The following is a 72089-nucleotide window of genomic DNA, read 5'->3' on the forward strand; positions in this document are numbered from 1 at the left end:
AAGTACACTAAATTTTCTAGGTGCAAAACCTACCGTTAAAACCCGCGAGACCTGTACCTACTCGTACATTGTACATACACTTTTACATTATCAAGGACGTGCAGTGGCGGCGCCACCACAGGGGCAGAGGTGGCATTGCCACCCCTGAAATATGGGACAAGTTGGGAACATCACCGACGAAAAAGACTCGCATAGTCTCAACTAGGTATTCCAGGCCCCTATGACCTACATACATACATAGGTTACGTTTAACACTACATACATACACTACATACATAGGTTACGTTTAATGCCCTACGTTAAATGCCCGCCCTTGCTAAATCATAAAAGCTTGAAAGGAGGTAAAGAGTCCCTTCCTATGAACAGATAGAGCGTCTATAAATACAGGAGGCCCTTTTATTCGTGGTAACCTTATCTAAGTGGCGGCCTTTGTCGCTACACAGGAGGCCCCTGTGCCCGCACGGAAGGCCCCTGGGCTCTGTGCTTGCCCAGGAGGCCACTGTGCCCAAATAGGAGGCCACTGTGCAAGTACAGGAGGCCCCTGTACCCGCAAAGGAGGCCACTATCCATATACCCGCACAGGAGAACCCTGTGCCCATACAGGAGGACCCCTGTGCCCGAACAGGAGGCCCTTGTGCCCGCACAGGAGGCCCTGTGTCCGCACAGGAGGCCCGGTGCCCGCACAGGAGACCCCTGCCCTGTGCCCAAATAGGAGGCCCCTTTGTTAAAACACGAGGTTTTAGGTGAAGAGGAGGCCCTCTTATGAAGATGCCCCTGCTTCGGCTTGCCACCCGTGGCAGAAATCCGTGGCGCTGCCCCTGCAAGGACGTTGTCTCTCCTACTACCTCTGCACACAGTTCCTTGGCCACAAATGCTAAAACTTACATCTGACTTTCACTCGTCTTTTTCAGCTGTTGGCGGTCGGCTCGCTGACTGTAGCCACCACGATGATCTACGCTGACGCCGGAGAACAGGGGCACTCTTCTCCGCGACCCTGGCCTTCCGTCACCACCAGCGCGTCTTACTCGGACATTCGACCTGCGGCCGGCAGACAGGCACGGACCCTGGCAGGGTCACCGAAGGGCGTCAGCAGGAGAGGCCGGACCCTGACCGGCGTGATGGAAGACGTCGGGTCGTACCTGACCCGCTGGAGGACCCCCGAGCTGCTGGTAGCGCTGAGCGGCACCAAGGCCAGGACAGGACGGAGGGCACCGCGCCGCTCCGGCGGTCGACCTCGTAGGGGCCCAGCTCGGCCACAGCAGCGACGGGTGCCAGCCGGACACCGGCAGCGACCTAGAGATCACAGAAGAGCGTCCCGTGAACCTGGAGGATATAGAAGAGGCCGGATACCTCACTCAGAATCTCCCAGGCTACGGTTTGGCGAGACCCACTTGGCTAACCACGCTGTCGAGGAAGATCCGCGGTTTTGGAACACAGACTCAGGGGAAGCTCGCCTTGATGACGCTGCCACCGATAATTCCGCTACATATCAAGATGTTGAAAATGATCCGCACATATTCAGCACAGACCAGTTCCACCAAATGCAAACAGGTGCCACCTGGGAGAAGGCCGATGGAAACCACGGGGAAGTTCAATGGAGGGAGATGAGTGATCACGCTGCTCCTTGGCCGCTAGCAGGTAACTCAGTTCGGAGACAAGACGTGCGTGATGGAGGACGGCGACGACCCGCCCATGGGCATCGTGAATATCGGCGGCCGGGACATTCCATCAAAAACATCCCACGCAACCTATCCAACATGCTACGGAAGTTCCAGCCACGTCCACTTAAAACTCCTGCCGGCTCCTACTTCCGAACGCTGATTCGTCACGTTAGTAAGAAAAATAAGCAGCTTCTTCACCATTTTAAGAAAAGGCCATCTCACAAAGGCACCCGACAGCCTTACAAGCACATGCCCAAGCCTGTGAAGTACGGTGAGAAACATCGGCCAAAGCCAATGAATAATTACGAGAAAAAACAACCTAAAACCAACAAAAAGCAGCCAATTCACCAAGGAAATGTAATGCAGCTTTACCAGAAATACAGACGTCCGAAGAAGCACGGCTTCATGACACACCATCCACCCACCAAGTGGTATGTGTCACCGACAATTTCTCCTACCTTCAAGGGATCAAGCGGTTTCACACCTATGCACATTAACTCGGGTCATGGTTCATCTCTAACGACGTATCAATCGTCTACAAAATCGTCAACACCAGTCTACGTGCCCGCTTCCACAACGCCTCGTGCCAAGCATGCTGTCATTCAAGACTGGCCCAGGAAGTCGAAGGTGACTTTGAACGTGGAGAACTTTTCACCGGTAAACATCACCTTCGCCCCAGCAAGGCGGGAGTCTGAGGAGCTGGGAGGCGCGTCGCGCCGCGCAGAGGAGGAGCTGCCTCACTCAGTGTTCGATCAGTCAGGGGTCGAATGGGCGGCACTCGCCGGCTGGTTCACCCCAGACGGCGTTCGAAGGCGACAAGGAAGGACACTATCCCTTGAGAAAGGAGCATTGGCTCTTGATGGGAATAGTGAAATGCTAAGTCAAAAAAGAGGCGTCAGGAAGAGTGGTGAAAACGAAATGAAAGGAGAAGAATTGCCTGAGCCACAAGCTCTCGTTGAAGGGTTTCCGGACATGCTGTCAACAGCTGATAACAGCAAGATGGTTACTTCACATGAGGATGCACCCCGAAATACAAAGGCCTTATTAGATACGACGGCGGAGCCGGACGACGAGGATGAATTGTGGAAGGAAATGTTGAAATTTCACGATACAAACTCTTTGGAAGGTATTTTGCAATTCAGCTCTAGACTAGGCGAACTTAGGCCAGATTTGCCTGGCTATGGAATCCACGATCGCCCTCGACGCTCTACAAACGACCAAACTCGGAACTTGCACTTATCCAATAAATCGGAACACGCTGCAAGTGTGGGCACCGATATGTGGACGGTTCAGCATAATAAATCACCATTTAAGAATGTTTCTAGTGAGATGGAAGACGGTCGGAAACAAACACAGAAGCAGCGATTTCAGAGACACACAACGGAGGCAGTAAAACATGACTTTGTACGACGGAATAATCATAGCAATGTTTCGCAAGATAGCACAGCACAGTTATGGAAAATTCTCAAGACGTTTGGGAAAAACACCAAGAATGAAAGAGCCCCTCGGCTATCTAAGAGAAAGACTCATTCCGATCATTCCTCGAACATATTTGATCTCATCACAGGGAGCACTAGCGACGAAATTGAATCTTATGCCATTCGGACTCGGGCTAGGGATTTTATAAGTGGCTTAGCTAGGATGGCACTAAATTCTAGCAGCTACGCGAGCTACGCATATCCCCATGACGAAGATGGACAGCTGATAAGACATCTCATCCCCCCGGGACTTTCAAGAGACCCATCCTTGTGGGTCAGTCAGGACGTTCATACCGAACACGTACTGGAGAGGACGCTACCCGGGCACCAGTCGGCCGGTCTGTCGCCGAAGCAGGGTCGCTGGAAGCCGAGTCCGGCGGCTGATGATGTGAGCCTGTCGGAACTCTCCCAGCTGGCGATCCGCGAGATTGCTCCGCCGAACCTGATGGCGCCAGACGGAGCGATGACGCACATGGAAGCTCCCGACCTGGTCTCTTTTCTGGTCGGCAGCTCTCTGAACCTGCGGAGAGAAGGCGCAGATAATCTCCCCCAAAATAACGGTCTTGATGCTTCAGCACGACTTACGCAGACTGACCAGCACCTACCGAGCCTTCCAACAGTGCGCAACCGTCATATACAAACCGTGCAGACTGTGCCAGAATTACCGCGCAAGTTTCACGATTTTACGAACTTCGAACACCAAGAAACGACCACGGCGGCTCCATACCCTTGGAAGAAGCCCTTGGGTCGACCATTTCTCCAGAACTCTGAGCCTAGAGTGACGTCACTTCAGCCCAGGATGGCAGTGTCCGGACACCTTCACGACTCGTCGACTCTGCTAAGATCACAAAGCCCATTGGATGCTCCTCCTCTGAGGACGAAAGCTCGTTTTAACACGCCGGAACATAAAGCGAATGAACCTGTCCGAACCAACAAAGGGAAAAATACGATACCGCTGAAGCTTGACAGCGGCTTATTGAGACCTGTATTGGCACCGCCACCGAGCCAGCAACTGGAAACAGATGCTGGTCACGAGAGGCGGCAAGACACCGAGCACAGCTGGACTGGAACGGATCACGATTGGAGCGGAATCACCTCTCATCTAGTCCACTCTCAGACACACAACTCTGTCAGTCACGAGGCATCTAAAACAAACGGAAAGTATGATGACGATGAGGCTGTCGGAGAAGTGCCGGGCTCAAATGAGAATTGGTCCCACAGACTAACAGGGGATCAAGAGGCACCCACAGCCTGGTTTAACCGTGAAGATAAACAATGGCAGCCATCACCGGGCTGGCCAGATTTGGAGAGGTTTCCAAAAAGGTCTGACGCACGTCAGGAGATGCAGAGTGCAATAGATCCACCTTTTCCAGCGAAGGAACGGTCAGACGATTGGTCAGCCACGCCCAAACCTTTCAAAGGATTCGCTGGGGCTGATGATAATGAGAACGAAACTGCGAAGGATTTTCGCCATTTGTCTCTGGCATTCAACAATTCACAAGCAGAGCTTTTGAGTAAAATTAGTGATCTCGACTTTTCAGATTCGCCAACAACATGGCTCTCCAGCACAAAAACCTGGCTTGGCGTTACGGAGCTACCGGAAGCAACCACCGCAACACCTCACTCGGATCATAACTCTGGTGGGCTCTCAGAAGAACTAAACAACCATCCATTCACTACAAATGAGGTATTTTTGCCTGACGCAAGCCCAAAGTGGTCGGCTCCCGTCAAAGCCACCGGCCCTTCCACCATCTTCGTCTGGCCTGACGTCTCGCACGATCGGGACGACGCCGACGGCCCTGAATGGTGGTCGCCCACACCGAAACCTGCGCGTCACAGCGGCCGGCAGCGCCTCCCGTCCACCAGCTCTCAGCGTCCCGCAGGTCTGCTGGAACCGCCCCTCTGGGCGGACACCCTCAGTGACCACCGGCGCGGCCCGGCGGCCCGGACCTCCTCGGCCAGACTCGGTCCACTGCCCCTGCAGACTGAGACCTGGGCCGCCCACGAGTCTGACCTCCGCCGACCTGGTCCCTGAGGCAGACGGTCACCGGGGGCCGGGCCGGCCAGAGTCCCGTCTCGCTGACACAGACTCTGTACCTACCGCCCGTCTATAACAGACCCTGGAGTGACTGAGAAGGGAAGCGATCCCTAGTGACCGGAGCGAGCGGCAAACAAAGTGACCAGATAAAATGAGTAGCTGGCTGAACTGAAAGGATGAATTGCTTGGCTTGGCCACAGATGTGATTCATCTCACGTGTGACTCGGACATGTCAGCTCGGAGTGAAAGAATGGAAAGCATGATTTCTGTTTTGACATTTCCTCATATGTCGACCCAGTCGATCACTGCATGGAATATTTGACTTACCTAAATGTGCACTAGAAGATACGTGATCTCAGATAAGATTCAGTCTAATCTTCTGATCAAAATTATTATCATATGGGATGAGTGACTGGTCGGTTAACCGTATCCAGGTTATTCGTTGCGCGCAAGTGCCTATGAATGTGTGGGCTATTCAAGCATGTTCAGCTGCGTCTGAACTGAGAAAGGGATACCTGGCAAGGACCAACGGAATTTAGGTATGCGTCGCACATAAATCGCACATATTTAGATCTGAGTTTGCGGTTTGCAATAGACCATGGCGTTTTTACGTCGTTCACCACCGACTAACATTCGTGGTCGGATGGCTTCAATAAAATCCCTGGAACGAGACTGCTTTATCTGGCATTGATCGTTCTCACCCCCGGAGTGTCGCTGTTGATGCTCCTCGTTCAACGCTGTATGTGCAGTGTTATACGAAACGCAGCGGTATGCTTCTATGTTGAACTAAAGTCCAAACTTATCCGAGGGTAACTACTGACTAGCTTGGTTAAACCATTCTACAGCACAGTGCACTGATCTGTTGATACTCGCCGACTCTAGATCAGTCCTATTCACAGACTACTTATTTGTAAAGTACCAAATACGCCACAGCGCTTTACGAACCCATATCACCGACACAATTCATTTTTTTTTTCAGTCCTAGGTTAGATAGCGGCAGACGCTTGAAATGCTATACTGACGTCAAAATAATACCTACCTACGCAATACCAGAAAAAATGGTTACCAAAGTCTACGTAGGTAGTTAGGTACTTAATAGTGATGTCAATTACGGAAAATCTGAATACCGATACCAAACCAAATACCAACTAAAACCATAGGGAAATACCGAAACCAAACCAACTTGGAAAAATGAGGGAAATACCAACTTTTTACCGATTTCTTAGCCTTTAATACATTATTGAGGGTTCATGATACCCACAAAATACCAAACACATTACGATTGAAATACCAAATACCAAGTTGGTATCGGTTTGGTATCGGTATACCAAAAAGTTGGTATCCGATTGACATCTCTAGTACTTAACCCGCGCCCCACTGGGGGGGGGGGGCTATTTATAGCCCCCCCTCCCGTTTTTCTGCAATAACTTCCAAACCGCTTGACGAATCAACGCCAAACTTTCAGTACCTTCGGCTGCATCAATTTGACACCTTGTGTCAAAATTTGAACTTCGTAGCTACCATAGGTCGGCCGGAAATGACGTCAGAGTGACGTCATGTTCGTCCAATTTCGACGCAAAACATTGAACCACGGCAATTGCTCCCAAGAGCTCAGTTTTTAAGCTAGATCCAATTTCTTTGCATGAAAGGACTCAGAATTGACCGCGCTATCAAACTGCTATCTCGGATTTTCAAAATTTTGAAAATTTTGAAAATTTTATATAATAATATTCAAAATTTATATTTTTATATTTTTTCAAAAAGTTTTTGACTTTTCGAAAAAATCGGAATACATGTGACAGAACGCATGATTATGACTAACTCTAGCAAGTTTTAGCTAAATATCTTCAAAAATGGCCAAGTTATACGCATTATTGCAAAAAATTCACAATTATTAATTTTTCAAATCAATTTTTCAGTACGTATTTGGCATCGTACACCAATATAAATGACACCATCGTGTTCCTGAGCTCAAACTGCATCCAATAGACACCTTTTTTGTTGAAAAATTTCAACTTCAAAATTTGACCTTTTTTGACCTGAAAGTGACCTGACCTAAGCTAATTTCGACTCAAAATGACCTTGAATGGCACAGACGACATCAAATTCGAAATCTATGGCCTAAATGGACCATAAAACATGTGTCACGTGACCGACGCATGATATAATATTTTCGTGACCTGTGATGACCTGACCCTGACCTGAAAATCAAAGTACAAGTTTGGTACCCTCAAGGTATCTAGAGCATCTGTTCACGAGTGTGGAAACCAAAAATGAGCCTGATCTGACTTGTAAGACGGCGGCCAGAGCCCAAAATGTGAACAAGCCAAAGTGCTAATAATTTTTACTTTGACCTGACCTGTGACGTCATCGGTGACCTCGAGGTCAATGAAATTAGGTTTCGCTCGACAGTTTTTCCGGGGCTATCAGACGCCGTTTGATTTTTGACGATCGGCCCAGTAGTTTCGGAGTTAGGAGGGGGGGCTATGAATAGCCCCCCCCCCCCCAGTAGGGCGTGTTATACACAGACCCCAGTGGGGCGCGGGTTAACTTTACCATACGTTGGCGCATTTGTTCTTGGTTTCGTTGCACGCTGACATCAAGGCTTTTAAAATTACCGGCGAAATATATACGCGTTTTGGTGGAAGATTTGGAAGAAGAAGGAGCGAAATACATAAATTATGGAAGATGACTCAGTCCCATTTTTGGTTATGTTTATTGTAGTTAATGTGGTGAAGACTGGCGTGTTTTTGTTTGCGATAAAAGGAAACGAAACTCAGTGGTATCCCAACGTGCTACCACGGGCCACCTCGGGACTTTCACGTGTGAAGGTCACTCACGTGACCGCAGTCATGGCAGACATCTGTCTCTCTGATACACATACTCCTCATATTAACAACCGAGGTGAAATGCCAGAGCCACTTTCCTCTCGGCAGCGAGAGCTACACTTGCATATGATTTTCCCACTCATCTCATTCGCCACAGACGATAAACATGTACCGTTATCTGGCTCTTGGAGCCCTTGAAATTCCACTCTGTCATAATGAATCAGCGTAAATCGTTGACCGGCCTAATCTAGCGCGATACGTTCTGTGCTTAAGTAGCACCAAAGCTGCGTCCGATGGCTGCGGCCGCTCCATTTCAGTGATGGAGTGTCTTGTAGCCCAAATAACGACGCTGCGGTCTGTTTCTCTGCAGTCCAACTGGCAGCGCCGAGACATTACAACAGGCCAACGCTCCCACCACCGGGCGCTCAAACAACGCTTCACCAATTTGGGGTCGCAAATTCTTCTGGGTTCTAAGTTCTAACCGCTTGGGAGTTTCAACATTCACCGTTGGGAAAGGTCGGAAAGCGAAAATTCCTATAAAGGGGTTGTAAGCATTTGAACGCGCTGTAGTACCGATGCACGACAGGTCACGGCCAGCAGCCCATGTCTGTAGTGCAGCAGTAGCAGCGGAACACCTTCAATTAAGGGGGGGGGGGGGCACTGCCGACTTTTGGTCAATTTGGCACAGCCTATGGGGCAACCTTTTTACATATGACCTGAAAATTTCAGGTCCGGGTGAAATGGGTCAGGTCACCAGGTCAGAAAAACCGGTACAAGGTCATGGTCAAATTTCAATTTTCTTTTTGCACCTGTCCAACTCACAGTTTTGGACTGATTTCCTTCAAACTTTCAGGATGTGCTAAGTTCACCGAGTTGTATAACATATAGTTCGGGTTTTTTGAGGTCACTGACCTGAGGTCAGTTAGAGGTCATTACGTCGTAATGTTAAGCCTATGGGAAAATACTAAATTCTGAAAATACTGGAGATATCCGCTTAATTCTATCACTTTTGTGCTTTGAAACCACATTACTTAACAGCAGGTCACTTGGTGCTTCTTTGTTTGGTGTACTTATCCATGGGTCAGGTCAAATGAGGTCAACTGAGGTCAAATGACGTTTTTGCCAATAACTTGGCACATAATGACGCTAGAGCTTAAAAATGGTGTCATTGTGTTCCTGGTGATCAGTCGAATCGAATGATATGCAATATGATGCAATTTCGTTAACTTTAACTTAATTGATTAATTAAAGTTTACTTAAAAATTAAAAAAAAACTTTAAGTACACTTAAGCAAGCTAAAAAGTATATCATTCGACGCGCCTGGACGTGCTGAGTTCACTGGAGCTTTTCCTTTTGCTCTATCTTAATTAGATCAAAAGTTATAAGCGAAAAACTTTTGACCTGTTTTAAATGAAATTTTTACATTTATACCCCCCCAAAACCCCCCTAAATATTGACCTAGAGCAACCAAATTTGCACAGGGGCGAGAACTCCAGGGAACCCACCTACCTACCAAATTTGGTGTTTCTAGGTGCCATAGGAGCCAATCGCGAGGGGGGTCGCATCGACCCCCCCCTCTGCCAGTGTTATGAAAAATGCCCTGCCAGGGCGAGGGTTAAATCCCTTCTACCAAACATCGGATACTCTTGATCCATATGAGTGACTCCCACTGCACTTGCAAAATGCAAAAAAAAAAGAAGAGGAGTGTCAAATCTGTTTCCATTTCAATAGCTCGGCAATTATGGGGCAATTTCATTGAAACTTGGTATACCTACAGGTAGGCACTCACCAGGAAATGCATTCCCATGTGTCACGGCTAGGGTGCTACTGCACGTGCGCACGTGCAGAGGGCGCTTCCAGATCTCAAGAATGGCGGCTGGGCCGATTGCGCTCAATTTTAGTACACGGTTAGGGACCAGCTAGTGGGGTTCTGTGCAAAAGTCATCTTGGTCCCCGTTTGCACGTGCGCACGTGCAGGGTGCCCCTTCCAGATCTCGAGAACGGGTGGGTCGATTGCGTTGAAATTTGGCACATCGCTATAGACCGGGAAGTAGGTTGCCATGCACAAGTCAGTTGGAAGTACCCCCTCGCAACTCCGCACGTGCAAGGCTGGCTCTCTCGCTAGCTCGTTTGTCGCACCAAAAGGCGTTGTTTCTATGTTTGTTTGATGTTTCATTTTTGCAACGCCCTGTCTCTCATTCTGTGTGCTGGAACCCATGGCATCGTCGCCTTCGAACAGCTGGGATTAATTAACCATTAACATGCACATTCCACAAATATAGGTACCTATGCCTCCAGCTATGTTCGTAGTTCTCACCCCACTGACTGACTGGCTTATCGCAGTCATGTCTATTTTGAATTAGGTATGACGACTTAACATATTTGTAGGTACTGCCAGGTATTTGAACGTATCTTCATTACGTAAAAATCCTGATATGGATAGAAGGATATAACTCATTTAGCAGCATGACGTGCCTACAAACCTCACGCATTTAAGCGTTTTCCGGCCGTGACTTAAACTGTTCTAGTGTCAGTGTCGTTGGTTAATTAGCAGTCAGCGCTGTGGGGCAGTAATGCGCGGCTACAATGACCGCTCTGGAAGAGAACGTGTAAGCGCTGTAAGCGGTGAGCGGGCTTAGTCGCCTGCGCGCAGTCTGATTGGCGAGAAAATCGCCTATTTGCCCCTGGGATGACACTCTATCACGAAGTGAGTTCGATATACCAATGAAATTATTCGAGCTGCGTATGGAATGTCGGCCTGAGAACGGCGATCGGCGCACTCCGATCTCGTTTGCAGCTACGCCGGCGATTTCTCGCGTCCCCGGCTCGACTGAATTATGCACCCTACCAGAGACCAAGCCAATGCATACCAAGCTCGGGCAGCGCTGCTCGCGACGGACAGGGTGAATCTGTGTTGTGGGCTACAACTCTAGTCCCACTGGTATTTGCAGTTGTTTATTTTGTAATTGAGGAAGGTTGTCATCCTTCCTGCTCTTATTTTGGCAAATGTATTTTGTGCGCTTTAGTCTTTGTTTAGGACCCAACAACTAGGTTAGTTTGGTTTGTGTTCATTTGTTTGTGAGAAGGCTAGTTTGTGAGACTGATGAGATGATTTAGCCAGAACGACAGTAAAACATAATGAAAATCAATATTGCAAACAAAATAATCCCATCCTTAATGAACCAGTCATGGGCGGCTCTCGATGTCGAAAAGGGTCATTGGCTTTTACCCTGCCTGAAATTTGTATAAGTCGCACTTTTCTGAGTTTATCATCCCTGGTATGGCTATATGGACTATGGTGTTCGCGGTTGAGAGTGGGTGTCAGTGACATTCTGAATCTTAACTCAACTGTGGTGGTCGACAAAGTGCGCCATCATCTCCCTTCTCCCTTTGATTAACTGGTGCTTTGAGCGGGGCACAGGGCAACCGGCAATAGCTCCATAAAGTCTCAGCATGTGCAAGCCATCAAATTTATTTGAAAGGTAAAGTAACGGCAGAAAAACCTGAGATTGATATGCTCACTGGCATTTACCATATCAACAAACATTTTTAGCTACGCGTTCGGGTAGGACACTGACGTCTGACCTCGAATTATGTAGCGGGTCGACCCGCCTCAGGTGTGCCTCGGAGCCAGGTGGGGCAGACACAATGACACCGTCCGAAACGAGCCGTGCCTTATCAGGCCGAACGCGAGCGGCTGGAATGGCACTTTGGGTTCGGAACGGTCTTCCTGACAGTATTGGGATACTGCCTCTGCCATTTGTCACTCCGTCACCTTCTAAACGAAAGATTTAGAGGCTTTGGAGGTAAAAGTGAATGTAATTTTCTCATCTATTCATTTTGTATACTTCAAATACCGCAGAGTAAAACACGTTTGCAGAGTGTTGGTGCCGTACAGTTCCGTTGCTTATAATCCCGTCCCTAGATGGCAGTGGCGGCCTACACTGGAAGGTAGGCTGTACCGCAAGGCATGAGGCTGCGATTTGCGAAGCATGCATAAACCGCAGCGGCCGTACTGCGTTAGCATTAGCGAACTGTGTGAAAACGTTGGCAGTGCGATTTTTTTGTAAAATTTAATTGTTTGGATCTATTCATAACGACTGAAAAAGTTAAAAGTATGCTGAATGGTCAAACGGTTGAACTATTCTTAGTACGAACTAAACAAATAGAGCCTGGTTTGTCTGGGTTGTCTGGTTTGTCTGGTTTGTTAAGATGAATTGAGTTGAATTGAGTTGAGTTGAGACGTGGTCTGGGCTACACTGAGAAAAAAAATTATTCCCCTGGAACACCTTTAAGGGTGTGTACCAAACTGCACCTCGCTGGGGTGTCAGACGGGTGTCACTTTTGACACCAATACAGGTGTCATTGGGAATGAAACACCGGGTGTCTGACACCCTTTTGGGTGCACACCCAAAAGGGTGTCAGACACCCGGTGTTTGATTCCCAATGACACCTGTATTGGTGTCAAAAGTGACACCCGTCTGACACCCCAGCGAGGTGCAGTTTGGTACACACCCTTAAAGGTGTTACGAGAGTGTCCATTGGATGCCAAAAAAGGTGTCGACACATTCTTACATTTATTGGTTCAAACAGGCATATCGCATACATATCGCAAGATGGCATTCCTATGTTGTATACAGCAACAAACTATATAAAGTACAAAAAATATGGGCTCTATATTTACGGAGAAATCCAATGAAAACTCACCGAAACACATCGGGTCCATTCACAGTGAGAAGTTGCTCGCATTTCAGGCTTCAGCAATGATAATTAACCGTCGATTATCTCCAACCAGATGTTATTCCGCAGTTCACTTGCTTTCGTTTCCATGGTGCAATGCTGCGTTGTCATCCTCACTCCAGTCTTCAAATTTCACCGAGTACCGGCCGCCTCGTCATTTGAATAAACAAGGAGCAAGCTACAAATAAAAGCTAAACATTATCATTAACGCACAATCACTTGAAGAAGTACACTGCGAACAACGTTCGGCGCCACTATATCCACATAAATTCAAAAAAGCCCTCCATCACTCACACCCCACACGCAACGCAACACGTGGTCACGCCGCCGCCAACTGAAATCTAACGGCTTTCCTGCAAGGTGGCGCTTTTTGATCTTCGCATCGCATGGTTGACGCCGTGACCAGTACACAAATGACGTCACACAATGCAGCTTGCTGATTGGGTAATGATTCAAACCACTGGACCTGCTGTGGTTTCTAGCAGTGCTACGGAGTCAGAGTCGGAGTCTGATGGAGTTGGCAGTTCTGGCCGGAATAGGAGTTCATTTTGGAAGACAGAGCGGGAGTGCGAGTCACTGAAAATCCGTTAGACACCGCATCCCTGGTTCCTAACACAAGTGACGTCAGAACAATTTATGTAATGATTTAGGTTCGAATACACGACAGCTTTCAAACATTTCATGACTCATGCTGGAATGTTCCTCAACAAATGACAACACACGTGAAGGTATCACAAGGGTATCAGATCCCTTTTAAGGAACATTTTTTTACACCTTTTGAAGTGTTGATGGTTTAGGGTGTTTGACACCCGAATGGATGTTGGTGTAGGACACCCATTAATGTGTCTTTCTGAATCCCATTATGGTGTGTTTAAAAGCGCGTTGCACTTGAAGGTTGTCATCGTGGTTACGTAGTACGTACACCTCCATGATTCCCAAAACAACATTTTTGACACCAATCTGGGCGTTATATATGACACTGCAATGATGTCCGACACCCGTGAGACACCCCATGGGAATATTTTTCCTCATTTTTTTCACGCTGTTTTTGGTGTCAGATCCTTTTGCAAGTGTCAATGTGACACCTCTAGCAGTGTCGGACACTTTTAACATTCCGCTTCAATAAATGGCAACACCTGTGAAGGCATCATAAGGGTGTCAGATGCTTTTAAAAGAACATTTTTGACACCTTTTAGGGTGTTTGATACCTTAGAGTGTTTGATACCCGGATGGGTGTGGGTGTCGGACACCTATTAAGGTGTCATGCTGAATCCCATTAAGGTATATCTAAACACTCGCATGCGAACGAACACTTGAAAGGGTGTCATCGTGGTGTTGTACACCTTAATGATTCCCTAAACAGCATTTTTCAACACCAATCTGGGTGTTCGATGACACCTCCAATGGTGTCTGACACCCGTAAAACACCCCTGGGGAATAATTTTTTTTCTCAGTGTAGGCAGGGAAATAAGTAACCAGTGCGTAGGTATGTACACATTTATTCTGACAAGGCATGATGGTATTACAATATAATTCACATGTGTGCAAATTTTCAAGTTTTTGGTGGATCTACCGGACTACTGGGTTACTAACGTATTGGTAAAATATCAATATAACACCACGTAAAATCAAATTTGTTCCAAACTTCCAACCTTGCGCGCAGCTTCAGTTTGCGCCGAAAGACTGATATTTTTATGTTCCAAGGGATAAGTAGACGTCATGATAGGTACCACACTTTTCTCTCAAGTCACATCAGCACCATACGACTGAAATCGCACAAGACGTCAGTCAAATAACTATCCATGAGCGATCAACCAGATAACTATCCCATTTCACCATTTATTTTGACGTTAACATGCTGTTTCTTTCATCTGAACTATATCTCATTGACTGAAGGGCCATGGGCGGGTCACTACCGGAGTCGACGCTTTCTTTACCAGCTGCTACTGAGCAAACTGGCGTGTGTTGGAACACTCACGCCACTCGATAGAGCCGTGAATGTTTGATATATGGTCGCAAGCGCTTAACTAGTAAAGCTGTCCCCATAACGTCCACATCAGAGCCATGGCTTCTCAATGCGTTTGGTAACGTGAAAATATTCACAGGCTGTTGGCTAGGTTGGTAAAAGGTGTCGGGAAAAGACGTTGCGGAAGTGTCTTATTTTCAACAGAATTGTGCAATAGACGCTTGCAATATTAACGTTAAATTTGCAAGCAAGCAAGTCTGAATCTAGCTTGATATTAGCAATGTTCTCCTAGTGCTGGCCTATGATCTAAAGATTTCGGGTTATTTATGATGCAGAAGCTCACGATGCCGATCTATTTGATGGCTTTTACTCCTTATTTTTTAATGGATCAGTTTAACGTCTTAAAACAGGACGTTGAATATCGTCAAGATCAACATTCAAAGTCATAGATCGGCTTTTCCGTGGTGTTCTGGTCAGTGAAGTCAGCAAAGGACTTCAGGAGTGGTCGTGGCTAAATAGCTGGTGTGGTGTCTGGTATCGTCGCCGCGCAGCTTCCGACCGCGCGACCGGCGGTCCGTGCCGCCCGATAAATCGACAATAATGAACTCAGACACGACTTCTCCATTAGGCAAATCGAGCAGTATTCGCCTATAGCATCAACGGATCAACGCATTCATGAGGCGAGATGTCTGCCGCATTGACTATGCATGCATTTCAAAAGCGAAACGCGTCGGCAAGTATAAAACTCAAGGTCGTTTTCGAAAGAGACGGCTCATTTCAGCCGTTCGGTGGATAGCGATCTGCTCGATTTTGTGGTCTCCGACTCGACAGCTAGGCGACACCAATGCGGCGACACCACCATTACTGGTGTGACGGTGTCACTGATAATGTCAGCACCAGCACCAATCACGTGCCACTCGTACACATTCAGAACAATGGTAAGGCCTTCAGCGGTTTAACATCACGCCAAGCCCTGATACATCTGCTAAATACATCGTATATAATTTATCTCCATCGCACTGTAGGCCGGCAGCCTGAAAAAGCGCTAGAAATTCCCCCAAACTGACTGTCCGCAATATGAACAAAATAGGTATCATTTAATCCCAAATTGATCGAAGAATACGATTCCGATGCTAGTTTTGCCCTAAGGTCAAAATTGAGGTCGTCAGTTGTTACCAAACACAAGACAATTTAGACTCTCTATAGGCCACCACATTTACCGATTTTAATGATGAACTTTAGTGGTAATTTATTAGTTGACCAATCGTCGTTTTGAACGAAATTTCCTGTCAGACTAGTTCAGGGCACTGTTGTTCACTGTGCCAACATCATTCTGACATATTGCATCGCTTTTCTGCAAGATAAGCTAGCTGTTTGCAAGCAGCTGCAAGACGTAATTTAAAATCATATCCAATTTTTTGATTAGACTTTTCTAAAAACGTTATTTCGAGCGGCTAAAAATGAACATTTCATACTAGCCTCTGATTACTCATCTTTTTTTCCATATAGGTGCTTTGCTGCTTTTCCCTGCTACTTTTCGAGATATGCGCCAGTAAACCACATGATGTAGGGGCAATTGTCACCTCGCCGCTCTACTGAAGGCCCGGCGCTCTTTAAAACGCTGGAAGTTGTGAAAAACAAACGCTTATAATCTAAATGAAATATATGTCCCTGAGCTCAGAATTGATCAACGCACACAATGCTGTCAACATTTCTGGGCCAATCTAAAAAATTCAGTCATTATTAACCCCTAAACACAAGCCAGTGATAATCAACAACAACTTGCTCTTTAGTTAGACTTTTTGAGAAATGTTATTTCGAGCCGTTAAAAATGGCCATGCCATACAAACCACCAATCATCTTTCTGTCATGCCCTACTCGCAATTTTTGCTAATGCCTGCTACTCTTTGAGGTCACGTGACCTCACCATTAAAAGTGAAAGGGGAAATAAGGAAACTGTTGTTTTTGCGCATGGAATGATTTCAAACTATCTCAAGCACACGGAATCGTGATTTCGTGCACTCCTTGCAAGATCCGATGCTTTACTTTTGCATTTTTGACCTTCCATGACGTCATTTATGACGTCACACCGCTCATAGGAGTTTCTCGTCAATAACTCATGATCAAATTGAGCCAGCGACTCGGGAAAGCCACCAATGGACTCGGGAAGACCTCCCGAATCGAATGATATGCGATACGACCTCCTTCGATTAAGTTCGTGGCCTGATGGGCTCTGAACTGACCTTGACTCGAGGTCAATACCTTAAGTTGACCTCACCCGAATAAAAAGTATACCATTCGACGCGCCTGAGCCAGACGAACACGATGGTGCCAAAATCGCTGCTCTGCGAACATTTTTTGGGAAATTATTTGCCAAAAACCAAACCATACCTTGGGCTTTTTGACTTCACCTCAGAGTTTACCGGTTGACCTGGAACCTTAAAATCGGGTATTAATCGTTCCGCCTTGAAACGGCGCGCACGCTTGTTTTTTCCGCGAGGCTCTAGCTCCATTAGGGGCGAAACGGCAAAAAGGGGTCGTATCAACCCTCCCCCCCTCGGCCGGCCGAGGGGGTGGGGGTCCGACAATAGGTCCGGCGAGGGTTAAGCAGCCCCACCTCGTTTTTAGCATGTTTGCTTGTCACTGAGATCAACAACTCAATCACAAATAATTTCTAGCACTTTTCCGGACCCCCGGCCCAGTGTGCATCGTGCATAATTCATTAATGGCAGGATGTGTTGCTCTCTTTTTGCGCCATTATACTTCTCCGTTTATAACGTTGCCGCCCTCACCGCTCTGAATCCAGCTCTAGCTAAATGTCCATCACAGCTGTCTCACCCCAGCCCGTTCCCACGCAGGCTCGATGGAGTTACTAGCGGCAGACACGGTAGCCGTATGTATATCATCTCGTGACCCAGCGCGGGGAATGACACTGCTCGCCCCTATCTCAGGGGACTTGGGATCATCTCATCCCGGATCAGGGTCGGCCATGGATCGCGGACCAACCGGTCCACTGGAATATGCATAGAACGATTATTTGCTGCGCTACGCAAAATCGCAGCACGGTGCTGCGTCTCAGGCTGGATACTGCTTCACTTAAACAGCCTTTTGACTGATCGGGTGGCCTCACCTTGAAGGAAATGATGCTTCAATGGTTTTAATTAGTCAAATTGTAATATGTCAATCGTCGCAAACAATGCATGTGCGTAAGATAATTACTGAACAGATAATGTGGACTGCAGCTGTAACTGGATCTTAGCATTTGGCTGTTTTCATCATGATGAACAATAAATTACAAACGAATTTATGAAAGCACAACGAAGTTGAAGGTACTTATAAAGAAGGTAATAATACAGAACAAAGTGTCAAGAAAATTTAATCAGAGACAATACGTAGAACAAACTGAGCAGTGGGAGAATTGGTGATGATTATTATTCTAAGTTTAGCCTAAATTACTGTCCGAATCATTATTAACGCATAGTAGTATTAACAGTCATTCAGCTCCATCCTTATTAACTTGACATACGTCACAAGCACTCTTCAGCTGGGCAATATCGCCGTCAGGGGAGAGCAATAACACGGAGAGGAGCAAGAAAAGGAAGGAGTCTGAGGGAGATAACTACAGATGAGAGTGGCTTCCGTGAGCGCTATGCAACCCACCCACGCCTTTACATAGCAGGGCGGTACAGAGCGAGAGAGAGAGGAGCGAGAGAGAGAGAGAGAGAGAGAGAGGGAGAGGGAGTGAGGGTGAGTGAGTGAGAGGAGAGAGAGAGAGAGAGAGAGAGAGAGAGAGAGAGAGAGAGAGAGAGAGAGGAGAGAGAGAGAGAGAGAGAGAGAGAGAGAGAGGAGAGGAGTAAGTTTATCAGAACATTGAAAATCAGAAGAAAGACTAGAGAAAAATAAATTAATAGAAACCGAGAAACAAACAGACTAGACAGAGCGTGAGATGATGTTTTTTGTACTCCAGCGTAGATGGGTAGCCATACGGCTGCCCATCTACGTCCAGCTCTCAGTCCCAGCGGATAAAAACAACACCTAAGACTAGACAGACAGACACACAGCAGACAGACAGACAGAACAGACAAAGACGGGTGCTCTCAAACCAACACTGAATCCAACTTACAATATGGTCTTCTAGCAGACAGCAAAGTGCAAAACAAAATGGAAGAATGCTATAAGTAACAAGCACCATATATTTCGACAAGCAGCGGTGTTATGTCTCTGTTGTCTGAGCTATCCGGCCGAATTACCACTCCTCCCTCGCCGATAAAGTTTTATTTTATCTCCGCGTTCGAGGCGAATGCGGCCGTGGCGGCGGCGAGGACAGTGGTGGCGGCGTGTCCGGCTTATTGCGCCTGTCGGTTCGGCTTTATCGTTCCATTCCGGGTCGGCTCTGGGCGGCGGCTTTATCGCTGGCCGGTCGGGCCGCTCGCTCCGTCCGCCGCGCCGGTCGGCCGGCCGGGTGCAGTCAGTCCCCCTGTGCCCCGTGTCAGCCGGACGGTCGGTCTGCCGGCCGCCGACTCTGTGCCGCCAGCCCCACACGCGCCGCGCCGCCGGCCGGTGAGACGAGCCCGGCTCCTTTCTCTGGGCAGAATAATCGGTACCGGCATCAGCCTGCAAATTTCCTCGTGTCAGACGGGCATCTGCCGGGGTGGCTTCATTTCCGGCTGGACAGACCCGGATGCTGCGGCTACCGGCGGTGCCGTAAGACACGCTGACGGCGGAAAAAACAGGGCAGTGCAGGGTGGCGGCGTTGATACCGACTGGGAGACCGTAAAATTTGGGTGTATGATAATTTTGTGCAGCATAGTGGCCCAGTAGAAATAGCAGAAGCTCCACGACCTTACCGTGAAGGCTGACGACCTGCACATTCGAAAATTTACATGTTGTTTCGGCTCGTTTCAAGCAATAATCGATAAGTATTAATCAAGTATCTAATGGTCTTTGCGCTCCATTTGTTTCAAGTTTGCTTCGCATGAGTTGATGATGGGTAGAACTCCTTATGCTCCGTGTGCTTATGAATGCAAAGATGAACACGAGACAAAGTGAGTTATCTTTCAAGCGTTACTTCCTGGATTAAAGATTCATTTTCCGCGGCTGACGGTGCTCGATCAGCCATGCTGAAAAAGTTGGCTGTGGAATTTCACACGCTCGATAACTTCAAAACGTGGGAATAACGGATAATGCAGTCATTGTACATACATCAAGCTTCCCTGTCCGACAATGATCTATCTATTGAAAATGTCTGATCATATTTGTATTACCTGGGATAAGTTTTAATATGCAGGTTAAATAAATAAGCGTGAATTATCCCAATGACTTTTAAAGCAGTGAGGAAATTGACTGATTACATGCTAGTTACATATGTAGGTATGCGAGACTCAATTTTGCATACGCTGTTCCTGCAAAACTAATCACTGCATTTTTTCGAAGCATTCGCACGGCTGGCGTTGTTAATGCAGACATGACGGATTCGGCCTTCAACTATTTTTAGCGCCATTCACTGTTCCGGAACAGCGCCACTGAGCAACCGAAATTCGTTTTGCCGTCTATACCTTTGTATTATGCTTGCCATTTATTTCGCGCGTGCGTTGCACTTTTGGAAATTTCATTACCTACCATGACATCAGTGGGCGAGGAATCCGGACGCCGTAAACGGCCCGAGAAATTCGCTTTGTATTGCCTCAATTAATGAGTTGATTGGTTATTTCTAGCGCCATCGACCGGCGGGCCCGGTCCCCAGAGAGCCCTCTCGTTCGCCGGGCTGAGGTTGGCCACCGGCTGAGCTCCGCGACAGCTGCAGCTGCAGAACTGGGACGGGGCTGCAGCAGCAGCAGCAGCAGCAGCAGCAGCAGCAGCAGCAGCAGCAGCAGCAGCAGCAGCAGCGGTAGACGGAGAACATAGCTCAACTGGAGGAACACAGCAGCTAAATGAAAGCCCGGGCAGTGGTGTCGGACTGCAGTGTAGAACCTCTGAGAAACTGCGGTCACTGAGCGGCGGAAGGTCAACCAATGTGCTCGGTGTGGGTCCGTTGTGTCCGCCCGGCGACAAGCCGGCTATAAACGCCGCCGTGAACTCTGAGAGTCGCGCTGTATGGCGGCCGTCCGTCGTCCGTTGTCCTCGCCGGTTGGAGCCGCTCTCATATCGGTGGCCATCCGTCAGGCCGGTCAGCTGCAGCCCGACCGTGCCTCAGCTAATTAGTACGGCACCGAGAGGCTGCCGGCCGCCCCGCCCCACATGTCCTGCGACCGGGGATGGAGCAGCCCTAGACTGGAACGGCCCGAGACTGCAGGACAGGGCGGCCAGGACTGCGGGACAGGGTGGTCAGTGACTGCAGGATGGGGCGACCAGGACTGCGGGACAGGGTGGTCAGTGACTGCAGGATGGAACGGCCAGTGACTGCGGAGGAAGGCGCAGGTCGTTCGGGGAGGGACCATCCGCAGTTATATGCCGTCTACACGTTGGCTCACTGAGCGCCCAAGCACCCGTGCAATGCACAAAGCAACGGTGCAGAATGAGACACATGCATCAGTGTATGCCGCCTGTGACAAATGGAATGCGTAATTGAGTTCGTTGCCAGGCGGCTCTCAGACCTAACAGGTCGGAAATGCGGCCTTCTCGACTTACCTGCGGCTATTTTCGTGCCTGCCTTTGTGTGACTGGTGCTGCGATGCAAACGACCTCCGTGGCAGCGCTGTGCCCCCGCATCATTTTGGTTCGCCGTGGCCTTGGGCGACCCACGCACGCACGTGGCACGCAGGCACGGGATGCAGGGGTCAGTGGTCGAAAATGGTATCTATCTACCGCAACTAGTCATCTCCCTATCGGAAACGACGGCTGTGGCCGGCATCATCTCGGCCCGGCGGGCGAACGACCGTGCTCCGGGGCGGAATACGTGCGCCGGCTGCTCTTTATGGGCGCTCTAACGGCCGACCGGCGGATGTGCGCGGGACATTGATCTCCCCGGCACCGGACGCACTGGAGAGGGCCGGCACAGAGACAGAGCGAGAACACCTCCGGGCGCAGAGAGGCCACTCACCAAACATACGCCGTTTATTCGGCTCAGCTCACAGGGAGCGGACAACATTGTACTTGTGACGGGCATGGAGACACCGGCGGGGACCGGGCGCGGAGGGGACGGGGTGAGCGCGGCCACGGCGGATAGGTGGCCGACTGGCCGGTCTGCCGACTCACACGATCGGTCAAATCTCCTCACATCACTCACAGAACTGGACGAGTCCGATAGCCAGCCCAGACTAATCACCTGTCAGGACTGCAGCAGTGAGATCCGATCCGAGGGATTGTCAACAGTTATGGCTCTCTAGCGCCCCTAATATTTGGCTGTACATCATCCATCACTTGATATATCACTGATATCAACTTACTGCTGATAATCAGCAGCCAGTCATTACGTATCACGTCGTGGACATTAATTCGACACTGACAAATAGGTAACACTATCCACAAAGCCGACAACAGTCGACCTGTGAATGACATCTCCTATAATAACGCGAAGTAATACAGCAAACACTCTCTCCCTTGTCCGACGGAAAAACCTGGGCCACATCGACAGTGAGTCGTCTCTCTGTGCTGGACAGACTCCGCAACTCGCCTCCGCTCCCTCGCCAGGCCTTACCAACACCAACTGGACAACTGCCACCACTGCCTTCAAACCTCACACCGGTCAGTGATCCACACAGAGTCTGCTATGTCCGTCACGCTCAGCGGACAGCAGGATCACTGCAGTCCTCACTTGGTCTCTGGCGGCCGTCAGGAGCCAGGTCTGTTTACGGCCCTTCCCACGTCCTCCCTCTCCGAGGGTTCATTTCTCCGTGGATCGGAGAGTGAGACCAAACACACACTGAACCGCGTCGGCCGCTAGCGCTGGCTGGGCATCCGGGGTGCCTGAGAAGACGACTGGTTCCTGCGCGACTCGCGCGATGGGGAAAAGCCCAGCATGCGCTTGAACGCGCGTTTAAAGTTGGCGTTGCAGAGGGGATAGAGGACGGGGTTGAGCGTGGAGTTTAGGTATCCCAGCCAGATGGAGCCCATGTGCACGTTCTCGTCGACGCAGTCTGGACAGACGGCGACGGCCACGAAGAGGATGCTGTAGGGCAGCCAGCAGAGGATGAAGGCGCCCATGATGACGCCCAGCTGCACGGCCGCCTTCTTCTCCCGCTGCAGGATGATGTTGCCGCCGCCGGCCGGCGGGGGCTGCGACTTGCTGCCGTTCAGCTGCGGGGAGCCGCCGCCGGTCGGCGAGGTGCGCCGCTGGGCGCAGCTCGCCGCGCGCGCCGCCGCGTTCTGCAGCACCACGGCGCCTCGGCCGGCGCGGCGCGAGCGCGACCGGTGGCGGCGCGGCGCCGGCGTGCCGCCCAGTGACGCCTGGTCCGACTCGCCGTCAGCGTCGTCGGCCAGCTCGATCTGCACGTGCAGGCCGTCGTAGCGTCCGACGTACTGCGCCATGCCGCCGAGGTCGGGCAGCGCCATCAGGATCAGGTTGTCGTAGCTGACGGAGCCGTCGAGCGGTGCGCGCCGCGAGCCGGACGTGCGCCGCTCGACGCGCTGCTTGTCGGCCGGCTCGGCGCCGTTCGAGACGGTCCGGTTGGCCAGATGGAACCTGCCCACCTCCAGCTTGGAGCGCTGCCGGATCACAGCGAACATGCGCACGTACAGGTACATCATCGACACCCACGGGATGTAGAAGTTGAAGATGGCCGCCACCACCTTGAAGACCAGGTTCTGGGCGAATCCGGTCTCGCAGATAGACGTGCCGGCGTCGGGCAGCGGCGGCGACACGAGCCAGTCGAAGAAGACGACGGGCCAGATCCAGCTGGAGGAGAGCAGCCACACGCTGCTGATCATGGCCAGCGCGCGCCGCTTGGTGCGCCGCCGCAGGTACTTGAGCGGCGCCGTGATGCTCCAGTAGCGGTCCAGGCTGAGGATGCACAGGTTCAGGATCGACGCCGTCGAGGCGATGTAGTCGACAATGAGCCAGATCCGGCACATGGTCAGACCGAGCACCCACTCGCCTGGGGAGGAAGGGGGACGCTGTCAGTTCCTCGTGCACCCAGTCTCCTCATGGGGAGTCGCTGCCAAGCACACTCTCAGGATACATTCGGTGCGACTGCGATCCCTCACTAGCCGTGTAATGAGTGTCACTTAAGAATGAACTGCCAAGTCATGTTCCCAAACCTTCCGAACAGATTCGGGTGTCTCGATTGGACAGAATCAACCCTGACCGTAAAATGATTTTAAGAAAATAGAAAATAAATGATCATATCATTATGCAGGGCAAATTACATGACAAATTCATTTGTCTCTGTTGTCTGTCAAATTACATTCATTTGTCTGTCTGTCTGTCTGTAATTCTGTCTGTCTGTCCGTCTGTCTGTCTGTCTGTGCTCTCTCTCTCGCGCTCTCTCTCTCCCTCTCTCTCTCTCTCTCTCTCTCTCTCTCTCTCTCTCTCTCTCTCTATCTCTCTCTCTCTACCTACCTACCTACCTACCTAACTAGTAACTATCTACCTAGTACCTACCTATTATATCTTATATCTCTTTTTCTACGCCGGGTCTCTATTCGACGACTGAGTCCGTGAGTGATTATCCAGCCCGTCTGAGCTATTATCATCAGTTAATTTCCTTCCTGCTATAGGAACTTTGCTTAAAACTTTCGCCCATCAGGCACGTCATGCTAGAGGAAATTAAATGCAATTAATGGGATGACTTACGCCCTTCGAAAGTGATAATGACGCTACAGAAAGTAAAAGATGAGGCGCATTAGTAACAAAGTGTTCTCCCCTGCATTTGCCGTTTCTTTAAATGACAACTACGTGATTTGCATAAGCCCCTTTTTCATCTATTACGTTGAATACATTGCACTCGGTCTAAACTACAGGCATGTGCATTGCGCAATGCGTTCATTAGCACCACTGATGTGGGCTGGGATACGGCAATTTCCAGGACGGCAGCCCATTGGGAGCTTTCCAGTTTCATTATATTGGACCATCTTGACGAACTCTGGAAGATGCCAATGACGACCGATGAATGAAGCCACCACGAGAAAGCAGATAATTGATTATTAGCCTTACGAGGATTCAGTGCGGCCTTGTCTTGCGGTGCGCAGCGTTCTCTGCACCAGATTCCCGTTAAGTGGCAAGATAATTAGTTTGAGTCCGACCAGTAATGTAACGGCACACCGGCAATGTATGTAAGTACCGTGTCCATTCGCAGGGACACCACCATTTGGTCGGCCCCTGACGACAGCTTCAGTCAGAGCAAAACATCGGGCGTGTAATGCACCTTCTGGCTTCTCCGTAATCTGAGAGAACCTAGTTTGTCCCCGCCAGATCAGATCTCTTAGGTGATTTCAAACGCGAGAGGACTAATTACGTCTGGCACAGATTGAGTTAAGACTTTTGACAAAAATGTAGGTAAGAAATCAAAGGAATGCCTCACGGGTGGAACTTTGTGCGGAGCTGGGAGGGCCCGGGCGCAGCAAATCCGCCGCCGCCCTGGCGGTGACCTTGACCTCCGTGGTCTGTTGCGGCTCCGAAGCCAAGCCGGCGTCGAATTTGGAGAGCTCGGGCCCTCCCAGCTCGGCACAAAGTTCCACCTATGGAATGCCTGCCGCTCCAAAATCTATTGGATACCTACTTTCGATGTGCCTCAATTTCTTAGATTACCATTTTTCCATTGATATGACTTCAAACGAAGCGTGTACCGATTACGTCAATAGTCCAGTTTCCATCACATGTACATTACGAGCATACAAAGAAGCGTTGGCAAATCTACCGAACCCCTCTCGAATGAAACATAAATGCGCTTAATCTCGTCATTTGAAACTCACATGAACCGACTACCAAGTTGAAACGAACATGATATTGGTGGTGCAATATTCCCACCACCAAGAACAAAATCTGAACGCGCTAGTAGACCTATCACAATGTGGATTCATTTCCACGACTTGCCCACGCACATTTCGCTTTGACAGCGGCGCCCGTGGAGTGTGAATTTTCCCCACAGCCAGACTTCTCTGCTCGGTTTGAGTCGAATTCCAGCGGTAAATGTGCTGGATATTGCTCCGAAATGGCGCCCAATGAGAAGTGCCTCCTCAGATACTGGTCGTTATTTGCATGCATATGCGCTCCATTTTCCTAGACGGAGAAAGCCCTGGGAACCATTAGCGACGATAAGTGATGAATACGAGCCGACTCCGAGGTCGCCACTCACTTCGCAAATGATTTGGAAGATTTTATAGTAGTCAAGCCGTGTTAAAACATTTCAGTCGCATTTAATTTAGCGCAGCATTATATAACATCAGTTCGCTAAATAAGGTAAAAAGTAGGTACATGATAGCTCAGATGCCTGCTGGTCACCAACAGTACCCACCGTAGTCACTAGCATGCCTGTAACGTGTTCGGTGTGGGTGACGTCATCGTGGGAATAGTGCACCTTTTCTGAGGAAATCACTTTGATAAATATATCGTGTGGGGATTTTTTCCATAATTATCAGAAACACTTTAACGAAAAAATATAATGTATAGATCAAATGCCATTTCATAAATGTTTTTTTTTCAACTCCCGCGAGTGATCACACCATGACGTCAGCCGGCTGTGCGTAGTGTCTCGTGACGCCACCTGGTATTTACCGCCTTGACATTACTTACACATCTGGTCTTAAATCGTGTAAATGATATCCTGAAGGCTAGCATGAACTAGGTCTACATTTTTTTTTTTGTGAATGCATATGTGAGTAAGGTATAAATGATGTTCTATTTAAGTATTTTGTTCCTCTCTCCATCTCTATTCGTCTCTCTCTCTCTCTCTCTCTCTCTCTCTCTCTCTCTCTCTCTCTCTCTCTCTCTCTCTCTCTGTCTCTCTCTCTCCTCTCCTCTCTCTCTCTCTCTCTCTCTCTCTCTCTCTCTCTCTCTCTCTCTCTCTCTTTCTCTCTCTCTCCTCACAAAGGCAAATTTTGAATGTTATGTATTTTCATATTAAAGCCAATTGGGCAATTCATTCCTTATTCGCCTAATGTTGAATCGCCACTGAGCAGACGGATGGTCGAGCCAACAGGCAACACAAGACCTGTTTGCTACTTCGGCGGGATGGTCTGCCGATGAGTAATGTCCCAACTCCCAACCATCCTTCTCCCAGCCTCGCTGATAAGTGACCGCCCCGCTCACACATTATCAGGAGTATCCAGTTCCACCGCCCAGCCGGGGAGGGTTTGCCGGAGGCTTGGCGTGCCGTTTCACTCCATAGTAATCGGCCGCCCCGGGCCACTGCCGTCATCAGGTTACTAAGCACACTGTGCAACACGAGCGGGCCCACCGGCCAATGGGAGTGCCCCAACTTCGGCAGTGCAATCAGACATTTACCTATTTCATTTTTAATTTCTGCGCCCCACTCATTGAACAAGCGTAGTGGAGTCAGGAGCTCCCTCAGCTTGTAGGGGACGACCGATGGTCCGCGGCGTCCACGTCTGTCATTTGACCCCGACCTGCGGCGAGTGGTGGGCGGCTCAGAATTACCTCTGTCGACACTGAGCCGATACGGCCCGCTCATCGGTCGTCGGTAGCGCCGGACAGGGTCGGGATGATGACCGGAGGTCGGTGGTGATGACCAGGTGGTAACCGGAGTTAGCGCCGGACGGGGTCGGGGTGATGACCGGAGTCAGTAACACCGAACGAGAGTTGGTCGGTGGTGGTAACTGGAGGTCGGTGGTGGTAACCGGAGTTAGCGCCGTTTATGGGGAGCGGCGCTGCTAACCAGAGTTAGCGCTGCTAAGCGGAGGGTTGCTCCCTTGACCGGAGGTTTGCGCTGCTGACTGGTGCTCAATGTCCCTAAACCCGGTAATTATAGATAGCGGCGGACAGCGCGCCAGCACACCGTCTCACATGTCAGCTCTGAGCTCGATGGAGTTTGGAGCCTTCCTGTGATCTTAGCATGATATGCCTACTCGACGTGAGATAATCCCACGCGGATGCGATACCTTGCCGGAATACCGGTAAATTCCCTCCGCCACAGCCGAGTACTTTCATGACACGAGCGTGCTTCAGTTCAGACTGAAGTCGGACAAAATTGTATTCATCGATCAAAGGTCGAGAGTTGATGGACAGCCACCTGGCAACTGAAAATGAAACGCCACCTCTGATCCGGCGCCTTGGCCCCTGGCAATCGATTTGATCAACACTTCTGCATAAACATTAAACAGCATGGGTCATTTTGCAGGGGCGGAACAAACACAGTCGTACTCAGAGGCCATATCTGACGTTTGGCAAACTCCTAAATCACAGCCGAATAGAAATGTCCACGGATACCGTGAAGCAGGCTATTAGAATTGTTACTACGAATTAGGTGGCTTATTGACTGTAAATTGTAGGATGTGTCTCACATGAAAGGATGCATAACGAACGATGGTGTGCATTCGTGTGCTTATGCCCTCTATATATGGCGCTGCAATGAACGTAATATATGCCCTCGGACACAGGAAGTAGCACTAAAGCTTTACACACATGCTGTATTTCACACAAAGTACATATGAAACTAAGAAATCGGCCGTGACACGCGTGTTTCTTTTTTCCAACCAAAGGAAGGCGCTATACCCGAAGATGCTTCTTGGTAAACAAACCAAACAAAAACAAACATAACCTAACCTCACCTGACCTAACCTAAAACCTACAAACCTACAACCTACAACCTAACCTGCAACCTAACCTACAGACCTACAACCTACAAACCTACAACCTACAAACCTACAACCTAACCTACAACGCGCCAAAAAGTTCGGCCGGCGGCGGGGATCGAACCCTAGTTAAAGGGACCCTCCCACCTTCAAAAAAGTTAATGAATTGGCATGAAAGTGATGTCGCTCGGTTCAGAAAGAGCAAAAACGAATATCTACCAAATTTCATCGAAAAATATTCACCGGTTTTCAAGATATTAGACATTTACTTTTGTTTACTTTTTGGGATCTCCGCTGTTCCTATGCGACTTTATTTGAAAGTGCGGCATTTGTTGCGCGCAAAGCAGCATATACCACCGCGTGCTACAAAACGTTTTAGTCAAACATTTAACGGACGTTCGAAAGCCTGATGACGTCATCAGATTCCCGTAATGGTTAAGAGATAGGGACCACGCTAGTCCCACCCTGCAAGTAAAGGGAAGAAATTTCTTGAACACCATAAAGCTGCGGGGGTTGCGACCAGGATAAATGGTGGTTTCTGAGCCTGGCCGCAAACTTGGCTATCTCAACTCAAAACTAATGTTAAGGTGGGAGGGTCCCTTTAACAGATCACGAGGCGAGTATACTCACCACTACACCACGCAGCCAGCTGGCTGGTGAGAGGTGTAAGTCACTTTTCAATGACGCAATGGGATATTCTCCGTATAGCGCCTTCCTTTGGGTGGAAAAAAGAATTACGCCCGTGACACTGCGATACGATTAAGCATAAAGGAAAATATCGAGCGTGGGCTACGACCGCTTGTCCACGTTTTTGTGGAGGGCTACGTCATATGTATATGTTACGGGTCATATGCTAACTTGGGCAGTATGCAAACTGCCCGGGCAGTATGCATACTACCCAACAGCCCGGGCAGTATGCATACCGCCCGGGTAGTATGCATACTACCCGACCCCTTGGGCAGATGCATACAGTATGCATACTGTATACCGCCCGTATGCAGTATGCATACCGCCCGGGCAGTATGCATACCTCCCGGGTAGTATGCATACCACCCACCTTTCTTCTCACGGGCAAGATGTTTACTCGGGCAGTATGTTGACTACGCTTCGTGAGGCTTGTTAATGCAATAACTCGCGTATATATGTGAATGACAAACGTTTTAACCTTCCGGGTGGTGGGGGGGGGGGAGCATTTTTGTCCCCCCTTAGTTTTTTTTCGATATACCTCCAGAATTCCGCTGCGCCGATTGCAACCAAACTTTCAGTACCTTCCCGGGATCGTAGCTATTATACATTGTGACCAAAATTTTCCAAAGGCTATGATAGGTTGGCCGCTAATGACGTCGGAGTGACGTCATTTCTGCCATTTTCGACCCAAAAAAGGTTTCGCGGGAAGAGCTGTCAGGCCTACAGCTTTATAGATACAGAAAGTGTTTAACCCGCGCCCCAGTGGCGGTCTCGGCCAACTTCGCCCTAGTGGGGGGGAGGGGGGGGGGCATATGTTACCACCCACCTCTAACTCAAAAACTAAGAGGGCTAGAAAGACGCGGTAAAAAGCAGTCGATAGCTCTTAACCCGGCACCGCCTGGGCTATTTCCGTACCCACATCAGCCTGGGGGGGGGTCGGATCCGACCCCCCCTGTTATCTCGAGAACCAATGGTCGTATCGAGCCCCGCGAGGCGGCGTTCGAAAGGTCTCTACGAGACCTTCCCAAAGCACTCTTAAGATTTTAAGATTGAGGTCAACTTTCGGGTCAAGGTCAGGTCAAAGGTCAAATTCAGGGGTTTTGCATGAATAGGCATACGGACAGCGGAATCGATAGCTGCTGCTCGAAACTCACCACAAGTGACCTCAAAGACCTAGTGAAGGCACCATGTGCGTATAGGGGTCATACTAAGTACGGGTCAAGGTCAGGTCAGGTCACGAAAGGTCACGGTTTTCACTTTCTGCTACATGGGCGTGCGACACATGTTTTATGGCTTATTTTTCACGCCAAATCCGATGGTAATGGTTATATGTGACCCCAAGTCACTGTGCTGGTGATAAGTGTACATTGAAAGCATAAAAAATCGTTAATTCCATACATAACTAAACAAGGGCTAAGAAAAAAAGTCAATTTTTCAACTTTTTATTTTTGACATAAAAATGCACTTTTCTAGACGAGCTTTGTCCCAGGAATCTAATGGTGCCATTTGTTTTCACATGCGATGTTCAGAAGTGCCTCTAATTCGCGAAAATGCTTATGACGTCACCATGCCCTATGCATGTTGGAGCTATTTTTTACAATTTGGGGGTCAAAAATCAAGATAGAAAGTTGAAATTTGGGACATCTAATATTCTAATAGAGCTCTATAACATATATTCCGGTTTTTTGGAAATTCTCAAAATTTTGGATTTTATTAGCTGTTTTCCAAAAAATACAGTTTTTTGAATTTTTAGGGGTGAAAAACGCATTTTATGGCAAATCCGAGATAGCCATTTTGAAGAACTCGTTAAGCTGCGTCTTTTCATGTCCTTAATTTGCAATTTGCTTAAAACCTCGATTTTTGGTGATTTTTTTAAACATTTACCATTTTTTGACTGAAAATGCCATGTAGTTACATCACTAAAATCGATATATCTCAAAAAAATTTTGAAATTTTTTTCTTAAAAATTGCACAGGAGACGTCAAATTGATGGGGGAGAAGGTATGCCAAGTTTCAAGTTGATAGCGCAAGCGGTTCATAAGTTATTCAAGAAAAACGGAGGGGGGGTCGGATCCGACCCCCCTCCAGGCGGTCGCGGGTTAACCCGCGAGTTGCTGGGGGGGGGGGCGTTAAACGCCCCCACTTTTTTCGCCGGGCCATAGCATAAAAACGGCGCGCCGCAGGCGCGCCAAGTTTTGAGTACCTGTAGGGCTTATTGTGACAAGCTTGAAGCTTATTGTGACAAAGTTTCAAAAAAATCGGCCGGAAAATTTTTGAGATATCGAGGTTTTAGTGACGTCATGATTTCTGAGTTTTCGACCAAAAACGGCATATGTTCAAAAAATCATATAAAATCACAGAATAGACATACAGACATGCCGTAAACGTCATTAGACTGCCAATACCATGAACAATCAAATGGCTATCTTCGATTATTGATTATCGTTCCGCATTTTCCAAAATCTTGAGCTGAATCTTGGCAATTTCTCGTGACTACTTCACGACCATGATACATGCATTTCTTAAATTGAACCTTTTTAGCCAAACACGTACACATATGATAAAATGAATGCCACCAGCGTGTTCTACGCCCAAAATTACCCATAAAACATGTGTCACAGGCTGCGAATATCAGTTTTGATTTTCGGGGATATGTGCCTGCCCGGTTGACCTGACCTAGACCCTGACCTATGCTTGACTGACCCATACATGGAGCTGACACTCTTGCCCAGCCAGCAATCCCACTCCGTTCCCGATCGGGATTTTCGGACTCAGCCCGCACCACCCCGATCGGGACCGGAGTGGGACGGGATTGGGAAATGAGACACTTTGTACGGGCTGGAACGGTCCGGATATCCCAGCCTACCCCGCACGGCCGGTTGGGAGATCCCGCACGTATCCGGACCGCCTTATGACGTTTTAACAAGCGCTGAACTCCGATCCCGATCGGGATTCCCCAAATCGCCCCGCATAGCCGGTTCGGAAATCCCGCACGCATCCGGACCGCCTTATGGCATTTTAACAAGCGATGAACTCCGATCCCGATCGGGATGTCCCAACTCGGCCCGCACGGCCGGTTTGGGAATACCGCAGGCATCTGACATATTCACCGCAGTCTTATAACCGCAGATTGCTGTTATGCAGATGCGACCACTTTGCTTGCGCCACCGCAACCCCCTCGCCTCTTCATTATTCTCCAACTCAACCTTTATAATGCCTGCACGACAAAATGAATTACATTGGACACTGAAATATATTAACAAATTTACTGGTAGCACACAGGTCAAATTTTCACAAATTCACAGCCTGGCCAGCACATTCGTGGCGTCGGCCGTCATCTTAGCGCCGCTGCAAGGCGCTGGCACAGCGGACTCACTTCCGGTGTTCACAGTCATTATAGCAGGCCTGCGCCTTGTTCGTGTCGGCTCCTCTGCGGACAGTGTGTCCGTCTGCCGTCACGAGCTTCAGAGAGCCACCGCAAAACTAGACGGCTGGCATCTGGTCGGGCGATTCACCACTGTGCGAAGAGAGCATCTGAAAATGACCAAGAGGTTATTAATCAAAGTCTGGGACACACTAAAAATCACTAAGAAATAACCCACATCTGACATTTCACATGGTATGCCTGATAATTCATGCTTCAAACCTACAATGCAACCATTAACGACACTTGACAATGAGACCAAACATCTTCTGTCCATGATAACTGATCAAACATGCGACAGCACGAGTGTAATTCACATGCCGTACAACCACAACGAACATAACAATTTCTATTACCTATAGCTTTCCCGCTCCCTACATCACGGATGAAGTGTGCACTATACTCACCCTGTTCTCAAAGACGGACTGATTTCCCTGCAACGACAACAGTTGAACCGACCGCTTGCTCGAGCCAGTTCAAAAGCAATATCCTGATGCAGCAGCTCAAAGGAGGGATCGACACTTGACCAACGCGGCAGCTAGACTGGCCGCTGCCCTCAGAGGACGCGTCTGCCTGCACGCGGCCCATCTGATTGCTTTTCCAGGCTTTGTGGGCCACCGGATATGGTGCCCGAAGCGCCTTCTCAGATCGGTTGGGATAACAACGTAAGTCACAAGCCTGTCTAAACATGGGATTCGATTGGGCTATCCGTACCGCGTCCCAACCGATTAAGCATGCGGTCCGGAAATCCCAAGTCGCCCCTACCGCCGGCCATCGAGGTCCGGCATCGATTGGGACAACCCAAGCCTACCCAACCCGGTAGGGACTAGAGGTGTCAATTTCAGAAATTTCTTGTCCGATGTCCGTCCAATGTCCAAAATCCTAGCTCACTTTTGTCCGAAAAATGTCCAAGGCATGGATTTGTCCGAAAACTGTCCGAAAGCTGGATATGGAAAGAGAGGATGGGGGAACTGATCTATATTAGGTATATGTTATTATGTACCACATGATAACTAGATAACAGATATCCGCCATCTGGTTCTGAGAGCAAAATATTGCCAACTAAAAATGTTGAAGCAATATCATATAGAGTAGGGAATGGGCATTTGGGCAAAAGGCCTAATCTGATATACAACACAAACACAGCATATTGAGACATGCCTATTCTGCTTCAAAATGTGCTACAGCCTACAACTGAAGCTGAGTAAGCAGGAATAATGCAAAACATTGCCTTATCCCTCAAACTTGCATTCTCAAATATTGACTTTTTGTCGCATCCCTTTGACACTAAGCCACTTGATGATAAATTAATGCAGCATTAATGCAAGAAGCTAGTCACTTACAATAATGCATTCTTCATCTTATATCACACTGGCTGACATGTAAAGTAGAACACTTCTTGCAAAAGCAAAAGTAGTTCAAGTTCATGTAAGAAGAAACTGCTCTTCACTGAGCCACACATCTCTGAATATCGAAACAAAATAAGCGATCACAAAAATAAAAATACTTGCTATGATTTAACACAAATTCCACTGAAATTCACAAGCAAAAAGAAGTTGTAACCGAAGGTTTGTTGTCAATAGTTAAAACACTATTCTTTAGAATTGTGTTTTTCTATTGAAAAACAAATCTGAGTTCCCTGACAATTTGGCAAAAGATGTAATCCTTGGTAGAATGGAAAACACATTTCATGCTACCATTCTCGGTAGAATGGAACATGGTATCCGGCTTTGAGTCGATGATGTAAAAGTAAATCAATAATATGACGTCATTATCAGATAATTTGTCCTATTGAAGTGCATTAACCATAAGTTGTTTAATTCTACATAGTTCAATATGCATTGCAAAATATTATAGTTTTTGAAAAAAAATTAATTGTTAAGCAGACTGACTATTTATTATCTTAAACGTCATTTTTTGTCTCCTCTGATTGTCATGCGGGGGCCAGTGGGGGGCTATCTTTCCTTGGGTGACATTTATGACGCTCTCGCCGCATTTCATCATCTTTTGGTAACAGTTTATTTGGATAGGCTATCGGCATACTTTGTAGCATTGTATTCGATATTTCGGCACGGATATTTTTTGGGGGGAAGGGGTGGAATGGGATGATTTATGATAGGAAGTTCTAGGTAAGACTCTTGTGGTTCTTGGCACACCCTGATATTTGCAATTTTTCAGCCTCTTTTCTGTTAACTTTAAAGTGAGTCAAATCTATTTTTGGGTTTCCTCCTTTACTGCTTTGGTGTCTAGTGCTTCCCACAGGTCAATGATTGTGCATCATATTCATACATATTACCTGTGTTATCTAATGATGGACTTGCTGACAACAATGTCACCTATTGGCTATTGCCATTCATAAACACATTTTCAAATTTAGAGTTAAAAGTTGGCACAGTATAGGTAGGTATATATTTGACTCGGAGCTACCTGCTACATGCAATTATGTTTATGTTCAACCTGCACTATAATTATGAATGATGTGTGAACCACCTATCCCCTGCCAATTTTGATGACATATTTTGCAATTTGCTTGATAATGGAAATAAGTTTGAACTTAAAGTTATTTAAGAAATTTGTAATTTTCAACTAGTTTTCCGAATATGTCCAATGTGTTTGTCACTTGTCCGTCCGATTTCCGAATCGGAATTCGGAAATTTTCGGAATTCCAAAATTTTCGGTTCCGATTGACACCTCTAGTAGGGACAAGTCGGGACATCCGGAGCCTATCCCGACCGTCCCCAACCGCATCCCGGACGAATTGCTGGCTGGGTGTAGGCCTTATATGATGGATTGTGCACCGTTTTGACAGAGTTTATGACGAGAGGCGCCCATTGCGAAGTCCTGAAGTCTATGCTACTGAAAGCCCGATTTCAGGTGTTTGACCTGACCTTGACCCGACCTGTGACCTCAAAATTCAACTTTAAAGTACTCATCTGAAGCGTCTCGTCGCGTTCTTTCGTTTGCCGCCTCGTGCGTTTCGCTGCGCCTATTGGTTCTCGAGTTATCGGCTGGGGTCGTTTAACCCGCGCACCGACGGGGGGGGGGGGGGCGGATATCCGCCCCCCCCCTGAGGTTTTTCGCAAATAGCGGGAAAACCGCGGCGCGTAGCGCCGCGAAATTTTGTATGACTATTCCCTCATCAATTTTACACATGGTGTGCAAGTTTGAACCTCCTACCTTTCAAGGTCAGGTCACCAGGTCACTTTGAATGACCCAACCTCAAGTCACTTTTTTGCAACTTTGTCACCGTGCCAGAGCTACAGTAGATGTCGGAGGCCTTTGAAAGTCGCAGGATGTTATTAGGTCATTAGTAGCTACAATTTGTATATCTCGGAATTTTGATATCGGTGACCTAAGGTCAGGTCAATTTCGCGACCTCCCCATTATAAGTCAATGGGGGAAAATCAACTCCCTGTTTTTACCACTAAAACGGGTCGGAATGGCCCCATATACTATACATGACTTCATATACGATCAACCTTCACTACCTTGAGGTCTGTTTTGCTGTTGGGCAGCTGTGAGGTCATGTGACGTCATCAAAGGTCACCAAAGGTTTTTGGCCAATAACTCCGTACAGGAACAAGATACAGACGCGTGGATGGTCTCATTGTGTTCAGCTCGTCAAGACGCATCGAATGATATACATGATGACCTCGAGGTCACGTGACCTGAGGTCAACCTTTGACCTTGACCTTTCGAGGTCAACATATATATCATTCGATGCGGATTGACGAGAGGATCACGATGATGCCCTTAGTTTGTTCCTATCTTGACTAATTCGAAAGTTATTCGAGAAAAACTCTCTCCATATTTAGCGCCGCCATTTTGACTTTTTCGACCCCTGTGACGTCATCTTTGGCCTGACCTGAAAATGACCTTAGTAAAAATTGTAGATCTTGACCGTGCGTATCCGATACCGTTTACCGCTTGTCGCTATCTTGCTTCGTTCTCGAGATCTCAGGGGGGGGGGCGGTCATCCGCCCCCCCGTCGGTACTAAGTTGGCGCAGACCCCCGTCGGTGCGCGGGTTAACGCCCCCCCCCCCCCAGCAAACGGTGGGTGGCGAAATACCCCAGCAACTGCCGGGTTAATGCGTATGTTTGAAAGTATTTCGGTCATTTTTCACCTTAGAGCAATATTGGGGTCACCAGAGGTCATCAAAGGTCAAAATATGCCAATTGTCATTATATTTTTCAGAAAACATGCCGCTATCTCATGAACTATGGTAGCTAGAAAACGCATGGAAGAGCAATCGATAGCTTTTGAACTCTTCTTTTGAAAAGGTCATTATCAATATTGACCACAGGTCAACGGTTTAGCCTCCAGAGGGCAAAAACTCCAAAAATAGCTGTTTTTACGAAAAGTGTTTTTCGACAATTACTTTCGACTACAAAAAGCCACAACATTTCTATTGCCAGAATCGTGTTCCCCTCGCCGAGACGCGTCGAATGAACTATAATTTGACCTTGAAAGGTCAACTTGAAAATTTGACCTCAGGTCAAGGTCATGACCTTACCGGAAAAGGTCATGTTGCATAACAGTCGATGCGTCTCAACAAGACAAACACAATGAGACCATCCCCAGCGTTCTATCTCTTTCCAATCGCGAGTTATTGGCAAACAACTGTTTGTAGCCTCAAGTGACCTCGCACGGTTCGTCGGAAGGTCATCTCAGGCTCAAAAGAAACGGAATATACCATTCGAAAGCTGACGGTGAGCTGAATCCAAAAATGTAATTTTTATCAAAATCGATCGATGGCCTTTTTTGAAAATTGCGTTTTTGTAAAAACTTTATAATTTTTTATTCAACGGGCTGTCCCGGGCATTCTTGAAAATATAAGCATGTTTTTTTCGAGTTCCAGTGAAAGCTGAATGCCAAAAGAACAATATTTAGCGAAGCAATATTTCCTAACATTAATATGCGTCTCCCACAGCCGACATTAAGGCGCAATCACACAGCTCAGTGTCACGATGGACCAAAGTCGGCCACACAGACGCGTGAAATGACCCTTATCGACTCGCAGACCCGGCGCTCTCGGCCCGCCTGACCAGCCACGGAAAGAACGTTCGGCTCTCGTTCTACTAAATAAATGTCATATTTGTCAGTTTAACTGTCCACATCGCTATTAAAGTTATACAGGATACCTGTGAAGAAAATTCGTTGTTTTGCTCGATTTACAACATGCTTTAATTTACATTTTTCTTATACATGTTTTGTTCCATCCAGCTGCGCTCAGTGCCCGCGCAGGGGAAGTGAGCGGGGTTTCACTGTCAGAGGCTGTACTGGTGACAGCTGCTCGGCCGTGTGACCGGTCAAAGGTTTACCCTGCCCCGCCGGGCGCTATCCCCACTCCACCCGAGCTGAGGCCGGTGCAGCCGCTGACATTTCAGCGCGGCCAATTTTCCTTATATGGGCATGATACCAAGCTCAATTGAGCAAAGTAGACATGAACAAATGCAAATTAATGCATGATGTGAAGGTGACCGAGCAATGAATCTTCTGCTCATGTATCCTGAATAACTCAAGTACCGACTTGAATCGTTAAACAAACAAATATGACGCCCGTTTAGAAGAACGACAGCCGAAACTCCTTGCCGTGGCCGGTCAGGCGGGCCGAGAGCGCCGGGTCTGCGAGCCGATAAGGGTCATTTCACGCTTCTGTGTGGCCGACTTTGGTCCATCGTGACATTGAGCTGTGTAATTGCGCCTTATTGTCGGCTGTGGGAGACGCATATTAATGTTAGGAAATATTGCTTCGCTAAATATTGTTCTTTTGGCGTTCGGCTTTCACTGGAACTCAAAAATACATGCTTGTGTTTTTAAGAATGTCCGGGACAGCCCGTTGAATAAAAACTTATAAAGTTTTTACAAAAACGCGATTTTCAAAAAAGGCCATCGATCGATTTTGATAAATATTACATTTTTGGATTCAGCTCACCGTCAGCTTTCGAATGGTACATATCGTTTCTTTTGAGCCTGAGATGACCTTCCGACGAACCGTGCTCGGATGACCTGTCTAGAGGCTATCAGCAAAAATGACACCTTGGTCATCACGAGTGGACTAAATCATTGTGATTCTGAAATATTTGGACTGTTCCGATGCGTACACACGGATCTAGAGGCATTTTCATTTTTCTCCATTGACTTGCAATGGAAAGGTCACGCCACTGACCTCACCTTAGGTCACTGATATAAAAAATCCGAGATATACAAATTGTAGGCGCCCATAACAGCATGCAATCCACTAAGTTTGAAACCTTTCTGACAAACACTGTAGGCTGGACATGATTGGAAACTTTTTTTTAGGCTTGGTCAGTTAACTTGACCTGGTGACCTGACCTGACATGACCTGGGGTCAAAAATTTTACACATTATCCAAAATTGATGTACCAAAAGCTACCCCAGGCGGCGCGGCGCTTCGCGCCGCGGTTTTTTATTCACACGCAAAAAACGCGACAGGGTGGTAACATATGCCCCCCCCCCCACTGGGGCGAAGGTTAAGAATAGGTATAAAAGGTGTCGAATTAGAGGGCTACAAAACTGCTATTTCGGATTTTTGAACTTTTAGATTTTGACCCCCCAAAATCAAAAAAGTAATTTTCTTAATATAATAGGCAAGAAATCCAAAAAAGTTGTTTTCTGAATTTCGAAAAAAACGGAAAATATGTGATAGTCCCTACCGCCTTCTATCCACATACCAAATTTGATATTGATTCCTCTTTTTTGGCAAAGTTATAGCGAAAAAAGAACTGTTCAAAGTTGATGACGTCAAATTTTGTCGTCGTCGTTTCATTTTACTCAGTTCACGCTTCACAATGACAATGACTTGTTGGCCACTGGTTATTCAACAATGGATTTGGGAAAAAGTAATTTCAACACTTTATTCCAATCCTCATTCCATCTTATGATCGATCAATCACGTTGGACGACAAAAATTCTTCTCGGTCGATCTATGTATTGTTATCTAGAGAGCCATTTATATTCTTAATGTGGACATGGATTACACAACTTTAAGTCGGACAGCGGGCAGTATGCAAACTGCCCAAGCTTTTGGGCGGTATGCATACTGCCCAAGGGGTCGGGTAGTATGCATACTACCCGGGCGGTATGCATACTGCCCGGGCTGTTGGGTAGTATGCATACTGCCCGGGTAGTTTGCATACTGCCCAAGTTAGCATATGACCCGTAACAATATATGTTACGGGTCATATGCTAACTTGGGCAGTATGCAAACTACCCGGGCAGTATGCATACTACCCAACAGCCCGGGCAGTATGCATACCGCCCGGGTAGTTTGCATACTACCCGACCCCTTGGGCAGTATGCATACCGCCCAAAAGCTTGGGCAGTTTGCATACTGCCCGCTTTCCGACTTAAAGTCGTGTAATCCATGTCCACATTAAGAATATAAATGGCTCTCTAGATAACAATAGATCGACCGAGAAGAATTTTTGTCGTCAAACGTGATTGATCGATCGTAGGATGGAATGAGGATTGGAATAAAGTGTTGAAATTACTTTTTCCCAAATCCATTGTTGAATAACCAGTGGCCAACAAGTCATTGTCATTGTGAAGCGTGAACTGAGTAAAATGAAACGACGACGACAAAATTTGACGTCATCAATTTTGAACAGTTCTTTTTTCGCTATAGGTAACTTTGCCCAAAAAAAGAGGAATCAATCTCAAATTTGGTATGTGGATAGAAGGCCGTAGGGGCTATCACATATTTTCCGTTTTTTTTTTCGAAATAAGAAAAAACTTTTTGGTTTTTTGCCTATCATATTCAAAAAATTACTTTTTTGATTTGGGGGGGGGGGGTCAAAATCTAAAAATTTTAAAAATCCGAAATAGCAGTTTTGTGGACCTCTAATTCGACACCTTTTATAAATATTCTTAAACATTTTCTGTGTCTATAAAGCTGTAGGCCTGACAGCTCTTCCCGCGAAACCTTTTTTGGGTCGAAAATGGCAGAAATGACGTCACTCCGACGTCATTAGCGGCCAACCTATCATAGCCTTTGGAAAATGTTTGGTCACAATGTGTAAACGCTATACGATCCCGGGAGGGTACTGAAAGTTTGGTGGCAATCGGCGCAGCGGAATTCTGGAGATATATCGAAAAAAAAAACTCAGGGGGACAACAAATGCCCCCCCCCCACCACCCGGAAGGTTAAAACGTTTGTCATTCACATATACTCGTATACGCGAGTTATTGCATTAACAAGCCTCACGAAGTGTAGTCAACATACTGCCCGAGTAAACATCTTGCCCGTGAGAAGAAAGGTGGGTGGTATGCATACTACCCGGGAGGTATGCATACTGCCCGGGCGGTATGCATACTGCCCAAGGGGTCGGGTAGTATGCATACTACCCGGGCGGTATGCATACTGCCCGGGCTGTTGGGTAGTATGCATACTGCCCGGGCAGTTTGCATACTGCCCAAGTTAGCATATGACCCGTAACATATATATATGCGGAGAGTGAAGTGATGAATGCTCATAAATGCATCCCCACTTTTGGATACAAGTGCGGCTGTGCGACGTAAGCAGCTTATTGTTTGGAAGGGTCAAACTGTCCAGTCCGGAACGTCGCACAGTAATTTTCAGTTACTGTAAAACTTTCCAACCACTCATGACGCTTCTTCGTGTCGGGTCGCGGCCGGCCGGCCGCGGACCATTTTCAGAAGTGGTGGGCAGACCGTGCGTCGAGTACTTGCTTTCTCGCGCGGCGGTACTGGGGTTCACTAGCATTGTTTAAAATATTTTCATTTGCCATGAACTTGAAAGTATACACTGTAATTAACGATCATTTGTCAATTATTACAAGTTCTTCAAAAATTTTCTTTGAAAGCAAATGATTTCATTTCACTCAAGAATTGTCTTGTCCACCACTACAACCGCCACCCAGCCGCCATCCATTGGAAGAGGTAGGCTCTGCGGCACAAAGTGTCGTTTTAAACTGGACTGGGAACCAATGTGTGATGACATTTCGAGCTAAATTTATGCTCATTGTGTACCTAGAAGCATTGGGAACAACGCTCTGACTGTACATTTTTAGATTTTTGCCTCTAAATGAAAATATTTACAATCAAGTACTTTGCGAGTGCAGTTTAGAAGCTCCCGTAATGTTAAAGTCCTATCTCCTACAAGTATGTAAATACTGCTCTAGGGAACCAACAGTTCGTATCGTACTAGCTGTAAATTATATCCATGTTGTTCCCAGTACTTTGCTGAACACTGTGGTGAGTGTACATTTTTCGTTTTTTTGCTTTACAAGCGTACAATTCGTCTGGTTTTACACCACTTCATTCGCCTCCATAGCCCGGTAACGGCGCCGCGTGGCGCGGCCGGCCGGCGCCCGCTGTAGTTCCAAACACTGCCCGATAGATGGCAGGCGCAGAAGTGGTCCCAGCCGTCCCGGTACGTGACTTAGCCATGGAACGGACCTTAGGACGCCTGTATAGAAATGCAGAGCCGAAGCTGACCGTGTTCCGTGCACGTGCTGTTAGTTAGTGCGCGCACTCACGCAACTAAATGCGGAACTGGCTCCGCTGTTTTAAGAAACACCTTGCGTGTTTATGTAATGGATGTTATGTGGAGATAAGTTTCCGACAAGTTCGCAGCCCAAATTGATATACTGATAACCACTGATGCAGGTTTATATAGAGCACAAGAAACGATTGGACCAATTGTAGGTACCCTTCATTTCCTTGGCTTTCGATTGTTCGCTGCGCTCAGCCAGAGGGATTAGAAAATAATATCCTATTCAGACGCAGGGCTCGGACCACATTATTGTAGAATATTAATGACACGCCTCAGGCTGTCTTGGATGCGCGAAACTTTGGCGGAAGTTTATCTCGGTCATAACTTGTTAGCACCGCATCAAGGACCTAATTGCACCTGTAGTTGATTTATTCAACAGCAGCGCCTAGCTACTTGAAAATTCCTCACTCGTATAATCGGTATTGCAGGTGACAATAAAAGTGACACTGCGTGGAGAATGGCGGGACAAAGTTGGCACCGACAGTACGTACGTTTGATTTATCGCAACGGAGTCAGTTGAAGTCACCAGAGTCACATGAATCTCCAGAGTCCTCGGACTGCGAAAATATCTGAGAGTCCCGGAGATGAAGCCCGAGTCACCAGTGTCACAGGAGTCCCCGGAGATTCAAAGAAGTCCAACGACACACCATTCACAAGTCCCCGGCCCATGAGCCGCGCGTGTATAACGAGTGTGGAAGCCCACGTTCCAAACGAAGCCGGCCGGTTGGCGTGACCGAGCACCATAAACGCTCACCTTTGATGGCGTACAGCGAGCCCAGAGGCATCACGAAGACGCCCACAATGAGGTCAGCCGCCGCCAGGCTCATGATGAACATGTTGGACACCTGGAACAGAGAGAAGATGCAGTCAACTCAAGGATCGACGACTCGCCACAGTCCCTGCTCTGACCTGAGGGTGACTGATCTCAGGGAAGGAGGCGGACAGCCGGCCGGAGGGAGCGCGCTGAGCGGAGGGTATGCACTGTGCTGGTCGGTATGGCACAGTCATTCGCACCATGTCCGGCTGGTTTTGCAGGCTGGCCGAGACTCTGGAAACCGCGCGGTGTTGACGGTGTGTGCTGTTATTGCTGAATGATGCTGTAAAGCGTGTGTGATTGTGCATGCATGAAAAGAGAGATTTAACTGACATAAAGGATAGTTTCTGAAACAAATCCTGAACGTTTGCAGGTCTCTTCCAACACGTATGTACCTATTTAGGTACTTGATTTACTGTACATACTAGGTAGCTACTGTATGCAAGTGCTTATCGTCGACAGAGTGGCGATTTTAAAGCGAGTCAGCAAGTTAGCAGCAGCGCTTCAAGTAGCTGGTATTCAGCTCGTAAATCCGGCTCCGAGCTGGTGAGGGCGATGGATTCCCAGAGCACAGTCCTCAGTGCTGATTGCCGTTCCGCTTGACCCTGACAAATTGTCGGCCCGCGGTCAATAGTGCAATATAGATGGTGCGGCCGTAAAGTATTGGCACGACTAACAGACAATTAGCATTGAATGCGGCGTGTCGTCGCGTCCCACCGTCAGTGTTTTGAGCTGCATGATTGCTGATTACCTGGAGCCGGTGAATGTCATTATTTACGACTGTATGCACCCCATCAGGTGTGCACTTACCGTACCCAGGTGGCGCAAAAATATTTATTTACGATTTTAACATGCTATGAGTATCGCATACACAATTTATGGCTGGGAAACTTAATCACGAGGGCGGCGAGCTCTTTTGATGTTGACAAAATGACTCGCTGCAAGAGCTCAAGACCAATATTCAAAGGCCATGTTTTTAATGTTGAAACATTCTTGTGAAAACCAAAATACAAAACATTTAGTTTCAATTATTCTTATAAAAACTTCTGACAACCGAAAGTTGTTGGTAGGTTTACATAAGTTTAAATGGACCGTGATTATTCTCCCTGCTATAAATTTCCAATAAACTTGATTTCTTGTCTGTTTTTCACCAGGCATTACGTAGTTGATCGTTGATTCAAACGTAATTTGACGAACTTTTAGGCTGGAAAGTAGGTACTATTGCATTATAATATATGTCATTCGTTTAAGTCCAGGGATTTCAAGCAATACCCACTTTTGATATAATCAGTAAGAAAATATGAGCCACAGGATGGCCACTGGATATTTCTCACCAGCATTTACCAACAATTTATCAATACCATACACGTGTTGTCTTATCATTGACATGAACTGAATGTGTTGTAAAAGCAATGCCTTACCATCATATCGATTCAGTAACATGTGCACATACGTTTTTCTTATTTAGGTACACTCGAACGACTGACACAGCCAAGTAGTTTTCTTCCATGCTGGACCGTTTTCAGCAGACGACCTTGCACCATAGGTCACAAAAGGTCAGTCACAGCCGAATACAAGGTTCTTTTTTTTTTCCATACATCATCATTTATTACGACAAACCACATTTTACATGATCTCATGTCACAAACGCACGACGTTCCAGCGCCCTCAAAAAGCTCCTGGCCCCTGTCTTTCGCTCACTCCGCACCAAACTAGCCAACATAATATAAACATCCATAACAAAATAGCATTTGCCTACGAGCTGACCTCATGGCCCCATACCGGACTGGACACCGGACCGATTCCTTCTACGCACCGGTCTCTCTCGCACGCGCTCTCTGACTGACCACATACTCTTTAACCACAACGAAACAGTGACAAAAGCATGGATATGACAAATCATAAACCCAGAGATGAAGATCTAAACAACATAGTTAGCAGAAACACTGACACAATCGTCCGTAGTGCGTGGCGGCGACGGCGGCGCCGCCGGCGGCGGCAGCTGCCCGGCCGACCAGACGACGGGCGCGGCGGCGGCAGCGTACACGGGACCTTCATGCGGTCACCTGTTTAATCAAATATCGGGACTGCATGCCCTGCCCCGCCCAACAAACCGACGAAGCTCGCTGCACATGGCTGTAGTAGGTATTCCAATTTTATTTTGTGTTTCTGCGATATGTGTAGTGTGCTGACTTTTGATTATTAGTCACCGATGATTTTCCTAGTTTGTTGAGTTTTGGTTTCTTTGTCGGTCACCCATATTTATGAGTGACCCCCACTTCTTTTTGAAGTAGTCTTGCTTGCCGGTATGTTCAGCTGCTTTGCTTTCTACTTCAAGTTCTTGTTTTATTTTGTTGTGTAAGTGAATAATATTTGGTGAGATCTCTTTCATACGTGCTGAATAAATGACTAGCTTTGCTAATGTTATTATGCATGTTTCTCTTGCGCTTATGTCTTTGGGAAAAAACCACAGTTTAGGATCTAAGCTTAAGTTGATGTTGTATTTGTCCAATATGTCCGATTTCACCGCGTTGATAAACTGCTTTATTATCGGACAGTACCAGAACAGATGAGCTAGTGTTTCCGGCTCCATGTTACAAAAAGTACAACTTTCACTAGCTTTTATTTTTATTATATTTAAATATTTATTTGTAGCGAGGATACGATTAACGAGCTTATAATGGAAAATCTTTATGCGTGTTGACTTTGTGGCGTTATTAACCTCAAGGCAGCTATGTTCGTCATAGCATCCAACATCTCTTATCCATTTCTGTTTTTGTCTTTCGTCAGATTCTCTTAGCTCTATCTTTCTATGTTGTACTAATTTAGTGTAGGCTAAACGAGAGAAATTAGCCTCGTTCATTACCAAATTCATTCTGAATGGAATCGTCGGTTGACATATTTTGTCCATTACTTCTGATTTCATGGAGCTGGGTAAACTTCGAATCAAGCTGGTATAACAGAGAATGGTCATCTTTATGTGATACGCTCTCTGTAAGCTCTCTTTTGTGTGCAACCGCCCCGTATTTTCGTCAATCAAGTCGCCCAGAAATCGTAAACCTTTTGTTTGCCAACTTTTTATGATGGAGCATGTAAATTTTGTATAGTCTGAAAACCATATGTTTTCAGACATTATTTCTGGCGTATCTAGTCGGTATATGCTAGTGAAATATGCAAATGCGCCCAATACATCTCTCCAGAACGGGTTGCTCGCTTTACTACTTATTTTTTTCAGATATTTACTTCCATATGAAAAAATATCTTGTATGTTTGTTACCTCTAAAGCAAAGATGTTAACCCATGGAGCTCGACTACTTACTAATCTTTTGAGCCATGTGAGTTTCATGCTCATTATGAACGCTTGGATGTCAACCATCTTTAAACCTCCGTCTTTATAGCTTTGGGATAATTTGGCACGCTTGATACGGTCGTTCTTACCTGCCCATACGAATGAGTACAATAAATTATTGAGACGTTTCAAGTTAATCTGTGTTGGGTTAGGCAGGGCTGTGAATAAATGCACAAATTTTGCTATGAATAAAGACTTCACTACCGTGATCCTTCCGAGAATAGTTAAGTTTCTTCTACGCCACTGTGCCATTTCTTTTTGCAATTGCAATAGCTTTGGCTCCAAGTTGACACTAGTTATATTGGTACTTTGGTTATTAAAAACAATACCCAATATTTTCATATCACTGACGCATTTAACACCATGGATGTCTTCCATATTCTCTTGAAACGGCCCTATTGGGAGACACGTTGTTTTGTCTATGTTAATGTATAACCCAGATGCTTCGGAGAAGATTTTTAATTCATTCAAGGCTTCTTTCACACACCTTGCGTCCTCGAGAAATAATACGGTGTCGTCGGCGTACTGCGAAATTCGTATTTCGACATGATTTGTTAGCGTGATGCCCCTCAACTGTTTGGATTCCTTAATTTTTATTGCCAATATATTGACCGCCAAATTAAATAAATAACCGGAGCTTGGGTCTCCCTGTCGAATTCCGGAATTAAGCGTTATCTTATCCCCTAAGTAGCCGTTTAGTAAAATTCGTGAGAAGTTTTCGCCATTGAGATATAAGAGATTAACAGTCTCTCTGAAAACCGGACCAAAGTTATATTTTTCTAAGACTCTGTCTATGAATTGCCAAGGTATAGAATCGAATGCCGCCTCAAAATCGACAGACATAATTAATCCTGGACTTTCGTTTTCCAACAGCTTACTAATGACGTCAAATACTAAACGTGTATTTTCTCCAATAAAACGGCCTCTGATATATGCCGTCTGGCAGGGATCGATCAATTTATCTATTACTTTTTGAAATCTGACTGCAATAGCTGTTGATATGATCTTGAAATCTACATTTAATAATGTTATCGGCCGCCATCCTTTTAAACTATTGGGCGATTTTCCAGCTTTGGGGATCATAGTGATGATACCCTCTCGATGAGTCGAAGGCATCTTACCTTGCTCGTAAGAGAAAATTAGAGTTCTATACAAAAACGGTCCCAATTTGTCCCAAAATTTTCTGAAGAAACACGCTGTATATCCGTTCGAGCCGGGTGACTTTCCTTTCTTCATTTTGCGCAAAGCGTCTGTCAGTTCATCAAACGTTATGGGTTTATCTAGCAGTGCGTTTTCATGTGCACTTAGTGAATTTGACGAAGTCATTGTGAGGTAGCTGGTCATTGATGGCAGCAATATGTGCGGTTTATTATATTTCTTCGACATGTCTCGAGTAAATTCGTTTAGTATTGCGGATGTCTTTGATACTTTTTTGCCCTGAATTGCAAGAGATGTTACAGTTTTTTTCATGGCATTTCTCTTTTCAAGTCCAAGAAAATACTTTGTCGATTTTTCGCCCTCTTCGTGCCACTTTGTTTTTGATCGGACGATCAGGCCATTAATAGTGGGTTTTCTCATTTCCTCAAGCTCCTCCTTAAGTGTTTTCAAGCGAATATAATTCTCTTCCGATCTTGCTATTGTTAACCTAGCAGCTGCGTCTGTAATCTTGTCAGATAACTCTTTCTCTTTTTCTCTGATTCGTCTCGTCTTTCTTTTAGAATATTTGACGGTTTCGCCCCGGATCATTAACAGTAGGGTTTCATAGAATAAATTATCATCGACCTTGAACTGTATATCCTTATAGTTCATCCCATCTGAAATAAATGTCTGTGTGTATAATGGGACGGCATATTGCTGTATAGTATTCTTAATGCATTCTTCTACCGTCTTAACATAGTCTTCATCATCCAGTAGGGACTCGTTGAACTTCCACAGTCCCGGTCCTCGTGATTCACCTAGGACCAACCAGACTGAAACTTGACTATGATCTGTGCGATAGCCCGGAAAAATTTTCACGTCATGACATAAACTAACTAAATGTTGACTAACAAAGAACATGTCTAGCCTGGCACCTTTGTCGTAGGCTGGTGTGTGCCAGGTATATTGTTTATCTCCGGGGTTATGAATTCTCCAAATGTCAACAAGATTATGTTTCTCACAAGCTGAGAGGAATTCTCTTCTAGCGTTAACGTTATTTTCCTGGACATAGCCGTAGCAATCGATGTCAACATTCAGAACGAAATTGAAGTCTCCACCAATGATTGTGTGGTCACAGTCCACACTGTCTAGGATATCACCTATACGTTCATAAAAGCTTGGACTATCGCGATTCGGCCCGTATACACTGCCTATAAGAAATGTTTCTGTTCCGATTTTACATTCTAGAAAGACATAATTTCCTTCACTGTTGGTAAATGTATTCATTACATCATGTTGAATTCTTTTATTGATGAGTATTGAAGTTCCTCTACTGTTATATTTATAAAAGGAATGATATGCTTTTCCCTTCCATAAACTGTTAAATGCACTTACTTTTTCGGTTGTTAAGTGTGTATCTTGAAGTAACACAATGTCACTGTTTTTACTTCTTATGTAATGCATCACATCTCTACGTTTATGTTGAGCGCCTAGGCCTCGCGCATTACATGAAATTATATTAATTTTAGCTATCTTTACTTACTAACTGAAAGAAAGAGAGAAGAAAGAAAGAGAAAGAAATAGGGGATGTTTTAACTGCTGTGTCCGTGTCGCTTGCGGTGGATTTGTTAACTAGAGTACCAGTAGCGCTGCCACTGCATGTAGAGACAAATTCAGTAACATCTAGGGTTAATTTATAAACTGTTCTACTGCTTACCAAAGTCTCAAAAGGATGCGGGAGGATCGAAATGCAGCGAGCTTCGCCGGCCGCAGGCAGCACCGGTGACTGCGCAGTTCGACAAGGAGTTACTAGCTGGTGTTTCTCCGCCGCCGCCGCGCACCGCCCAGAAGCCGAAGCAGATGCCGCCACCGGCCACGCCGCCGACACTACCAGCAGCCCGGCGAAAGTGCAGCCCACCACAACTATCCTGAGGACAAATGAAATGCAAGGGACAGAGCGGAACCAAACATACTTTACACAATAGAATGAGCGCATCAATGTAGAAAGAACTGTTAAAGTATGACAAATGTAAAATGGATCGTGATTAGACATGAGACACCAAAAACAAAGACAAACCAAACAAACTAAGCAAAACCTAACCATCAACAAAGGTTAAAAAAAGGAAACATGGAGCCTGCGACAATACCCACAAACTCCTCCTCTTCGTTCCTCGCAAGGCTGAACACAAACTCGGAATCAGAATATGTTAACATCAGTCCAAGCGGGAACTAAACACTTACACATTACAGTTATAGCAATGATTAATGCAAACTTATGCCCATCATGAAAACACGCTAAAACTTTACAGGTACAGTACAAAACAGGTAACAGCTACAATTATACGTTTAAAGGTAACTAAAGGGTGGACACATGCAGCTGTTGGGGATCGGAGTTCCTTGCCTGGTGTGGTGTGGTAGCGAGGTAGCCGGCAAGGGTCGCCGACTCGCCACCGCTCGTGCCGTCCGTCGTCCGCGGCAGCTGCCGGTCTCTAGCGTTCGAGTACGCCGAAGCCCAGCTCTCGCACTCGCTGCAGTGTGTCCACTCTCTTTCCCACGCCATGCTTCTGTTCCTTGAAGAACACGTAGCCACCGCGGGAATACACTGTGTATATCTTCTGCTCTCGCTTGGCGGCCAGCAGGGACCTGAAGATCCGGCTTCTAAGCTTGGTTAGCGACTCGTTTACATAGAGTTCCTTTCCGCGTAGCTCCATACGGCGACCCATCACGCGGTCACGAATGCTCCCCTCGCCCGAACGCACGAAGCGCACAATCACACGATTGTTCGGGCCAGGCAGGCGGTGGGCGCGGTCGATATCGCTGGCGGTGACCTCCAGTCCCGGCAGACACTGGTTCAGGGTGCTGATGACGAGACCGTTGATGTCCTCTCGCTCTTCCCACTCGCCGGCTCGCCCCGCAGCCCGCCCCCCGGCACCGCGGCCCGCCGACTGACCCGGTCCGCCGCTGTTCGGGCGATCAGCTGACTCTGACGTCACGGTCGGAGAACCCCGACCTGTGTCAGCCAGCGCGATCGGCCGAGGGTCGACCGCCGCAGGCGCTGTCTGGTTCGGCAGGGGCGGCTCCAGGCGGGGCGCGCGGCGGGCCGCCATGGCGGCGCCGGAGAGGATGATGCAGGGGAGTCTTGAATTAATCTCAGCCTCCTCTACCCGGGTCTCCAGCGTCGACACCACCGAGCGAGACCGGTCGAGCTCCTCGCTTAGCTGGTCAATAACGCCATCTCTCTCTTCCACGTGCCGCTCCAACTCTTTCACGCGACCGTTGAGCTTTTCGATCTCCGCCGATAACGACGTGCGGAACTCGTGGAGTTCTCTGGAGAATGCGGCCATTAGTCGTTCCTCCAGCCCGTCGATGGCGACGTCCAGTTGCTCTCTGAAGCCTCTGTTGCCGCCGAGTGTCGACGGGCTGCGGCCCGGCTCGCCGTTCCGCTCTCTGGCCCCGCGCTTGCAGGCGGGTGCAACGTCTCCAGACTCTGATCGGTCCCGCTTCTGTCCTTCACCGGCGGGGTCGCTGTAGTTGCGCACCAACTCACTGACGGATCGCTGATCGCAACTGGTGTCGGACGGGTGACCACCCGTCACACTGTCACTGTCCTCGCCTGTACACTGCGACGCGGCTCGGCGCGGCATGGCAGACGCGCGTGTCTGCAGCGCGTTGGCAAAAATCGAAGGCACTAATGTCGCAGGCTCCACGTAAGTCTGAGGCTCACACTTTCATGTGTTCACTGTGGAGCCAACAAAAAGCCACCGGCACAGCAAACGAGGAGTGCGTGGTCACGCTCGGGGACTCCGCACTCTGCGTGGCTCAGCGGAGCAGCGCGCGCACGCGTCCTGACCCGCCCGCTGTCACCGGCCGACTGGTTATATACAAGGTTCCATATACAAGGTTCCTTCACTTCTTAAGCCCTTTCGTCAACACAGATTGCTTGACCTGAATGGAGATACAGTTTCATATGTATTTACGCATATATTTATAGGGTGCACAACATTGCACGCAGCCATTGCCTTTGGTGACGGGCGTAAACGGCGCAAGAAGTGTTATTTACCTATCTTGCTATACCTGCCATGCTATTGCCATGCTTAAATCAACTTCGCTGAATGACTCGGCTAATGCTATTGTCATTCGAGGTAGAAATACTGGATTTTTTAACGTGAAGTACTTACGTCCACATCTTGGCCTTGACTTTGGTAAATTTAACCCTCGCCCTTGTAGGGGGGGGGGGGTTGGTGCACCCCCCCCCCCACCTGAGGTTTTTCTTAGCTACACGCCGAACCGTTTCAGATAGCCTGCTCAAATTTTCAGTACCCTTTGGGGCATCCTTTGCGCAACTTTTGATAATTTTTTTGTCAAGGTCATGTCAGGTCACGGAGTTATGACGTCACAAAGGGAACAACCTCCGGCCAGATTTACGCTAAATCGGAGATTGCTTCACATTGGTATAAATGCCGACTGACCTGACGCACTGATGGATTGTTTTAGAATCACAACTGGCTGAATTGACATTGACACAATGTCCGTTGACATTTTGAAGGTCACTAAAGGTCAAGGTCAGGTCAGTGACCTCGGTTGACCTGTAATGACTTCTTGCACTTGTATGCCTTTTCGGGGTATTTTGATGCCCTGAATTCGAATTTGCTATCCATTTCAGGCATCATCCGTTGTTTCTTGTAGTTCATTTTGGGTCAGGGTCAGGTCAGTGACGTCACACGCCTGACGTGACCCAATGCACAAATGACCTTGCAGACTTCCGATGCTCCCAACGCATCATTTTTAGAGTTATGACATCGAAATACACACCAAACGATAGAGAATTGATCAAGGATCACGATAGTGAAGGTTTCAAGTCGATATCTCTTACCGTTTTGCCGCAATCGGCGCGGAAATCTGAAAAAGTTAGATTTTTTCGAAAATTTGACCTTTGACCGGTCATAAGTAGGTCAAATGTTGACCTAGGACCACAAAATATACCACCAATCGCGAGATCTCGTTGCGAGCAATCCGTTGGTCTTTTCCGCTAAGCTCTACGACGCTTCGTTTTCAAACGCCAGGGGGGGTCGCACCACCCCCCCCTGCATGGGCGAAGGTGGCAAAACACCGTTTACGGGCGAGGGTTAAATCAAACAAACACTTGCCTTATCATCTAACATAATAGCTCGAATAGGAATAGTTCTGAGGAGAAATAATGCAAAAACGATTGAAAAAATCGTTTAATGTGCTGAATCTGTTTAAAAAGATAACTTAACCCGCGCCCCGTAGGGCTACCGACGGACCCTACCACCCGTAGGGGGGGGGGGGGCGTTTCGGCCCCCCTAAGATCTCGGAAAGTTACCGGCCGATTTTCAAAATTCAAACGGCGTTCGATAGCCCCACCCGGGAACTACCTTGTGACCAAATTTCATTGACCTAGGTCAAACCGATGACGTCACAGGTCAGGTCAAAGGTCAGATTTTCACCGTTCACAGGCATTTCAAGAAATGTGTTGTGAAATCGAGTTAATTGGTAATTTATTGAAAACCATTGATGGTACATTGTTCGTCAAACACATACTTTGCTATCTGAGGTCACTGATACCAGGTCAGGTCACAGCGAGGTCAGGTCACCGGGGTCACAATATGAAAGTGTCGTGTGATACATGTTTTATGGTCCATTTTACATGACAAATGTGATTACGTGGGTTAGGCAGCCTTTGGGGCCAGCCTAGGTCACGTTTTGGTGAAGGTCAGGTCAAGGTCAGGTCAAATAAGGTCAAATTTCAAAGTTGATATTTTTGCATAAAATGGGTATCGATTCGATGCAGCTTGTCATGGGGAGTCTAATGGTGGTCTTTGTTTTGCTCTACGAGGTCTAGAACTGCCAAAAATTGAGTTTGAAAATTTGACGTCATCAATTTTGAACAGTTTTTTCGCTATAACTTGGCCAAAAAACGAGGTATCGATCTGAAATTCGGTATGTAGATAGAAGACGGTAGGTACTATCACATATATTCCGGTTTTTTTGAAACTCAAAAAACTTTTTGGAATTTTTGGCTAATATATCCAAAAAAATGTTTTTTTGATTTTTGGGGTTCAAAACTCAAAAATTTCAAAAATCCGAGATAGCAGTTTTGTAGCCCTGTCAATTCTACACCCTTTATGTCTTGATCATTTTTCTGTATCTTCAAAGCTGTAGGCCTGACAGGTCTTCTCGCGAAGGTCTTTTTTCGGTCGAAAATGACAGAACATGACGTCATTCTGACGTCATTTGTGGCCAACCTATCATAGCCTCTGGGAAAATTTTTGGTCACAATGTGTAAAATTGATGCCCGGAGGGGTCCTGAAAGTTTGGTGGCGATATCTGAAGCGGTTTAGGAGATATCGACCGAAAAGGACAGGGGGGCCGTTTCGGCCCCCCCCTACGGGGCGCGGGTTAATCTGTGTCTTCTCAGACGTAATGGCCGATCGACCTTCGTTCGGAATGTTTTATGCAGCAGTTGCGATGATCAAACGAGTTATGGTTTGGCTGCATTCAGCTGTAGCTAATTTTGAATGCAGGTTTAAAAATGCCGGAGTTACGTTGATTATTTTTCTGACAAGTGCCTATGACTTTTCCTTATATCATTATCCGTAATTTCCTGCCTTCCACCTTTGCAGCCATGCCCAAGGTATGATTGCATTCAATGATTGTAGGCATAGAAAATTGACGACTCTTTGTATGTCGGTTCCTCGTCCTGCAAATCGCCGCGGCCTGCCAAGACCAGCCCCTCGCGGAACGGTCTGGGTCACTCGCAACGGGTCGGCCACGATTGCAGTCTCCCCGTCCCATATATGGAGCACACACTCATACAAACACACACGCTAAGCGGATTGAATGTCCGCTCTGTTTGCAGGCCGCCCTGTTTACTTAGCTCATGTGTGTTATAGAGCTGAAAGGCGTGTCTCGGCCGCTGCAACTGACAACATGCATTTGCCTGCAGGTACGCAGTAAATCAATCTTCATCTACATTAGAGCGCGAGTGCTGCAGGTTAACGTGACTTTGCCACGCACCGGTCAGCGGGGGTCAGCCGGCCGCTCAGTGCCAGGAAACTGGGCACCACACGGCGCACCGGCGCGGTCGCCGGCCGGCGGGCCGGTGTCAGCGCCGCCACGGCCCCGGGTATGGGGTCATTTGTCAGAGGGCCGGCGCGGCCGCTCGCCCCGTGACTGCACGATATCCACCTCGGTGGACCGCCCGTCCGCCCGCCGGCCTCCGCAGTGGTGCCGACCGGCGTCCGTGGGGAGCAGTCCGGCCGGGCCGCCCCGCGTTCTGCCCGGGGCGATATGCCCACGGGGCGGGGGCGGGGGCGGCGACGGACGCTATCACCTCTGGCCGGCCTCTCTGGCGGCCGACCGGCCGGGCCCGGTCAGCGCCGGTCACGTTCCAGCACGGACACTGCGCCGCTGCCGGCCGTACCGTTTGTCAAAGAGCCGGCTCCGGCGCCGGCCGAGGCCATTCAGAATTCGCAGCGCGCGCTCCCAGGCGCCTGGCAAGCATGCAGACGCTCGGTGGGTGCGAGTATTTAAATTCATGGTCCTTGCGTTCATATAATTAAATAAATGATAAATAAAATCAAATTCACTCCTTGCCATAACCGTTTTCAAGACTAACAAAGACTTCTAACAAATGCACCTTATTTAACCAAATGTGAACCAAATCTCTTTTACAATAAATATCTTGGTATCATGACCTTGTTTCACTGTTTTAGTCGAAAATGATGTCTGAAAATTTGAAAAATGGTGTGTATACTATTAGCATCTATGCTGTCCAAACTGATAACTGATAACGGGGCGGCCGAAATACACTGAACTTAATTTGACTAAATCTACACCACATCTGCACCTCGTGTGCACCTAATGTGTACCAGATGATGTGAAAGCGGCTACTGGGGCATTCCACGTCAAGTGAGACAAAAAATGACCATTTTGAACCTCACCTCCTCCAATTTTTGCGAAAGTTTGTGAAACTACTCATCTATATGTGAAAAGAAAGGAGACATGTTTTTGTCAAGATATGACGTCACGTTTCCGAGATACACGTCATCAAACATTGACTTAGGCAAGGCACATTATCATCTTTAAAGCGTCATAACCATTGAAGTTTTAGACATATCACCATGAGACAAAGTGTGAAATGGAGGGAATAGATCAGGCTTTAATTTGAGGATAACAATATTGACATAATTAGCTAATTAATGAACTAAAATAAAATTCAAAAAATAAATTTTGATTTTCTGAAAAATGGGTACCCTTCGATTTTGCTGATTTTTACATATTTCATCCTCCCATACATTAGCTACATCATATAAAAAATCCAGAATGGGCCGACGTCTACGTAACTGTCTTTTGGACTTCGTAATGTCTGGCACTCGCGAGTTTCGTTTTAGCAACCAAGGAGAGGCGCTACCCGGAGATGCTTCTTTCTGCCCCAAACCAAAGCAAACCTAGCCTGACCTGACGTGACCTGACCTAATCTAACATGCGTAAATATGTACAGCCCTCACGGCAGTTGCCGATTGGCCAAATGCTACTTACATAGATACGAACATTAGCCCTCACGACATTTGCCGGCTGGCCAGATGCTACTTAAAAAACGAATGCGTGTTTAAACACTTGAGGCTAACCGGCCACTAGCCAGCCACCTTTAGATTACGAGGTGGGTACACTCGGCACACTAACTACTAAGCCACGGAGATAGCTGGTCATCGCGGAGATGTAAGCCAGTTTTTTTTTAATGATGCAATTGGGCATTCTCCGGGCAGCGCCTCTCTTTGGTTGCAAAAAGGAAATACGCCTGACTCTCCCAGCGCTAGGGGAGAAAGGCCCGGTTTAGCCAAAAAAGGTATAAAAAAAACGGAATTTGAATTGTGGGTGGGGCGGTGGGGAACTTTATCGTGTGCCAATTTCATGGCCCTAGATCAATATCTTCAAGATCAAATGAGGTTAATCGTGATGAAATTTGCTATGGTGACTATTTTGCGTTTATACGCCCATAGCTCTAAGAGTTACTGGTCGATTTTCCTGTTTCTTCCTTTATACGACATTTGTAGTGTTATGAGAATCTTTAGATAATCTAACCATAAATTTGGCAGTTAGTGGCCTGCTAAGAGTAAGATGTCGCCGGCAAAGGCGCGGGCATCGGCCGACGCGGGAAACGTTTCAGTCACAGATTGTGTTTGCACCCTAATAATTCAATTTTTACCAGTTGGTTTTCGTATTTATTTGACCATTAGTTTGCCTGTACATTTTTAAGCCTTCACACAAAATTTGACACGAATCGATCATAATCAGCGGTAAGAAGCGCAGTGCAAAGATGGAACCGTCCGGCGCCGGCACAGTCTACCATTCAGGCGGCAACGGCCGACGCCGGCCGCCGCGCCGCTCCGGCAAGATGTTTGACTTTATACCGCTATTACTAGAAAAGTTGTGGACCGATTTACCTATTGCTTGCACAGGAGGATTCGCAATTCAATTCTGGACAGATGCTAAAAGTTTAACGTTAATATAATAGTTATGGCGTGAGTTATTGGCGAAAAACAGGTGGGGCTGGCGAAATCCACCCCTTCCATCGCCCGTGCTACGTTGCACTACTTGTTGCTATATCATCCAAAGTTATCGTTGGCCCACTCTAATTTTCTCAGCACGTATGCCTTACGTGTGGTGGAAGATAATGTCCAAATTTGAGCAAAATTGAAGGGTACCCATTTTTCACAAATTAGATTTTAAGAAATTAATTCAAAATAAAATAAATTCAAAATCACCAAAAAATGTTAAAATTACCAAATTTAACTAGCATAACTCCTCGTGTTCACGTTTCCGTTTGTTTGAAATTAATAGCTTAAAAAATGTTGAAGCTATAGATCTTTCAAGATTGCAATACACGTCCAATTCTGCTAAAAAAGCAGAAGTTTAGCGGCTTGTATCTCTGTAGCCCGAGGGCATATGACAAAATCCTTTGACCCTCAGAGGTTTCACCCAATAGCCAACAAGTATACCAAGTTTGAACAAAATCGCCGAGGTGGCCGATTTTGGCTGTCCCGGTTGACATGGAATGCCCCTACTACAGGGTGACACAAAAAAACGGTCATCACCAAAATTCGAATAACTTCGGAAGTTTTATTCAGATCATCACCAAACTTCGGCCACTTTAGGTCACACCTATGTAGCAGACATCCACCAAGTTTCAAGTCTTCAATACGAATACTTTTAGTACAGTGTGTGTTTTACGGACGCTCCACAATGTGCTCCAGGTGAGCGCCCCGGCGCTGCAGGGCGTAGGCACACCTGCATCCGGCGGGCAAAGTTGTCGATAACCCGATAAGAATAACGTTTCAGGGGTAGCACACCCCCTGAGCACTGTCTCCAGAGGCCATTGCACTCTGTAAAGTGCACAGCCATCGGGTTATCGACAACTTTGCCCGCCGGATGCAAGTGTGCCTACGCCCTGCAGCGCCGTGGCGCTCACCTGGAGCACATTGTGGAGCGTCAGTAAAACACACACTGTACTAAAAGTATTCGTAGTGAAGACTTGAAACTTGGTGGATGTATGCTACATAGGTGTGACCTTAAGTGGCCGAAGTTTGGTGATGATTTGAATAAAACTTCCGAAGTTATTCGAAATTTGGTGATGACCATTTTTTTGTGTCACCCTGTATCTCTTTCTTTATCTCTCTCTCTCTTTCTTTCTCTCTCTCTTTCTCTCTTTCTCTCTCTCTCTCTCTCTCTCTCTCTCTCTCTCTCTCTCTCTCTCTCTCTCTCTCTCTCTCTCTCTCTCTCTCTCTCTCTTCCTCTATGTTTGCACTTGTGTTTGTAGGCTTCAATATCGTTGCACTTGTTTGTGTATGCGTTGACAGTGTTAGGAATAGAAGTTAGGTACACTAATAAACATTTCAGTACTATCCATGAAGCTGCATGGAGACTCAGACCTGTCAAAAGTCTCTCCAAGAATCAATTTTCAAATAGCATTTGAACAGGTTCTCGACGTAACCATCAAACAATTAACGTCTGACTATTTTTGGAGATAAGCTGGCTGCGAAATGAGACAATCGCGTGTTTAGTCTGGCAAGTTGCCACAGGAAATTTAAGTTCCGGGGTCGCACAGTCACAAATTTAAACGGCCTGACACCGAAGTCACTGTGGCACTAACTCAAAACCACTGCGCTATTCAGTTTGCGCCTCACAGGCCGTTGGCTCATTAGACCACGGGTCATTAGCTGAACGATTCAGGAGTAACTGGCAGATAATTCACGATCCACCGATTTAAGAATTCACGAGTTATTGGCTTAATGACCCACAACGCTAATAACATGTGTCATTGCCAGTTTCTTGTACTACCCATATCAACTTCGAAGTCAATTTCGAATTCACAAAACTTAAGCATGCCGACATATATGCCATAGAAATCTTAATATTATCCATCTTTCTGCCCACTTCGAATTCATATTGAAAATAGTCCTAAAGAGAGAAAAAGCTATTTCGATATCCTCTCTTCCACACGATATGCGACGAAACATCATCATTATTCATAGCACATATTCTCTGCCGGTGCTCAACTATGGCTATATGGAAGCGTTATTCAAAACTGTGAGCCTATTGCTATGCGACCATAATGTTCATGCATACTTAACCGAGCGTTTCTGGATGTGGAAAAACACTAAGTTCTTAACGGAAAAGACACCAAGACGGTAAAAGTTACTGCCACATATTTTTTGCAGGGTTTCAAATCAAATAAGGCTTTCTTATGGTACCACCAGCCAGCATGACCCGAACCACGGACGTTATAGTTACATTGTCATCAAGTTATCGCTTCAATCAGCGAGTGACAGGCGGCGCAAGAGTCCACAGCCGACCCTACAATTACCTCGCTATTCCTGTCGCGTCCGATGAGGTTTCTTTCAGAGAGCGGCCGGCAGACAGCGCGCTGGCGGCGAATGACAGCCATCGATCAGGGCACGTCCCTGCCGACATTGCTCGGCGCCGCGGCCACGGCCGCGCTGCCGGGGGTGCACGGCCGGCACCCGGCAGACACGGCCGCGGCGGCCGGCCAGCCCCGCGCGCCGTGACCGGCGCTCCACGGCTAAAGCAAACCGAGCCGGTGCCTTAGGGTCGTCAGTCTGCCGCGGCATGTGCCAACCATGCGCCTTTATTGACCCCGCCCGCGGGCCGCGTCCATTACGGTAATTGTGCAGTTTGCGGGCGGCAGACACCATGCTCCGCCGGCCAGGCCGCCCGACAGGTGCACAGAATGGGTCGGCCACAAACTCAATGGACACAGAAATGGCCAGCATGAAAGGACGGAATGAAACAGACACAGACGGAATGAGACGGACAGGAGTGAAAAGGACCGAGTGAAACAGGCACGGGAAAATACACGGAGAACGAAACGGACAGGGAGGGAAGAGGAACTAACTGAAACGGAGCCGATGGAACGGATAACGAAATGGAGCAGCTATAGGGATATACACACCCCAGCCCAAACACAAACAGGAAGGCGATCCGAATTATGTTGAGCTAGCAATACATTTACGAAGAATCTCAGGAATGACAATGGTCCTCGCTATAAGCATGAAAATATGCAACTGAGGCATTGCAATAGTTTTTTTTTTCTCACCAAAATCGCACTGGTAGGTCAGTAGTCTGCAGTCAGAAGAGGTTTGATAGCCACTTTGCACTGGACTAATTTGCACTGTTGGACCTTAAGACAGTCTTTAAATTTTCCTCCGATTTCGTCTAGCCACGTTGAGCAAATCTATGAGCATATCCATCATCCATGAAACCGAAGGCCAAATGAGTAACAAAGTTGTGGCGGAATGGAGTGGCACAGACGGGGCCAAATTGAAAACTGAGAACACTTAAAGGGACCCTCCCACCTTCAAAAAAGTTAATGAATTGGCATAAAAGTGATGTCCCTTGGTTTGGAAAGACAAAAAATGAATATCTACCAAATTTCACCGAAAAAATATTCACTGGTTTTCAAGATATTAGGTTTTTACTTTTGTTTACTTTTTGGGATCTTCGCTGTTCCTAGCGACTTATTTGGAAGCAATAATTTGGCACCCTCGAAGTGCGGCAGACGTTGCGCGCAAAGCAGTGTATACCACCACGTGCTAACGATGGTTTTAGTCTAAATTTAAAAATAGTTAGATCTCCGCTGACGTCACAAATTCTAAGCGGGCCCCTTAGAATCCGAAAACTGCAAGTTTGAAATTCCATATCTCTGAATTAAAGCATTTTTCGATGTTGTGAGTGCCCAAACCCGGTATTTGCAGGCCACGGCCACCAATTTGGCTATCTCAACTCAAAACTAATGCTAAGGTGGGATGGTCACTTTAATGAAAAAGTGAGTCAACTGACAAAGGGCGACTCTATGTCTTAGAGTACCAAGAAACAATTTCCCATTCAGAGAACAAGTAGGTACAGTGTTCATAGAAAGCCAATAACACTGACATTTCATGCCTAGCTTCAGAGCAAAAAGAAAACAAAGTTCTCCGAAATGTTGAATTGCACATGAGGCTGAGGACGAATGTTCAACAAACAGGTAGTTAAAGAAATAAGAAGTGAGGAAAAATGATTGAATGACAATTATCAGCTAGAATGGAGGTTGCGATCCGGTTAGCTAGCACCTGTTTGCACCGCACACGGCCTCGTCAATGACTAATAGTGACCCCACCTGCTGCAGAGATCGATTGCAAAACATACAGAAGTGCATCCTGCAGCGGTGTCATTGTTCGACTCCGCTAACAAATGTCAATGAAACATGGAACGGCCAGGCTGGTAACAGGAGTCCTCTGCCAATGCTAATAACTCACAGGTGATGTGCAGATTACACCCACCGCGCGGCCGGGACTGGTGAAGTTTTCAGTGCAGTATCTCCTTTTTTCTATCTCCACATTTTTCCACAGCGACAGCAGTATCTCAAACTTTTACGCAACAGTGCATTGCATGTGCAAAGTAAAGAACTGCAATTATAAAACCTGACCTTCGGTTAGGTATGCATACACTTTGAAGGCATGATATCTTTTGCAACCTTTTGTTTTAAACTGAGGTCAGGTCACATCATCACTGAATGACTTAATAGCCAAATTGTAGCTGCAATTATTCAACGGTGCACGGTGCATAGCGTATCAGCAACGTACAGGAACGTGTGAATGCTCAGGAATGAAACTGAGTCAAGGTAAGGTATTTTTTTTTTTACTCATTCATGAAATAGCTGGCAACTTCTTGAGCAAATCTACGTAAGATTTTAGACATAGAATGTGAGTTCTTTTTTCCTTCAGCTATTTTATGCATGATGGTAATGCATACTCATCATGGATGTCCGTAATCTCACATACCTACCTATCAATAAAACTATGAGAAACATTTGCTTGAATGAAACCACAGCCCTACATATTTTGCATTAAATCTTGACATCAAAATCCACCAGCGTAAAGCGTTTTACCACAGTCGTTCGAGGAAACATTCAGCCAGCGAGTAGCCGTATTCAACGCCGCATGGACCTTAACATGGCCCATAAACGGAAATGCACCGCGCTAATGCAGCGGATATGGGGGCAGAAATGCTGGAAACGATCCAGTCGAAAGTCGCAGAGATGTACAAAACGTGCAGCTGCAGCCTTTGCGAGAAGATCTGCCAGAAAATGGCTTGATTTTCCGCTGAATTGCTGATGTGACGTGATATTCACAATTCACCAATCACAATACACATGCATTGAATCATTAAATTTAATTGTTTAGGTAGCTCGTGCTTTTCGGCAGTTGAGTGAATTAAAGGCATGGCAATAATGGTTCACTTTCACGAAATTAGTTTTTTTTTTGCAATGGATTTATGATGTTTTTATGATGCTCAAAATGATCAGCAAAGAAAATAAAACCTTTTATAAAAATAATATGTTCAGTTTTAAAAGAGGGAAATGACCCCTGCAAGGCACACATTCCTCAGCAAGGCACCTTTTTCGGGACGATAAGTGGAATATCTTTGCCTAGGGTGATCGTTGGGCACTAAAAGCTCCTGATTTGTGCTTGTCTCAGCTCTAGTACGGAACTGCTATTCCAGTTCAAAACCCCATGTTAAAAGTGAACTATCTCCTTCAGGAGGGAAACTAAAACGTTGGGTACATGTCTATTGTTTCATTTGTCTATTGCCTATTGTCTATGCTTCACACAATGAGAGCTGCACCTCATATCGATAGAAAAACACAACTCTAACGAATAGTGTTTGTCATACTTCAAACAACCAGGCGGTTACCTATGTTGGTACGAAGGAAGTTGTATTGTATTGTATTGTATTGTATTTACGATCATGGGCGATCCACACATGGCGTGGCGATTACTGCCCAGAGTCTGTGTCGGGTATATGCATGCAGGAACAAAGATCAGTCAAACAACAACAACACACACACACACGCACACACAGGAAGACTATATGCACGATTTCTAACATACCGTGTACTTATATACAAGACGAGTGCCTAATTCAGGTTATCACGATGGTCTATCGTTTTTCCACAGAGACTTGACAGCGCGTGCGAATTTAGAGGGTGGCAGCTGTGAAAGTTCGGGAGGTAGGTCGTTTAGGAGCGCGGCGGCACGGTAACTGAAACGCCGCTTACCGGTTTCTAGTCGGGGACGCTGGAGCTGGAGAAGGTTATCCTGACGTGTATTTCTATCCCTGGTTGAGGAGTCCCGGTTTCTGGCAAACATAGAGGCAAGTGCTACCGGTTCGCCGTAGTGTATCGCCTTACGTGCAGTGGCCATAGTTTGAAGTTTGTACATATATTCGGGCGGCATCCAGTTGAGTTTCTCGCGCAGGTCAGTGACGTGGTCGAATTTGCGGCGGCCAAAAATAACTCGAGTAGCGAAGTTCAGGATCTTTTGGAGTCGATTCAGGTTCTTTTTTGTTCCATTTCCGTAAACTGAGAGGCAGTAATTTACTCGGGAGATGACTAAAGCTGTAACAATGGTTTTGATGACCCCATCGGGAAGACAGTGCCGCACATGGGAGAGGCCGATGAGCAGGCCCATACACCTCCGGCTGAGCTCGGATACATGGGCTTCCCAGGTCAGACAGCTGTCAAAGACCACGCCGAGGTTTCCTGCCTGCGCACATGGTTCCAGCTCCGCGTCACGAAACGATACGACGACTGGGGGCAAGTGTTTCAGATTTTGACGGCTGCCGAATATCATAAGTTGCGTTTTGCTCGCGTTAACCTTCAGGGCGTTTGAGTGGAACCATTTGTTCAGTGCTTCTAGTGAGGCCTCCATGCGCAAAATAAGGCCACTTACATTGTTTTTTGGACCACTCACTAGAAGCTGGGTATCATCTGCATATTGGAAAACGCATGCATCATCGGCGTGAAGCGCCAAATCGTTTGAGAAAATCGTGAATAAAAGAGGACCCAGGGCCGAGCCTTGAAACACGCCCATAGTGTTAGGGAGTGGTCGTGACAGTACCCTGCGCTGGAATCCATCGGTCATTGAAACGCTTTGTGTGTGACCTTTTAGATATGATTTAAACCAAGGAGTTTCGATGCCGTACAGTGCGAGTTTGTCGAGAAGGAGTTTGTGATCTATGACATCGAAACATTTGCTGAGATCGATAAGGCATAGGAAAGATATTTCTCCCCTGTCCGTGGCCGCTAGGATGCGGTCGGTGACGGACAAAAGTGCTGTTTCAGTTGAATGCTGGGGTCGGAAGCCATGCTGACTAGATGCCAAAAGGTAATTTTGAGAGAGATAGTGTTGTAGCTGCTGCTGGATGACTCGTTCAACAACTTTCATGATAACTGGTACTAGAGAAATGGGTCGAAAGTTGCTGGGGTCAGATGGGTTTCCGGATTTGAAAATGGGATGGACTATGGAATGCTTCCATTGGTCGGGGATGTCAGATTTCGAGATGCAGGTGTTTACGATGTGCTGTATGACGCTGCCAATAGCCAAGAAACTGGTTTTTAGCATGCGGATGCACACACCGTCCGCTCCGCAGGCGGCTGAGTTCCGCATTCTGAAAACCGTGCATTCGAGCTCACCGAGAGAGATAGGCCTCGGCTGAAAACCGCATGCGCCGACGCGTGGCAGCCGTGCGTTTGTGTAGGTACCTGTGTTTTGGTTTCGGATCTCGGTAGCAATACGGGGGCCTACGGACACGAAAAATGAGTTTAGTTCGTCAGCGGTTACAACGGGTTGAACTGTTTTGTTTCCTTTTTTACCAGCTATGACTGATTTGATTCCCTGCCACACCTTGCTGGGGCCGCGTTCACTAATTTCCCGCTGAATCACGTTGCGCCGGTCACGGCGAACGGCAGAACGGACTGAACGATTCAGGTCTTTGTAAACTGTAGATGCCCGACCATGCAGACGTAGTGCGGCGCGCCGTTGGGCCATGATATCACGGGTGGAGGCTGAGACGGGGGGAGCGGTGGGGTTTCTAATGGTCAGGTTCTTTAAAGGGGCATGGTCATCTAGGACGGGTAAGAAATTAGTCAGAAAATCTTGCCATTTGTCATGCACGGTCATTGCAGTGAACACTTCGTCCCACTCGATGGACATCAAGTCATGATTTAGGGACGCGACATCGACACGGTTGATTGAGCGGGTAGTGATGACAGTTGCAGTTTTACGCTGTTTAGGTACGTTAACTAGCACGTTTACCAACTTGTGTGGGCTGAAGTGACAGTGTTTTACATGACAGTCGAGCACGAGTTCACGGGTTTTGACAATACATACGTCTAGGAGCGAGCCGGAGCTGTACGTGGGTGCAGTTACCAGTTGATCGAGAGAGTAGTCCGATAAAAAGTCGCTTAGGTGAATACGCGCGCGGAAACTCCGGTGTTTCAGCAAATCGCAGTTTAGGTCGCCGCAGATGACAAACGGAACCTTGGGGTGGTCGATCAGGATCCGTTGCAACTGAGACTCGAGATCGTTGAAATCAGCGCGTAGGGCAGTGTCCGAGTAGCGGGGCGGTCGGTAGAGCGAGCAGACAATTAGCTGACGATCTTTCTCCAGTTTTAGGAGGATCCACTGGGATTCAAGCTGACTCTCACGGCACGGCGGAACTGTGAGTTTTAGCGCTACAGAGGTGATGGAGTTTTTGGTGGCAATGGCGACTCCACCGTAGCCACTGCCGTCGGGACGATCCTCACGGCTAAGTGAGTACCCGGGTAGCACAACTAGCCGACTGGGCGTGCTGGGTCGCAGCCAGGTCTCGGAGAGTAGGAGAACGTCGAAGTCTTGACTGCTGACCACGTCGGTCAGTTCGAGCAGCTTCGGCTTAATGCTTTGGATGTTGAGCGCGCCGATGAGCAGACCGGTATTGGACAGTCGGTCAGATTGTAGAGTCGCCGCCTCAGTACGACGCGTGCCCCTCCCCCTTCTCCCCCGCGCTCCGCGTCGTTGGGGTCTTCTCCCGCCGCTGCGGGCCGCGGCCGGCGGCCGGCCGGCCGCCGGGGACCGGCCAGGCGGCGAGCTGAGCACACCCCTTCGACCTTGAGAAGGGGCGGGCGTCGCGCCGGCGGGCGATTCAGGGGACTCGGCGGAGACGCGCGCGGTCGTCCTGGGGGCTCGGGAAGATTTGAAATCTGGCGTCCGTTTGGTGGCCGGATCGGAGGCTGAATTCTGGTCGCGGGTAGTTTCTATATATAATAACATCTGAAGAAACTCCAACCATATCATCAGCGTTACCTTTCGGGGGAGGCATACCAAACCGCGCAATGTCAAGCGGACCATCTCACATATCTCTCGGAAGGCAGGCCAGGCGGCCCCGTCCGGCGAGGTCACGGAGTCGTCCGGCGCGGCGGCGGCGGCAGTGGCTGCGCTGCCGCCCAATCGAGGGCCTGATGAGCCGCTCGCCGCTCGGGCAGCGGCCAAAGTTGGCCGGCCGGGCGCGATTTGCCGCCGCTGCCGGCGTGCCGGCCAGCCGGACCCCGTTACCGCGGCCCTGCTGAGTCAATATCGGGACCCGATCGGCCGCCGAACGGAGCAGGCCTGCAGCCGGATTAGCAGCTCCGGAATGCGACGGCCTCGCATATTGATATGAGAGGTGACCGACTGGCAATGGGAGCCGACGCGCTGGCCGGCCACCGAGCGCGAGCGCCCTGGGCACGGCGGGCGGTGGTCTCGGGTGTAATGTGGAGCGCAGCTGACCGCCACCGAACACGACCGCCCAAGCAGTGAGAGTCGGCGCCTCGGGTCGGACATTGAGCGAACTCTGTGGGGACGCGTTGCCGAGCAATGGCACCGATATAGCGCTACGAACATGGGAAGATAGCTGAAACGGTTCTAGTCTTGGCGGAGACGGCAGGTGGCGTTGGAGATAAGTCAAGTTTCTTGTGCGCTTTTCTAACAAAGCCCTAAAAGTACATTTGAAAATACACTTAACTGCTCCTTTTTTCTGCCTGTCAACTTTCTTGTTTAACCCTATTAGTGGCAGGGGGGGGGGTTGTTTTTATCCACCCCTCAGGTTTTTCGGGAATATCTCCGAAACCGCTGAAGCTACGATGCTGAAATTTTCTGACTTTTCCTAAAACTAAATTGGGCACATTCCCTGAAAATTTCAAGGTCATAACTTTACCAGGGGCGGCTCCAGAGCACTGGGAATTGGGGGTCCTATTCGTGAAGCGAGTCATTTGGGCGAAGATCACGATGCTGCACCAGTTTTACGAACAGTGAATGAAAGGTATCATGTGATAACATATACAAAGTTATTGTGCATCCTCTTTTGACACGTTTTTGCTATAATAGGCGGATCCAGGCGTCCAAAAAGGGGGTTATTTTTTACCTCCCAACATAGGTGCCCTGACACCGCCTATGCATGACCAATACAATTTTAGTCGTTCTCTCATAAGAAAATTGTAACATAACAAGACCATTGCCACCCTTTTTAGAAACAGTACCTACCAACAAAAACCTTATTTACTATACTTTTTGTGTACCCCCAATCTCAATGATCTGTATCCGCCTATGATTTTTGAAAATGCATATTTTTAGGATCCATGTGAATTCCTGGTTCATTCTCTATCGATCGGCAAAAGTTGCGTTAAGATTGGTTCAGAAACCTGGCCGTGATAAACAGTCTAAAATGTATTTGCAATTTGCCCGTTTTTACCCCCCTCTACCCCCCTATTGACATTTTTTTTTTTTTTTTTTAGAAATGTAGATCTCGTTGAGCCAAATCGAATGCCGTTTGAATTTTGAAAATCGGCCGGTTAGATCTCGAGATATCAAGGGGGGGGGGGTCGTAAACAGCCCCCCCTGCCACTAATATGGGGTAGCCAGGAGCCTGCCACTAATAGGGTTAATGACCCAAGTTAACAATGTGGGCAACACTCGACCAAGACCAAGTGTTGGCGCCGAGCTTTGGCGCGCAAAAAGGCAAACAATGTCAGGTCAAGCTGACTGCAATTGCTCTGGAGGCCCCTTTGCTGACCGCAGCCGGAAACTGAGGGCAAACAACCTCTCCGCAGGGAGCTAAGGAACGGCTCAGATAGCCGTTCTGACGCTACTGACTGAGGCCGTGATGGCCTACACGGCGGCCCGTCACAGCGTGGTATACAGTCCAAGAGAGGTGTGATGCCTTAAAAAGATAAACAAAGTGGCTGGTGAGCATCTAACAAGCCAGGATATATGGAGCATTCGGACTAAATATGGCTTTAATCAGCTGTACATGAATATGAAGCATTTCAGTGACAGGCGTCATACCGGCATCCAATGCGGTGGACTGCAGTAACTCAGCTACTGTGCTTAGTCATGTGCATATGTTTATTCATGTTGGCACATTCCAGCATAGTTAGCACGACACGGCGACGTCATCAGCCCCGGTGTGAACCCAAGTCGGCGGCCGTTGACGCGGTGAGCAGGCCTGTGCCACGGTCGATGTACTAACGTACTCGGGGTTTATCGGCTCGCCGCGTAGTGGACTGTCTGACCACATGCGATCTGAACTTTATTGATGCAGTGTCGGCAGAATTCCGGAGCGGCGCTGCCGGGTCAGGCCACACAGCTGTGGAGCTCCACTGTTTGATCGACTGCCTCGGGTCAGTAATGAGAAAATAGTTGGGGATAGTTCCGGAGAGGAGAGGCTGACAGAAGTCAGACATTGCCGTTATCTACACGCTGGTTGATAAGATTATTCGATTTGCTGTTCACGCACGCGTATACGCGTGTAGCTATAGCTACATGTAGCTATAGCTATATGTAGCTATATGTATGTAGCTATAGCTACATAGCTCTGCCGGCGGCTGCGAAGGAGACGCGATTAGATCCGGCAATCACCGTCACACTCATTTTCCGCTTGCAATGGCAAAGCACTGCAAGCGCCGAAAAATTACAAACTTAAGTGTTTAGAAGTAGCTGTTTGGTGTCCGTTTCAGCTGCGAGTTATAGTAATAGGATTGATCATCTTAGTTTGTAATGGGCCCGATGGCTTTTACACGCACTTCAACCTCAATGACTTCAGCAGCTTTATTGAAACAGTCGCCGGCTGGAGTGTCTGACAGCTACCTGCAGCGTTGAGGATGTGAGAGAAACGCGAGCTGACGGCAGCGGAAGAGGCATCGGTCTACTGGGAAATATGTGCGTGTTCAAACGGCGAACCAATCGGACCGCAGCGAACCGATGAACCCATCGGTCTTCCACAGTCAGCGGAAGATCAGGTAAACGGCTCACTAGGAGTCCCGAACAAATCCTCAGCCGAAAAAATGACTGTTTACAGTGAACTTAAAAACAAATTTGCAAACCAAAGCTGCTTTCCATAAGAAACTTACAATTTTTATCTTGCCACACAATAATCAATAGCTATTTCAGACGTTCCCTGTTATCAAAACATTCTTTGTGTATTTTGGGCATTACAAAATCAACACCAGTCACTTAAAATTGGTCGATAAAATATCTGCATCAAAACCTGCATGTATTAAAAAAAGAAACTGCAAACAGATTAATTTCATCACTTTTCAAAAAAATATATTGCAGCACTAATTCCAGGAATATCATCCTTGCCAGCAATGCTTTTATGCTTTACATTGTATTGTAACAACCACTTACTTCAAGCTATAAATCTAACCTTCTCAGTCTTCTCCCAGCTATCCCGGCAGTGAATTGCGTCTCAAAGGCTCCTTTGTCCGGTGGAAGCTGGGACGGAATCGATGGGTCGATAGGTCGATAGGGACCTCTCACCTATCGCCACTAGTAGGGCTGCGGAGTCGGAGTCGGAGTCGGAGTCGGAGTCGGAGTCGGAGTCGGTCGGAGTCGACAGTTGTAACCGGAGTCGGAGTCGGAGTCGGAGTCGATTTTAGAAACCCGAGCCGGAGTCGGAGTCGGAGTCACCGAAAATCTGTCGACTCCGCAGCCCTGCTAGGTCTGCGGAGTCGGAGTCGGGAGTTGGAGTCGGTCGGAGTCGACAATTCTGCCCGGAGTCGGATTCGGAGTCGGAGCTGGTTTTTGAAAGCCGGAGTCGGAGTCGGTGTCGGAGTCGCCGAAAATGCATCGACTCCGCAGCCCTGGCCACTAGTGCTGCGAATTACTTCATTTCTGGCCGGCTCCGGCGTCAGAGTCAGGAGGCGAGGTCATTGTGTGTTTGGGGGACACCGGGGTCATTTGTCTCAGAGAGGGCCCGAGCCCCGAACATCGGGCCAAATTGTGAGTAGAGCACGCCCACGCTGCACGCACATAAAAATAACGCTGGGCTGCGCTCGCTCAAAAGTCGGCTCAAGCCCTGAAGACGGACGGTCACGTGATTACAGGACTCACGCAACAAGCGGCGCACAGTGATTTGACTTGTTGGGCTCTATGACAACCAGGGTTGTATACGACTCAATTAATAGCAATCAATTCAATCACGACAAATTTGGGAAACCAATCAAATCAATCAAGTCAGAGCAGTTTTCGGGAATTGATTCAATCGACTCAAACGCGACAATGAAAGGAATCAATCAACTCAATCAAACGACTCAAACCAAGACATACATGAGGTTTTTTGCCCCACCAACTTGGAAAAGTGTCCATAGCAGTCTGGTGTACCTACCTACCTACCTACCCAGGGTTGTATACGACTCAATCAATAGCAATCAATTCAATCACGACAAATTTGGGAAACCAATCAAATCAATCAAGTCAGAGCAGTTTTCGGGAATTGATTCAATCGACTCAAACGCGACAATGAAGGGAATCAATCAACTCAATCAAACGACTCAAACCAAGACATACATTAGGTTTTTTGCCCCACCAACTTGGAAAAGTGTCCATAGCAGTCAGGTGTACCTACCTACCTTCCTACCTACCTACCTACCTACAGAAGAAACAAAAATATTTTCATTTAAAATTATAAATTGCCATGCCATTCAAAGTTTCTATGTAATCAGGAAGGATACCTAGTGATGGACAGGTGGATCATGATATTGAGGTTCAATGGGTAGAATTGGAGCAGAAGTTTCATTTAATGGGTGCAAAATGACCCAGTATAGTTGACTCACCCCTTAACCCAAATCACCACCTTTCACCTAAAAGTTGTCAATTTAATTTTGGCCATATTCCAACTCCATTTACACTAAATATCAAATATTGCAGTTGAAAGTTGGCTGCTCGGATTTTGGCAGTGTTCGTGATTTGGCCATTTACCTTACACCATGTCTATTTTAATGGATAATATGCATCAATAACATATTAACCATAGGGAAATAGAAATAAATATCTTACCTGCATCATGCATGTGACGGTTTCGGTTAGACAGAGACTGACGGGCAGCCTGAAAAATCATTCCACACAATGTGCATTTGAGACATGGGATGTTGTCAGATTGAGATTGGGAAGGAAGAGATTTGAAGTATTTAGCGGTCCACGATTCTGGACGTGGCATGTCAATGTTAGGTACCTATGTATGTGAAGAATTCAAAACATTTTATTGCAATACAATTTGAAACTGTTAGGACTGGGGGATAGGGATGAGGATTGAAAATAAATTTAAAAGGAAATGGAGAGGACAGGGACTCTGGGAAAACGGCACGGCGCGACTGCGAAACAACGAAAACGTTTGGTTTTGCCAATAAGTATGCTAAGCTTTTATAAATCCTTATTCTACTTCTTTTGACTTTTTGGTAAGATGACGTCATTGATTATCATGTAGTATGGTAGATCATCATAAAATAAATCGGTTGTACAGCACCAATTTCGTTTTAATTATTATTTCATTTGAAATAAAAACACTTAATAATGTTCTGTAAAATATTTTAAGGAAAATGAAATATATTAAATATGTTATGCTTAGGCTCTCAGGAGAAAAGGATCAACAAACGTTCTGCTGCAAATTAAAGGTAGTGTGCCAGCTTTCTTGGACCGTATGAAGTTAATGGCCCAGATAAGGAGAACCGGATTTTTAGATCTTATCCATACCTTCAAAACTCATGGAAACGTCTTAAATTCTTCAAATTTTGAGTACCCCAGTGCGAAATTCGCCCCGACGGGTTGTCGGTCGTACCCCAACCACATTTCACACCACTATGAACAATAAATGCACACACTGAAATCGCTATTACCGATATGCTCATCCAATCAAGTTTCGATAAACCCGTTCATCATCATCTCCTGCGGTTTCGAACACGCCTGTTAGGTGGCTTCTGATGCTCGTCGAGGTCGGAATTTCCAAATACGCGTGGTGCGTCGGGCCGCGCGCTCTGACTTCGGCGGCCAAGAAAAATGCGTCAGCTGATCATTGTCATTTCTGCCACTT

At 47.4% G+C, this 72089-nt stretch overlaps 1 protein-coding gene across 1 annotated transcript; it reads right to left on the minus strand.

The window, feature by feature from the left end:
* Nucleotides 1-21746: 21746 nt before the first annotated feature.
* On the minus strand, nucleotides 21747-50992 carry LOC122374728. Its single transcript, XM_043353653.1, has 5 exons — nucleotides 49904-50992; nucleotides 49750-49837; nucleotides 49066-49271; nucleotides 42803-42893; nucleotides 21747-23743 (listed from the first exon to the last, which is right to left on the minus strand). Exons 1-5 carry the CDS (start codon nucleotides 50990-50992, stop codon nucleotides 22590-22592), a joined length of 2628 nt encoding a protein of 875 aa, XP_043209588.1. The 3' UTR covers nucleotides 21747-22589.
* Nucleotides 50993-72089: the final 21097 nt, after the last annotated feature.

This window comes from Amphibalanus amphitrite, unplaced genomic scaffold, assembly GCF_019059575.1.
Source record: "Amphibalanus amphitrite isolate SeventyFive unplaced genomic scaffold, NRLGWU_Aamphi_draft 001703F_arrow, whole genome shotgun sequence".
NCBI classification, from domain to species: Eukaryota; Metazoa; Arthropoda; class Thecostraca; order Balanomorpha; family Balanidae; genus Amphibalanus; species Amphibalanus amphitrite.

What these genes read in the sequence shown, in the direction of transcription:
- LOC122374728 (XM_043353653.1), bottom strand. Translation starts at nt 50,992, where the DNA reads ATGCCGCGCCGAGCCGCGTCGCAGTGTACAGGCGAGGACAGTGACAGT. An exon ending in TCAAGGAACAGAAGCATGGC is followed by an intron (nt 49,838 to 49,903) that starts GTGGGAAAGAGA and finishes CTCGAACGCTAG; the next exon opens with AGACCGGCAGCTGCCGCGGA. An exon ending in CGCATCCTTTTGAGACTTTG is followed by an intron (nt 42,894 to 49,065) that starts GTAAGCAGTAGA and finishes TCTCTGTTCCAG; the next exon opens with GTGTCCAACATGTTCATCAT.